General features: G+C 40.0%; 1 protein-coding gene across 1 annotated transcript; it reads right to left on the reverse strand.

Moving 5' to 3' along the window:
- Positions 1 to 282: 282 nt before the first annotated feature.
- On the reverse strand, positions 283 to 36,688 carry nsmfb (NMDA receptor synaptonuclear signaling and neuronal migration factor b). Its single transcript, XM_061279875.1, has 16 exons — positions 36,411 to 36,688; positions 22,623 to 22,684; positions 21,516 to 22,259; positions 18,898 to 18,970; positions 18,335 to 18,340; positions 16,793 to 16,861; positions 12,462 to 12,514; positions 11,324 to 11,413; positions 10,658 to 10,785; positions 10,456 to 10,539; positions 9,148 to 9,181; positions 8,860 to 8,930; positions 8,311 to 8,390; positions 7,842 to 7,944; positions 5,522 to 5,597; positions 283 to 4,441 (listed from the first exon to the last, which is right to left on the reverse strand). Exons 1-16 carry the CDS (start codon positions 36,518 to 36,520, stop codon positions 4,344 to 4,346), a joined length of 1,881 nt encoding a protein of 626 aa, XP_061135859.1. The 5' UTR covers positions 36,521 to 36,688; the 3' UTR covers positions 283 to 4,343.
- Between the last annotated feature and the right edge of the window lie 21,802 nt (positions 36,689 to 58,490).

Here is a 58,490-nt window from a genome sequence, read left to right on the forward strand (position 1 = left end):
CAACACAACAGCAATTCTGGAATACCCTCCTGGGTACCAGTGTTACTGATGCAATTTTAATGCCACAATCGCAAAAACCTTTGGAGTTCAAACAAATGTCATGCATGTCATCAGACATGATGATCAGCGATGATCGTACCCTCAGTTCAATGAGCCTCAGATGAAAAACTCTGGGCAGTCTGCTTTTTGTGCATTTTGTGGCACCACTTCATCAAGAACAAGACAAGATGACAAACTGTGTGAAACTGAAGTTTAATGAACAATCAACAAGTATGTCTTTCACACGGAGTCACCAACTATGCACATTTACCAATGCATTATTGCTCTTCTAGATGTTCAGATGCAATACATAGACACCATATATTCAATCAAAATAGGAATTCAAAAGTGAGCTACCCAATTTTCTATCTTCAATCACAGTTTATGAAAACATAATGGAAATAGCTGTTGCGTCTCCCTACACATTGTCTCTACTCATTGGCTTTTCAATGACAGTGATGCTAAACCCATACAAGCAGGCATTTCTGTTTGTGTTAGATTGATCTGTGTGTTCCCGTGTAAATGCTCAAAGGTCAGTCTTTAGATGGATCTATCGAAGTGAAGCGCAGTTTGATTTATATTTTCACTTGTCCTATGAGTCTATGGACATTGAGTTCTGCATTACTTTGCACATGTTTTGCTAAGAGACATCCAATAAGATCGCCAGGGTCTTGTTTACACGATTTTGGAATTACGTTTGGTCCTCTCCTTAAAATGTATCTAATCGTGATGTGACACATCTTTCAATAACTCTATATATTGATGGTTACTTCTGTCATGTACAACAGCCCAAATTATTCATACCCTGGCCAAATTTTGAGTTAAAGTAATTTTCCAATTAGGCGAATGTGTATATTTTAGCTGAGAATGAGACAAGAATGTGTGAAGACATTTAAAGAGGCATTCACAAAAATGTTCACCATATTCTATTTAACTCTACATAATTGTATAGTATTTTACAGTTGTTAGTTGCTGTAGTTGGGTATATTATGGTTTAGATTATTCTCGAAATACGGTCATAAACAATGTTAATAATGTTCCCTTGCGTCATAAAATGATGAATAAGGAATAGTCACAAAATACATTTAAGAAACACAAATTCATGTTGGCATTTTGTCCAATGGGTAAATAATTTCATCAAACCGATTTGTCTGGCCTCTAATGAAATTGTATAAAATGATGTTCGGCTTTTCTCTGTCAGAATTATTATTATTACTAATCAATACCTGCAGCAGCAGGGTTATATTGATCATATAATTCAGGATGCTGCACTGATAGTTGCATTGGGCTCTGAGGCTTGACTTTAAAGGCATCAGTAAGCTGACTGAAGACAATTCTTAATCTTTCTTTCCTGTTCATCAGAAATGAAAAATGGTCTTGGACAATGTCATAACTCTTAAATGCTAATTAACGGAATCATTATACGTGGCTTCAGTCGATGTATTGCTATGGAATAATAATTCTAGACTTTGTGAACACACATTTCATCAAGAAGGAATAACATGAATATATATTGACAATTGTTTAGTTTGCACATTACAGCGAAGCAAAGATTATTTCTATTACTAAAGACTGACAAGACAAGCGTGTGTGTTGACATAACAATATGCAAAAACCGAACAACACAAAAAACAAACACCTTCAGCTTTGCCCGAAATGTATACCCCAAACTACAAGGCAGTGGATCATTTTGTTCAGAAACATTACCATGTGACATTACTCAATGTATAGATTAACACAAAATTGGTCATAATTACTTGATTTAAACAAGCTCACTAAAAACCTTTAGCTAAACATTTGACTGCCAATGTGAGTGGTGTCTCTAATGTTACATCCCTTGAAACAGGATGTCAATCTAATAACTGATCCAACACAAGTTTTATCATCAAATAGTCAAACAGTGTGAACCAAGGTTACTTCCAAGACCAGGAGCGCAAGTCTTTCTAGTCCCTGTGTCATCTATATGCATATAACTGGCTTAAAAAGAGCAATGATACTTTTGTTGTCGCATACAGTGTTGACAAAGTGACCTTGAAATAGTAAAGTTACTTTACAGAAAACTTGACTTAGTAACTAAGTAAGCAAGTAACTGTTAATATTTTTAAAAGGAACTGTAGTTAGACTACTAATGAAACAGTAGTGCCTTAGATTACAAGTTACTTAAAATGACCGCCAATTTTGAGGAACCCGTTCCTAATTTGGAGTAATGTGCCGTCGTTCATCACTGGCAACACTGGTCGCGTAGGAGAAAAACAAAAATTGGGTACTCTCAGCAAGTTATCTGGAGACCTAAAAGAAAATAGTACCTTTTTGTACAAAAATCTTGGTGGGAACACACTTTTTTGACACAATGAATACCTGTAATGAAATAGTTATTGTGGATTTTTTGTCTTTCTAAATACACAAACCAGTGGAGTACAACAATACTTCACAAAAGTAGAATCATTGACACATTTTCAGAATATGCAACACTCAATACACAATTTACGTTTTAAAGAAATACTCTCGTGGACAGTGTCAATGTTGAGGAACATAAAAAAGAAGTTTTTGTTACAGCATCATATTATATTGTCATTCATTCACTTTAAAGGGAATCAAACCAGACATTTGCATTTCTTCATTGTCATCCAACATAAGCGTCCATTCGAGTGCATACATACCGCATATGTGCATCGACTAAATAAAGGTGCAGACCTCCTTTCCCTCACGGGTACAAAATGCAATCAAATCAAAAGAGTAGAATAGAGACAAAGTAATAATCTATATTCAGCAAGAAGAGATAGAGCAATGTACCATCAAAGTCACTGTAGTTGACACAGCACCAATTGCCTGATAACATCAGTCGCTATGCTACACACTTTTTCTTATTGTATGTTATAAGTAAATCCATCTAGTAGCTTTGATTTCACAATATTCTATAAGTAGTAGTTGGTCATTTAACACCGACTATTTCAGCTGTACACAAGGCATTGCTGGATAAAACAGATTCACTAGACAATGTACAATATTCAGTTAGAAAACATGTTTGATCATGTCGACTACAAGCCCAAGTGTAACATGAAGAACTTACTGCAAGTCATCTCACTTTGGCTGAATAGGCTTTCACCTCTGCTATGTGTAATATGGACGGCACAAGACAATGCGTTTATCCGCAAGACAAGCTGGTGCTTCCCTCTAAAAATGGCAATCCAAAACTTTTAACTTTAGGGTAGATTTGTTATATTTGCTATTAATCACAAATATGTTGTAAATAACAGCCAGGAAGATTCTCCTCACTTTGAGGCTACTCTCAAACTCATAAAAATATTACTGAAACTCACATATGCTATCCGATAGTTAAAAGTATTAGTGTGATGATCTACTAATATACCACTTGCTTATGAACTGTGTTGACAACTTGCATGCAATATAAACACATGTAAAATCACCCGCTGAACAGCTCCAGAAAAAATAGTTTGTGCTGTTGCAGCAGGTGAATATAATATTGTAATGCTACACAAGATAGAGCGCTACTACAACTGTCTTGTCTGGCAAGACGGGTCTAAAAATGTAGAAAATGACCAACTCTAACAGTTGGACCATCCTGCATGACGTGTGTGTTGTATGAAGGCCTCAGGACCAAATGTTGCAATATGAGCAGTGAATCAAAGTCAAAATATCAAACACTGGCTTTATCCTGAGTTACTACAACAGTCTGTACTAAATTCAAATACATAGGTTATCAAGTCATTAAAAAAGAGTTACATTTAATTTATTAATAAGACTAAATATCAGTTCATTTTTAATAACAGCAGAGAGATGCGGGAATTCTATTCTCCAATGCTCCAATAAGCACTTGCTTATTTAAAGAAATGAAACAAGCCTCCACCTTAAAAAGGATATTTAAAGGTGAGAAAATAAAATCACCTTCAGTAAGAAGGAACTGCGTTTTCTTCTGCCGCTCTATGATCAAGCTTTCTCCACACAGTCGAAAATCTAACTAGAGTTAGAATGTTCTGACACAATTGGGCTTAAGATGAAAAGTCCTTTTCTTCTTACCCATTTACTTGTCTTTCTCATTCTACTTTCTCTGAAAGATTAGCAGGAAGGGTAAGTGGATAGAGGAGAGAGGGTAACCCACGGAAGCTGAGTCTACTCGGCCCCTCTGTCCCTTCAGGAGAGAGCAATAAATCCCAGCTGAGCTGGTGCTGCTGCTCCGACTCTACCTCTGAGCTGCTCTGAGGGCCAGTCCACAGCCTCCGTCACAGCACATAGGCTCCGGTATGAGACAACTGACCAACAAGCCAGAAAATGGAGCTTCATCATCACAGCAGGTCGTCGTAGTCCAACATTTTCGAGTGCTGGCGGCTTTTCCAGAGGCGAAACAAGCGGAAGTTAAAGTACATCTCAATCATCTCTTTACCTAGAGAGAAAAGAAAAATCAAAACATGCCGATTAGAAAACTTTTGGGGAAGCCGACTCCATCACGGTCGAGTTGCACTTGCAAAGTAAGGTAGCATTAACAAGTTAAATATAAGATTATGGTTAATTTCATTATTTAGGTCCGACGATTATTTGTTTTCCTTGGGAGAGGTAATGGGCGGTAGTCTCAGGGGTTCCACAAAACAAAATAAAAAAAATTTCCAAGCCTAAAATATTGTTCAGAAAACACACATTCAGGTCTATTGATGAAGCTGTGAGTCTCACCTCTCAATCATGGGAAAATAAAGGATGACTGATGAGTGGCGCAGAAAGGCAACACAACACACACGCTGAGTGTTGACAGTTCACAGACGAGAATACAGAAATGGAAACATTTAAAGTAAACTTGTCAGTGCTCAAGTGAAAAATAACGTATTATACACAATATGGCGCTTTGTACACTTTGACACTCCCGAAATAGGATTTAAAAGAGGAAAGAGGAGAGGCTTGAGAAATCCTAAGATAATGACATTTTTATTGAGAGAATAATTAATAGCTGTGAAAAATGACAGATAGATGAGAGACGTGCAAGTGGCACACCAGAGTTCATGCTACTCACACTCCCTAATGCACTTTCTTCATCAATAGAAAGGCTTCCTGACACTGACTAATGACAGTGATGAAAATCCACCAGTTGGAATTGTGAGACAAATCAACACTCTCTGTATTTATTTTGAAACGGGCATTTGATGGATATTTGACTGCTTCATTGCTTGTCTAGGATGCAAATAGTTTGCTCTCTGATTGTTAAAGTCTGGCAGGGTTGAGGACCCAATGACAAGAAAGCAAGGCAAGAGTGATCTTAAAAGTATTTAAGTTCAGGAATGTAAAAAAAAGGAAATTAAGGCACGATGGACACAAAGATCGACACAGGGATGTGACAACTGACAAACCACAAGTATTATAGGTATTCCGAAACAGAGAAAAAAAATGCGGTTATTCCGAAACAGAGATAAAAATAGTGTAATAAATGGCTGTGCAGTTTACAAACTGGTCGCGTGGTGGTGTAAAATGATCTCACCCTGTGCTGACAGTTCCAGAGGGGACTTGAATTCCACAGAGGATGGTCTCATCAGCCTCTTCAAAGTCTGAATCAACTGCAAGAAGAGAGGACAGATGGAGAAGATATTTTTAAATAAAAACAAAGTGATTATGCAGGGATGGCTGTGATAGAAGAGGCTCAGCAACACTTTGGTGGTCCTCAAGCAGCATGAACTGTCGTTGTAAAGGTCATTGATCTATGCTTATGTCATCAATAGAAAGCCCTATTGCTTAGCCTACACTACATACAGTGCTGCCCTTTATTTGTCAAAAGTCACCATTTTCAAATATGACACGAGTTCATGCAGTGAAAATGAAGCGACTGAAAGTAAATATATATATATATAGTCCATTGTCACGTGTCTAACGTTGTATTTTGGAATATTTATAATTTGATAACTTTTTTCCAGCATTCCTTGTCTGCTTTTCTGTGCTTGTGTCCACCTATTAACTGCCTACTACCACACTAACCCTTCCACCCAAAACGTGACAAGCTGATTGCGTGGTTATAAGCTGCGTCATCTGAAGACAGCTCACGCTATTAATAGCGTCGACCCAGCTGAGCTTGCAGGAGCACGCACAGGCGGCAGCGACTCGATTTATCAATTATGACAGTGCTAATATCACGTCTTCATTCTGGAACATAAATACATCGTTTTCAAATTAACGTCGTACAGCTAGTTATAGTCAACAAAACAAAAAGCATGATGATGGATGTCCATGCAGGTGAGTAACTGTTTTCTTCCAAGACAATAGATTATCTTGAGCTGCTATAACGATGCTACACAGACATTAGGCAGCCAAGTGAGGAATGCATTAATATTCCTTGTTTTTATCCCAGACTGTCACCTTCCTGGAAGATGCTGCTATAAACAATTGAAACATCAATGTGTCATTTAGTGAAGGTGAACGCCTCAAGGAAAGAAAAGTTACGTCCACATTTTTTTTCATGAGCTTCTCCTTGGGCCACCTTGAAATGCAAACAACTTCATTGCTGAGGACAAATGTTGAGCATGGAGCACATTTGAACAAATACATCATTAAATTTGTCACAACAATCCGCAGCAACTTTGTCTTTGTTAGAAACAACAAGTGTTGTCATTTTGCGATTTCTTTCCCCAATGAGCAGAGGCAGCTGTGGAGCTTTTCTCCCCCGACACGATCACTCCCACTCACAGCCCGTCGGTCACACATCTAGCAAGCTAGATAATGACTTAAATAGTGCTGCTAATATACATTCATTAAAAAAAAAAACTATAATGTATGTAATAATAGTAGTAAATAAACTAAAGATATTTAGCTCCAGGAGTCTTTGCAACTTATATTTTGAGAATGAACAACTGACAGCTGTACTGCATGGATGATAAAAAATTATTTTTATTTTTACTGCATGTGATATTTTTGTTTGTCATGTTAATATGCGGTTCTTGATGGAACAAGTTGAGACACCCGTACTGTAGTGCACGATGTGTGGTAAGGTAAGCGTCTATGAGCTTCAGCCTGCTCCTTCTGGGCTCTTTTACCATGTACTGAATTTCTATATGTTGTCACGCATTTGTGTGATCAGCACCAGGTCAGCTATTTTTCTTCAACGTGCTCCTCTCGCTGTTCTTTCAGCACCATGGTCAGCACCCCTCTGCGACGCACATTTCTCTCAGCCACACCTTACCCGCTCCAGGCTTATTAACTCACTTATAAAAACCCTGCACTCTGTTCTTTTCCCAGTTTGCCTGATTCGCTGTGAAGCGATCCACCTGCTTGTTTGCCTGCTCTACGTCCTTTTCTGCGAGATCTGGGGGAATGTGTAAATAACTGTAAGGAGCACATAATTGCAAGAAAGGTCACAAAGTCCATGAAATGGGTGGGCGTCAAGGAGTCTGTTTTCTTGTCATTTCAAAGTGCAGTGTATGTGTGCGAGAGGGCTTCCTCATAGTACTCCCCTGCACGTGGGAGCCTGACAGCAGGATAAGAACAGTAACTAGGCAGCCAAGACATTAAAAGGTCATTGGTCACAAATGACACACAACACTGTACAGTTCCTAAAATAAACAAACGAACAAGCAAGCAAACAAAAAACAAATACATAATTTTCTTAAGTAAGCCTCTGGGCTATAGAGCTGAAACCAACAGCTTGCCCGATAATTGTCACACTGCTGTTCACAGCATAATGGCATTTACATAGCATGTTTGTATTAGCACTCTCAGCACACTCTGTGCATGCACACATTTGCAGCACTTTTTTTATGTTCAAAAGTGCGTGTGGAATCTCAAGTGTTAGTCACGACACAAAGACTGATTACCTTTTCTCCATTTGCACTGCCGAGAACATAGCAGCCCATGATATGGATGAGGTTGGGCTCAGGGTTCAGCTTACTCATCAGCTTGCCCAGCTGCCGCCAGAACCTACATGCAGAAGAGAGGTTACAAAATCAACAACAATCAAGAGCAGGGTCAAGAGCAGCGGGGCAATTCAGAAAAGAGAGCTTGAAAGAAGGCTGAGGAAAATTGAATCATTTTTTTATAGTAAATGCCTCAAATTTTTTTATGATTGATGCAATTGCATGATGAGTGATGCAATAAAGATTATTGTATTAATGTTGCAAAACACTTAACTGTTTATTTTCCTATTCTTTCAGATTTTTAACATATTTCTTTAAGCACAATACTCAGGTCAAGTGTATTTAAAATATATAGAACATTTATTTTTGGATGTAAGATGATGTATAGTATACATTTATATAAAATATATCTAAATGCTCAAATGCTTACTGGATCATATCCTCCTCTTTTCCTACTTTGGCGAAGGTAGCCACTTTATTCTTCAGTAGATACAGATGACCGGGTCCTCCCTGGGGAAGGATTCATTTTAAGTCATGACACAGGGCAACCATCTTTGTTGCGACACAAAAAGTGGTATGGAATATACATATTCTTTGTTTTGCTACCATTCAAAATGTCTGACAGTGGAAAACAAACACAAAACAGAGGACTGCATATCTTCAGATGGAGCTTTTTATAACTCGTTATGCTCATAAATAGCAGGAGCCAAAAAGTTATTTTTAACATTAATAGTAAGTGTCAAAATTAAACCAGCAGTACTTTTAAGATTATCACGCAAATATACCTTTTTGACAGTGCAAAGATAACTGAAACCTGAAAAAAACCCAGTATATTTATACCTAAATAACATGTATAGTGGAACAATCATCTGTCATGGCTGCCCGGTACAATACGATGACTAAGTAAACAACACTGTATGTCACGTATGCCCCAATAATGTCACGACATTCCTAAAATCTTGCCCATCCTGTCACTCACTTGGCAGAAAATGAGCATGTTCCAAATTTTGCAGCCTTTTCTGTAGGCGGTCAGCTTCTTCTTGATCTCCTCTGAGTGTCATAGTGTGAATGAGAGAAAGCAAAAGAGAGAGGTGTTACTTTTCATCACTCAAATGATGAAACACATATGTTGTTTGTCCCTTGACAGTATCATGTCAACTAATGAATCATTTCGGTGCCTCAAAAAGTGGAAATATGGCACCTTGTCCTTCCCATCTTTATACAGCAGTGTGCCTGGTGTTAAAACTGCAAAGGACGTCAAACTCACCAAGGATGTCGTCAAATGTAGCGTGCTCGTGGTCCTGAAAATTGGAGAGCAGGCATTGTTTCACCACATTGAGCAGAGAAGTACAATGAAAGATGTCGTTTTAATAAAACGCCACCACCGATAACAACAATATTTAATTTAATGAGTGTGTGGCCTGTTACGAATTAATTAGCAGTAAAGCATTTTGAATAAATCAACTTTCGGCCTATATTCCAATCCCCAAGAAGATGGACTTTATTGATCTATCCTTTATCCATCATTGTATTGTATCTTTTGTAAATGAATGAATAATGACAAGCTCATGCTCTATATGCCCCCGCATTATAAATAATACATGTATGTATTCATGGAAAAAAAAAGATCATTTAAATCACACAAGTCCCAACAGCTTTGTTTGAATGCTATAAACTGCTATGCTATAATGCCATGAATTTCCAAGGCATATTTCACATTGGAAAAAAAATTCACGGTGCACTACTTAGCAAAAAAATTCGCAAAAAGTGATTTTACTAGTTAATTGTGCACCTTCTGGCATCGAGTAGAAACTCATTTGACTGACATAGATACAGGAACAAAATACATTTTTATTAAAATCTTTGTCAAAGTAATTGACAAAAATTGCTAATTTCCTGTGGCATCATGCTGTGTCTAATATTTTGCCTTTTTTTTGTCAGTTTGCCCCTCAGTACTCGTTTCTCCAAATACCCTTAGAAAGAAATGAGCATCATTGCCAGCTTCAGTAGAGTCTAGTTTGGACTAACAAATGAACTATGGCGCTATGATAAAGTTGGATGATTTTTTTTTTGTTTTCACAAGGTTCAAAATACTTACCGTATTTTCCGGACTATAAGGCACAACTTCAATGAATGGCCCATTTTAAAACTTTGTCCTTATATAAGGCGCACCGGACTATAAGGCGCACCATTAATGCATCATGTCAGATTTTTAATCCAAATCAAATCATTCTCCATTTTATCTTTTTTATTGCAACTTCAGACGCAACGAATTACTTTATAATCATGAAATAATGATCCATAGTCTTTTTGATTCATGATTCATAGTCTTCAGCGGGCCACTTATGATTGATTTCATGACACTATGCTTCGGGCCAATTTAAATTTAGGAATTTGGTCCATATGTAAGGCGCACTGGACTATAAGGCGCACTGTCGGCTTTGGAGAAGATTTTAGGTTTTTAGGTCCGCCTTATAGTCCGGAAAATATGGTAGAACCATTGAGTCTGAAATATAAACTTGAAGCACATTGACTTAAAGGCGGGTCTGTCACACTTTTACTAAGTTGTACTCACATAAAGAATTGGAATGATGGAAGGGTCATCCCTACGAATAATGTTTGGAATATACTCAGCCTTTGGAACCTTGGAGGATATCAGCTGTGGGAGGCAAATAAACATGCAGAGAGCGACATATAAGAATGTAATGTTATATTACTATATCCAAATCATATTCCTACAATCACAACATTGGTGACGAGTGAATTATGATCCTCACAATGATTTTAGGTGGGACAAAGTCATCTCCTTCACAGGCTACTCTCTCCATTTCTCTTTCATCCCCCCAGTCAACATCCTCATCCAACCCTTCATTGAGGGTCCCCGATGAGGTCTGGAGATCACCACCTGGCTCAGACACACAGGAACAAAAGGGTGAGATGAAAGGAGAACACAAACGGGATTAAAGAGAATGTGCGCCATTTAAAAGTGCTGCACCTGTCATTTTATTTAAGAATAATGGGGGCGGGAGCTCACAAAAAACCTCCCTAATGACGCAAGACTGTTGCAAGCATCTACAATACAAATGAACCAGATAGAATAAACATTGAAATACAAGATCAAACGAGCAGTCAATGCAATTATGAAAATAAGGTTAGCATAGTTTCTCAGCGGGCGATTGTCAGGGTTTATTATTAGACATGATATTTAAAACTATCCTGACAAGATCTTACGAGTGAGCTGCATGGATTTTCAGCCTTCGTTTTTCTACCATCTCCATACATATGCATTTTAAGTAAGTGCCCCAATCTTGTTTGTGTAAGCACATTTTCATCGTCCTTGTGGAATATTTGAATAGATTCTTCTTGTGTTTGCAAGCATTATAGAAAAAGTGTTGTCTTTGTGTGTCCACGGGCAAGAGTGATGGAGAGGCTTGCTGACTCACTGTCTCTGGAGTCATGCAGTGAGTCAGGCTTGACAGGGGTGGGATCACTCCATGAGCGGCTGAAGCTCTTGGCTCTGCGATCGGCAAAGGCTGAGGATTACAAGAGAAAGTCCGTTACTTACAACTCACGTGTACTTTTACACTCAGCACAGTGAGCCCTAAAGAAATCAGATGTCCTATCCAGCAAAATCTTTTGCAGTGATTCAAGGAGGAACAAAATTGTTCCTGATGGGTATGTGTCTTGAGTGTTTTCAGCTAATGTTGTTATATCTAATTTTCTGCTATAAATCTGTGGCAATAGTAGGATAATACAAAACACATCATTGGTTAAAAAGTGAATATTTGGTCGTGACTTTAGTCTTTGGTAAGTTAATTGTGTGCTGGAGTGCTGCCAAGATACTGCGAGACCACTGCGAGGTTATCACAGCATGGAAGTTATAGATGCAATAGCACATGCTGTATCTATGACAAGTACTGACACGTATTGTACTTGGTCTCTCACAGTCAAGTTTCATTATAGTATTTCATTTTACCATACCATCTCTATCTCAGATGGGAAATTCATTGCACAAAATATTATAATGTTACTAGAGACAAAGGGACATAAAGCACCTATGTAAAAAAGTTTGGAATCTGGGAAGAGAAAATTCATCTGAGCATGTGGACAGCATTCGAAATATACACAAAGTTGTTCAAATGGAGAATTGACAGTGATGCAGACGTGCTAACAACTACAGAGTTGTGCTGTCTCGGGCCTCAATCGATGTTAAAAAATGTTTCTAACCAAACTAAGATGACTGAAATACCAGGCTGGCATTTTCCATATTCAGTGGAGGCAAAATAAAAGGGGTTGTCAATGATTGGCGGAAATTAGCTATTTGCAGTTGGGCTGAATCCCTTTACTCCAAAAACATAAAACTGTACATACCGTAATTTTCGGACTATAAGTCGCACCGGAGTATAAATCGCACCAGCCATAAAATGCCCAAAAAAGTGAAAAAAAAACATATATATGTATATAAGTCGCTCCTGAGTATAAGTCGCCCCCCCCACCCAAACTATGAAAAAAAACGCGATTTATAGTCCGAAAATTACGGTAATCTAAATTACATATAATATTTGACACATATTCACTTACTCTGGACCTTCATCCTTCGGCTTCCCACCATCCTAAGATGTTTGCGGAAGTTTCTATCATGTTTCGGAACAGAAAAACACAACAGATGTCAGTATATCAGTGAAAAAAGTCCAGTAAAATCTTTTGAACACGCAGATGAACACACCATGCAACTGTTGTTGGGTCTACAAAAGTGAGTGCCAATAGTGTACATAGTAGCATGGATCAACCCACAATGAAAAAGACCACACACAACTACATTCAATTACACCACAAGTACTGAAACATCTAGCCAATACACTTACACAAACTAAAAAACACAAATTTGTCCAAAATAAATCTCAGTATGGTAATGAATTAAGATTCAGGTGAGGACTAGTCAAGATCAAACTCTATTAAACTAATGCAGTAAGTCTCAAGATCTATGCTCATGCCCAAGTAGAGTCAAATGTTGGGATTATAGTCAACAATAAGGTCCAATCAAAAAATTCTCCCCGTATGTGTGCGTGTGAGTGTGCGTGTATGTGTGCGTGTGAGTGTGCGTGTATGTGTGCTTGTGTGTGGAAATTTGGTGTTTTTCTATTTGTGCTTTACTGGGTGTGCACCTGCACACTGAAGTACAGTAATCCCTCGTTTATCGCGGATAAAAAAACACCCGCGATAAGTGAAATCCGTGAAGTACGGTCAACAACAAGAAGTACTGGGCAGGCTAACGAGTTAGCGGAAAGATGCTAATTCGCGATCGTGCATCGGACACGCGAAAACGGACTTCTAAAGGAATGTAAACGATCATTTGGAGCAATACTACATTGTCTTAAAGGTGAGATACATGTTTCCTCAATTTAGAAGTTTTATTTTGACTTTTAAATTGTTTTTCAATTTGGAAAAAAAATCCGCGATGAAGCCGCGATAAACAAAGCGCGAAGTAGCGAGGGATCACTGTATCTGATTGCAACCATGCTGTGTTTTTATTTTTTCCCCTCCATTAAAGGCAATACTTGAACCAGATAAAAACTACTTGAGAAGAAAGAAATGGACCAGAGGCTCTGCCTTAAGAGGGGTATAAGTGGAACAATGTAGAGCCTGAAAATGTTTTTTTATTCATCATGACTTGGCTGAAAGTGATTGTTCAGTGTTATGCAAGTTAAACAATGACACATGTATGTTCAATCATGACATTTCGCTGTATTTTTGAGTTACTATTTGGGAAATGAATGGGAGATTTTGCAACTGCTGAAATCATTTCCAGTAAATTTGCATCTGTAGGTTTTCAGAAGATGTAGTTCATTACACAAATGCCAGAAACATGAAATAAATCCCAATATTGTCCTTTTCAGAATGAGATGACATCTGACAATAACCACATATCAGTCAGAGTAATAACAATTTCAAAGCTCTGAAAGATGGAGAAAATTAAAACGAGCCATGGTACACATGCTGTTTATTGACATCCTTGCTACTCGTGAGACGTGATGACATGCATTCCAGTGAGGGTTGCATTCTTGCACGGACAAAGACTGATGGATAGTCGAACATAAGCTAATTATGTTGAAATGCAATTGCATGACCATAAAAAAACAATTCACCCAGACCTTTTGAAACTAAACTCATCCTGATGTTGCCACCCAAATGAAATTTTAATATATTTTTTCCATTCTTAGACAGACGTGCTGCTATATAGTCAAAGGCACTTCATGCCAGTGCTGATTGCGGGAGGCGTGAATGTGAAGCCTAAAATAGAGGCATGAGTCAGAGGAGAGGAAGATCTATCAGTCAGCAAACACTTTTTACTGAGTGACAAGAGCTTTTAAAATCACTTCACTCCCACACAATGAGTTTGGAGTCAAATTCATGCCAATGTGTCTACTGTGACCTTTGCAAAAAAAAAAAAACTAGTCTTTTATATTCACGCATATATAATTTGTTAAGCTGAATGAGATGCACCTCGCTGATAAAAACACAGTAATTTGAAGTCTGGCTAGGCACTCGTATGCAAACGTACGCACACGTACGCACACGTACACACACACACGCACACACACACACACACAAGCGCACTCTTTTTCTCTCGACAGGTTGAATAAATTGAAACAGAACTCCCTGACATATGACATGTGACATACTCTCAAACAAACTTGTTTTTGTTCATACACAGACAGGCATTGCCCCAACAGGATGCGATACAAAGTGAAAATACAGAGCTACTTTAGCCCAGTGCTTCTCAATTATTTTCTGTTACGCCCCCCCCTAGCAAGAAGAAAACTATTCGCGCCCCCCCTCCCCACCGTGACTATCCTAACTTGTCTTGTAAGTCGTAAAATGTTGCACTGTCGCAAACGTGACAGAAGTAACAATGAGAGCGCCACTGCCCCCTGCTGTAGTAAACGCGCAATTACACTTTATTCTAGTACTGCCAAAAAAAAAGCCTGTTCCCCAGGGTCACACGCGCCCCCCCAGGAATACCACCGCGCCCCCCAAGGGGGGCGCGCCCCACTATTTGAGAAGCACTGCTTTAGCCACAGTTGTCAAGGTCAAACCTTAAATGGGAAAGCTGGCCATAGCTGCATCAGCTATGGACAGTTAGGTAATAATCATCCATCCATTCATCCATTTTCTATGCCGCTTTTCCCCACGCGGGTCGCGGGCATGTTGGAGCCTATCCCAGCAGTCATCGGGCACTAGGCGAGGGGACACCCTGAACTGGTTGCCAGCCAATCGCAAGGCACCCAACCATCCGCACTCGCAGTCACACCTACGGGCAATTTGGAGTTCTTAATATGCCTACCAAGCATGTTTTTGGGATGTAGGGGGAAACCGTAGTGCCCGGGCAAAACCCACGCGGGCACAAGGTGGGTAATAATCATGTCTTGATTATTTGACTTCAAATCTCCATTTTGTAGTATACAAAGACAAAAACTACAACAAGAATGACATAGTGGTAGTTGTCTACCTTGAAGGTAGAGCAGGAATAAATAAAAGCAGCCCATTTATAATTTTCAAATACAATTATGTCATACATAGAGCGATTCTGCTTTCTCAGATCTCCATTAATGTGCTATTGTGCAATGCAACCCTACCTTAAAATACTAGTATCTCTTTTCATGCTTTCATACTGAAAACACATCTATTCCATCCTTGCTATGATGATGATAATGATGATGACAATAATTATTATTATTGTTATTGTTATTATTATTATTATTATTATTATTATTATTATTATGTTTTGCAGACATTGAATCATATACGTATATGCAAAGATTCACCGGGACTACCTTGTGTGTGAATTCCAGTCTAACTCATGAGCTCCAAAGACAAAACAACTGTTGTGATGCCATAAACTACACATGTTTTGTTGCTACTCCTTGCTACACATTTGATGAAAATTCCAGCAACACAATTAATCCTTAGTAATTATAGTCAGTATAATACCAGCGACAAATGTGAACTAGTTCCTGCAATTAGTTCTCCATGGCAAAGTAAATACCTTCTTAGTTTTGATATCGATGTAAATATGGTGGCTGAATCTGAAAGGTTCAACTCTGTGTTTGAGCATGATTCATGTCAGTAATTTTTGCCTCACGACTTTTGTTGGGTCCTTAATTGTTAAGTATTAATGCTCAAATATATATACATTGCTTCTGATATCTGACCCAGTATGTTTGAGGGAGCTGTGAAAAGAAAGTCACACTACATTATGCATTTCCATTCTTTAGGTCAGGTCTTCCAAGACTGCTGCAGCTCATCACATATCAATTTTAAGAACTTCCAGGTTTTTTTTCTTTTAATAGTATTTTGAAATGAATCTTGGTGAGCAATGGATGGGTAGATACTCAACTAGAGGGCAAATGTGTGGAGTACATTGAGTGAAAATTGCAGCACTGAATCAGTTATGTTATGTGTTAAAAAAAAGGAAAATGTGCTCCTGCTATATTTATGTTTTCATCTACTGTTTAAACTAATGTGGGGAAAACTTAATAAAACAAGCACTGTAATTTCCAGATTATAAACACAAGCTTTGAACCCTGTGCTTTATAGTTTAGAGTGGTTTATCTATGGATTTTTCATAATTGCGTTGTATACATCAAAACAGGATTTTCCCTTAATTTTAGCTGGTGCGGCTTATATTTAGGTGCATCTTACATTTTGGAAATTATGATAAATATTTTTTCTCTTTAAACCTGGTGTGACAGGTGGTACATTAAAGCAGCATGGAAAACGTTTTCCTTCAAGGATAGAGGAAATTAATATTTCATAGGCAATCTGATGATTTTGTTGCTGTGCGACAGGGTTGCTGTTAACGGACGGTTTAGCTTTAGACAGGACAGGACAGGAAAGCCAGGACATGGTACCTCTCGATCACGGTGGCTGCATCCTGCTCTCTTTTCCGTCTCTTTTTCTCAGCAATGCCCCGGAAAGCCCTGCCAGAATGTCAAAGTGTTAAGCTGGTGCGAGGGGGAGAAGGGTTCGGTAGGGCAAATTTGGTTTTGATGTGATCTGACCCATATTAGTGACCTGACCCATATCAGTGAGTTTAAGGGGTTAAAATATGAGCAAAGATTGAAGAACGCTTTTAAGAGCAAAATGAGTGATTTTAGGTTCAGTCAAGATAAATGAAGTATTTAGAGTTATTCATGGAAGGCACAGGTTATTGCAGGATACAGCACGAAAACACACGTGCGCACACACAAACACGCACACGCACACACAATGTAGCAAAGAGACACGCGTTTATAATTAAGATATTTCAAATGTGCCTTATCAAAAGTTTAATACCAAGGGGACTGCTTATGAGTATTTGACAGTAGACCATATGTGTCAAACTCAAGGCCCGGGGGCCAAATACGGCCCACCACATCATTTTATGTGGCCCGCAAAGACAAATTTTGCATCGACTTTGTGTCATTACAAAATTTACAAATTGTCTTCACTTTTTAAAAAGAGATATTGCTAGGAATTTTTATTACCATGCATCTTTATCATCAGTTTTTACCAGTCTTTCAAAACTAGTTGTTCATCAGTTTGTTGTGTAGCTTTTATTGTATATAATATTAGGTGTTGACATTCATAATGGCCCTCCAAGGGAAACTATGACTACAATGCAGCCCGCGACACAAATGAGTTTGACATCCCTGCAGTAGACTGAAGGAGTCTGAGTTCATTTAAGACTTGATTAACCCTAACCATTTCAATGACTGTCGAACTTAGTCAATGAGCCCTGTCAGTCTATTCTAAAGGGGAAAACAATGGCTCTGACATAATGTGTGTCAAATATCAAGTCATATCCTGCAGTTAGGTTTTGGATGTTCATTGAACATCCAAAACCTATGAACTTCATAGCCACCAAACTACTAGGGAAGGACAAGAAACGAATGTCTGTACAGTGAACATTATCACTGCCCAGCCTGATTAGAAAATTGGCACCATATTATTACTGGAATAGTTTCAAGATTAATCACGTTGGGTTTTTCATATTCTATTTGCGTATGAAACATCCCCCAATCCTATTTTACAATGTTGTATGGTGACAATGTTTTCTTTCAAATAAGCAAAAATATGCGCTGACCATTACATTTCATGCGTCATACTGTAGGACTGAGTATATACTAAACTAGGTCGTCTATTACCATCACTGGGGTATTTCTTGATTTGTATTGTAAAGAGAGAATTTAAAAAAATGGTTTAGTTTGTTGCTTTATGTTCCATTCATGCACCTTCGACCAAGTTGGTAATACTCAGTCCAGTAAATGTGGTTATTGAGGGCACAATAAATTGAATAACTTGGGGTGAATGTGGAAAACATGCAGAAGAAGGTTCAAGGTGTTGCTCGACTTGACGAGAAACAAAAAAGAAGCCAAATATGAAGAGTGTGGGTGGGTGAAGAAATTACTCACGATATTCTACAGTCGTGATTTGGAATGCCGCCACAGAGAAAGAAGACAAGATAGAAGATAAGTTAGCAGCATGGCCAGCCAAGTCATAAATAGGCATCGGTTGAATTGCATCACATAACAGCTCATAGGGGAAGTCACGTATTGTGGAGAACAGGAGTGGTTATTGCAGTGCATACTTGAGCTGTCATATAGGATACCAAAGGTTCAAATTACCCAAATTATATGTGATCATTATGTCAATAACAGGATATAAAAATAATCGATCATTTAAAACTGCAGAATTTACTGGGGAATTTTATTGTGGGCAGCCTAAGGTAATAATCATTTTGTTTAAACAGCATCTAGATAGGGCAAACCCGTGAATGGATCATCTTGACGAAGAAAAAGTGCTCACTAACACAAATTGTCACCTAATCGATTATATTTTTTAAATATACTATGGCGATGGAACAGTACAGAACGTGGATTTAATTATGATCTGGAAACTGGTTTTATTTACCGCCAGAACTTGATAGAGAATTACACACCTTTAAGGAGAAGAAATGTAGAAATGTTGTACTTACGCTTGCATGGTGGTAGTTGCTGTCTGAAAGCTCAACATGTTTTCTTTTGGGAACCAGCTATTGGAATTATCTTCTGTAATCACAAAAAATAGGAAGCTGAACATGTTTTCTTTTGGGAACCGGCTATAGGAATTATCTTCAGTCATCACAAAAAATAGAATATAGAACAGTCAAAATAAGTTTCACTGAAGTGCATAAGGCTCTTAAACGAATTAAGCATTTTTTTCTGTATTGGTTACGATATATAATACAGTAATCGCTCGTTTATCGCAGATAATTGGTTCCAAGACCACCCGCGACAGGTGAAAATCCATGTCACCCTCTCATTTTTAACATTTAACATAATTTTGTGTATCAATAAATGTACGTATATGAAACCATATAAGTGCACATGTTATCATTAGAACATTAACAAATAGTTTCAAACATGTAAATACTATATTAATAGTAGAAATGACATACACAAAATAATGTATAAATAATATAAATATAATACGTGTGTGTGGGGGGGGTGCGTGTGTGTGCGTGTAACATATGTAGCTGTAGCTAAAGTATACATACTGTAAATATGTTTTCAGAACTCTTTTAGTATTATAATAATATTATTATAATATAATATTTTATTATATATATACTTTATTATAACAAGGTACAAGTGTACATACTGTAAATATGTTTTTAGAACTCTTATTATGATAAGAGGCGGCTCGGTGGAGCACTTGGGTAGCACGTCCGCCTCACAGTTAGGAGGGTGCGGGTTCGATTCCACCTCCGGCCTTCCCTGTGTGGAGTTTGCATGTTCTCCCCGGGCCCGCGTGGGTTTTCTCCGGGCACTCCGGTTTCCTCCCACATCCCAAAAACATGCTTGGTAGGCCGATTGAACACTCCAAATTGTCCCTAGGTGTGTGTGCGAGTGCAAATGGTTGTTTGTCTCTGTGTGCCCTGCGATTGGCTGGCAACCGGTTCAGGGTGTCCCCCGCCTACTGCCCGATGACGGCTGGGATAGGCTCCAGCACGCCCGCGACCCCAGTGGGGACTAAGCGGTACAGAAACTGGATGGATGGATGGATATTATGATAAGAATGTTTTTATAACAAGGTACAATACTGTAAATGTGTTTTTAGAACGCTTATTATTATAACAACTTTTTTTCATAACAGTACAAGTGTACATACTGCAATTGTGTGGGCAATCCCTGCCTTCTGCTGGCGTGCGGGCAACTTTCGTGCCAATTTAGAATTTCTTTTAGTATTTTTATTTGGGAATAAATCCGCAATGTACTGAAGACGCGATAAATGAACCCCGATATAGCGAAGGATTACTGTATAACATTCCAATTACCTTTGCCAAGGACACATTTAAAGCAAGTTACCTATATTGTGATATACTGTTGTGAAAATGTAATACTGTAATCCATCCATTCATCCATCCATCCATCCATCCATCCATCCATCCATCCATCCATCCATCCATCCATCCATCCATCCATCCATCCATCCATCCATCACCAGTCAGTCACAAAGTACTGTCTTAATGTGAATTGAAAAAAAAAAAGTTTCTGCAAGTATTTATAAGTAATACAGTGAATATTAATTTTGCAAGTCAATTTAGATTGAGCACCCCTAAATTTTCTTCCAGTGCTTTGAAATTTTTAAGTCAGGTGCCCCAGTAAAAATGTTAGTCTGGAACCCTGCATCTGCGTTTCTAATCCTAAATCAACTCGGACATCAGGTTCCCCGTGATAACAAACAGAATACCGTTTTTTTCCGTGTATAGTGCGCCCCCATGTATAATACGCACCCTAAAAATGGCATGCTGATGCTGGAAAAAAGCCTGTACCCATGTATAATACGCACCCAATTTTTATGATTTTTTTTTATGATTTTTTTATTTTATTTTTTTTTAAGTCCCAATGATCGTCACACACGCAGGGAGGCAATGGGTCCCATTTTTATAGTCTTTGGTCTTAACTAGGCTGGATGTAATTTTTTTTGTTGGCGTTGATTTCTCCGACTGCCCATAAACGCACCACCGTGCGCGCACGGGAAAGAGGCGTGCGGACGTGAAAAAGGCAGCTCTGTATGGGAGAGACGTTGAAGAGGAATAAAAACACCCTTGGAAACCAAAACTTGGTGATTTCAAGTTTCATTTCGAGGGACATTTGTCACGTCTCGTCCCCAGTTTTGCTATGTGTCTAGGTTTCTGTTCGCGTCGCCCCTCTCTTCCTGTGTCACCTCAATCGATGTAACGTGTTTTGTATTTAAGTCCTGTCTGCCCCTCGCTCACCGTCGGATCATTGCATGTGTTACTGTCATGATGTCTGTTTGCTTTCTGTTCCTGTCTTTGGTAATGTCACCCTGTCTTTTTGTTCCACGACTTTGTCGGTCAGTCCTGTTGTTGGTTATGTTTTCTAAAAAAAAAAAAAAAAAAGAAATTAAAAAAAAAAAAAAAAAATTAAAAAATTTTTGTACCCATGTATAATGCGCACCCCAGATTTTAGGACAATAAATTCGTTAGATTTTGCGCACTATACACGGAAAAAAACGGTAAGTCGTATTGAAAAATGCTGGATGGATGACTATCATTTTTGAGCAATCATGACTGTAAAGATGCATTACCCTTGTCATCAGTAGATGTTCTATCCTCACTGTACATCCTCTCTAGTTTCTTAAGGTGCTTCCTCCCATTCCGTGGTGAGGTATCCAGGTCCAGGGAGCGCTGGCTTTGACATGGGGCACGAATGCAGGTCGCACAATCTGGAGTGCTGTCATCTTTTGAACCTCCCTTCCTCAAGCCCCAGTCTCGGATGTTACTCGCACTGTCAGAGCTCTGCAGTGATTGAGATGATGACAAAGGGCCTCCCTGATTCTGGTGGGCATGGTAATGGTTACTGCGGTGATGACTACTACGGTAATGGCTACCACGGGCAGATGATCTCTGGTCAGTGCAAGACGAGTTGTGGCATTGCGTGTGGGAAAGTGGATCTTCCTTGCTGCTCTTCAGCACCTCCAATTCCAGGCTTTCCTCACTGCCTCGGCCCAGAGTCATCACTACCTCTTTTGTGATTGTGTACACCCTAGCTGGCTTCACTGTCACACAACCCTCTGAGTCTTTGGTGCTTGGTGGGTTCTCTGTGGAGAGGCTCCGCTCAGCAGAGAGTCTACGTTTAGAAGGTCCGTGAGCTTTGACTGTGTAGGATTGAGGTTGGGCTTGTATCTGGGCACTACAATTGGACTGACCAGTCTTGCTTGATTTAGCTATTGGCAAAGAGTCGCTCTGAAGTGGCAGATTGTTGTTCTGCAAGTGACTGATGTCTGGAGAGTCACAGCTATGGCCAGGGATGGTGTCAGATAACAGCTGATCTACAAACAACATGAAACAGGAAAGTCAGTGAATGTGATTGCATATAAATTGAGACTATAAACATAAAATTCAAATTATACTGTTAACTACAAAGAACAACTGAAGAATGGGATTCTACTGTCCTGACTACAAACTCAACATGGAAGACGATACGGAATATGTTCTACAATATAACAGATTTCAACCTTGCAAATACAAGATTTAGTAATTGGTAAAATTAGGTCAGTGATGTTGGATGAGAAGTCTTGGCTTCATTAAAAGTTGCACAAATGGTCACATTTTAAAGTACAAGTGACCATCCAAAGTTGGAAAACAAAATATGTTAATTTATGTCAGCAACATGGTCAAATGACCTCACCTACCTGCTCTGTTGCGGTGTTCTGAATTGGGATTGGACACGTATTCTCCAAACGCTCTGGCTGCGCTGTTAAGACACAATAAGTAGAGAACATAACATTATCTGTCAAAACCCAAGTTTAGTTTTTTTTAACACCATCACACTCTAAAGAAGGGAATCCCTTTCAGCTTGAAGATTGACCTGGGGAAACAGATGAGGGACTCCTAGCACATTTCAACAATATCGCTGTAGCCAGACAGGGTTCAAAACCCCTGATTATGCTGGAATTTACGGTGCAATGAGAAGAGTGGATTGAGGAAGCCAATGAAAGTTGACATGCAGGACTTTGTCTCTACACAATCCTTGGCCAATTGACCATTACAGGGAGAAACAAGCAGAGGGTAATTAAATCTGTGAGTAAAGCTCACAGTAAACCAGAGATAGGCTGTGCAGACCCATGGGTTAGTACTGGGACACAAGTCGGGCCCTGATCACCCACGTTCAGGTGCCAGTGTCTGATGTCGCAAGACCTGAAACACTCAATGATATACGTATCCATCCATATATTATATTATATTATATTATATTATATTATATTATATTATATTATATTATATTATATTATATTATATTATATTATATTATATTATATTATATTATATTATATTATATTATATTATATTATATTATATTATATTATACGCGTCCATTGCAGCCTGGTCATCCTAGAAGAGGGATCCATCTGTGGTCTCTTCTCAAGTTTTCTCATTTCCCCTAGTAGGAGTATTTAGTTTTTCCTTGCCCTCCTGGGAGTTTAAGATCAGGGGATGTTTGAGAATATTTGTCAATTTTCGCACATGTCCTTAGTGTTGTTAGTCACCTAAATGTTGAGCAGAGGCTGAGATGTACCAAAGTCAAATTTCTTGTTTGGCACGCTCAAACATGCCGAATAAAAATTCTTGAATCTTGAATATTATAGTTCCTTCCACTCAGCTGACGAGTTCATGAAATTTTTTGCTCAAAAGATTGAATCCATTAGGGATGAGATCAAGAATACCATTCCAATCGCTCGGTTGAGTCCGCCGTTTACCAACGCTGATGATCATGCCACAACCCTCTCAACTTTTAAAAGCGTGTCTCTTGAAAGGCTTACACAATTGGTTAGTGCGGCTAAACAAACAACATGTTTACTAGACCCTCTTCCAGCCAAACTACTTAAAGAATTATTTCAAATTTTAGGACCGTCCGTCTTAAATATAATTAATCCGTCTGTCTCCTCTGGGATAGTGCCAACAGCCTTTAAAACCGCTATCATTAAACCGTTACTTAAGCGACCAAATCTTGACCCGGACTGTCTCAGTAATTATAGGCCAGTTTCAAACCTCCCATTCATAGCAAAACTTCTTGAAAAAGTAGTAGCGCAGCAGCTTATTGATTACATGGTCGCCAATAATCGATATGACACTTTTCAGTCTGGTTTTAGAGCTAATCATTCCACTGAGACAGCACTTGCTAAAGTGACTAACGATCTCCTCATAGCTATGGATTCAAACACTTCGTCTGTACTGTTACTAGTCGATCTTAGTGCTGCCTTCGACACTGTAGACTTAGATATTTTATTAGGGCGTCTTAAAAGTTGTGTTGGTATTTCAGGGTCAGCACTAGGCTGGTTCCATTCCTATCTATCAAACAGGACGCACCGAGTAGTCCATGGCAATGCGTCCTCGGAGCTCTATAATGTTACGTGTGGTGTCCCACAGGGATCGGTTCTCGGACCAATTCTTTTTAATATTTATATGATTCCGCTTGGCGACATAATACGTAAATATAATATTAGTTTTCAATGCTATGCGGATGACACCCAATTATATATGCCGTTATCGATGACAGATCCGCGGGATTGTTGTAATCTTGAGGCGTGCCTTGCGGAGATCAAGCAATGGATGTCTCTCAACTTCCTTCGTCTTAACCCAGATAAAACTGAGATGTTGATAATTGGGCCAACTCGTTATCAACACTTATTCAAGGAAACCGCTATAACTATAGATAACCGTACTATCACTCAAAGCGATACTGTAACTAATCTCGGGGTAATATTTGACCAAACTCTCTCCTTCCAAAAGCACGTTAAGAATATAACCAGAATTGCGTTTTTACACCTTCGTAATATTGCAAAGATTCGTCCGAACCTCTCGACCGGTGATGCAGAAACTATTATTCATGCGTTCGTCACGTCGCGCCTGGACTACTGTAATGTACTATTATCGGGTCTTCCTAAGTCCCGCATCAAAAGTCTACAGTTAGTACAAAATGCTGCTGCAAGGCTGCTCTCTCGGACAAGAAAATTTGATCACATTACCCCAATACTAGCCAACTTACATTGGCCACCGGTCCATTTAAGATGTGATTTCAAGGTTCTTCTATTAACCTATAAATCACTCCATGGCTTAGCGCCTTCATATCTCGTCGACCTAGTTGTTCCTTATGTTCCGTCTCGTAACCTTCGTTCGCAAAACGCTACCCTTTTAGTGACACCGAGGGCCAAGAAAATGTCTGCAGGCTCTAGAGCATTTTCTATTCGGGCTCCAGAGCTTTGGAATGCCCTACCAATGGATATTAGAACTGCTACCTCAGTAGAAACATTTAAGACACATTTAAAGACACATTTCTATGACATGGCCTTTAACTAACCTGTAGTGGCCGATTCGGCTGGAGTTTGTTTTCTCTCCCTCTCCACTCCCTCCCTCCCCGGCCGGGGAGGTGGTTAGGTGGCACCCATGCTGACAGCGGCTATCTGGATTCTCGTGGGTTAATTCACGATGGGGGAACTGCAGCTCAACCTCCTCGTAGACACTGCCAGGACAATTGAGGGCTCCTTCGGCAGCCCTCTGCTCTGACATGGACATCCACTTTTTATTTTCATTGATGTTCATGTTGTATCATTTGTGCCCTCTCTGCATCCATTCCAACCTGGTGATCCTGAAAGGGGGATCCTTCCATCTGCGGTCCCTTCTCAAGGTTTCTTATTTTCCCCCAGTAGGGGTTTTTAAGTTTTTCCTTGCCCTTTTGGGAGCTAAAGATCAGGGGATCCTTTGAGAAAACTTGTCAATTTCTGTCTATGTGAAGCCCTTTGAGACTGCTTGTGATTTAGGGCTATACAAATAAACTTGACTTGACTTGACTTGACTTGACTTGAATACGTACACTCAGGATATACCACTATGCGTTCCTGTAGCATGGATTATGCATTTGCAAAATATGCAAATGAGAGCGAATAGCTACAAATACGATAATTTGCATCTGTAAGACAGTCTAATATGTTGTCTAGGTGCATTGGTGTAGTGATGATATAAATAGTGTCCACCACCCAGGGCTGAACGATTTATTGTATTCGGACCGCAATCACATTCTCAGTGATTTCCAAAACCTCAAAGCTGTGATTCTTTTCTAAAAGGTTCGTGTACTCCACACTTACCAATCATTTACATGGCCCCGCACCAAACTGGTTAAAAAACAAAGTGTTGCATCAACGTAACATTGTCGTTCATTCTCACACAAGTCTTATCTTTCGTGGCTGCTTGGCAATGTTACTGTTAGGCGCTAAGATAGCTTGCGCTGCAGCAATATGTAAATGTGTGCGCTGCAACAGCAAGGACCTGTATGATGCGAGTCCTCTCTGCCGTATCCCACTCATTTCGGCTGCTTGTATCCAGTATCTTTTGAGTACAACACACAGCTCAAGACCATAGGTGAGAGTAAGAGCGTAGATCCACTGGTAAATAAGGAGTTTCGCTTTTTGGCTCATCATCATAATAACAACAACAATGGCAACAGCAAAATTAATAATAATGGTAATTAATCTCATTACCGTATTTACCGGACAAAAGGCGCACCTAAAAACCTAAAATTTTCTCAAAAGCCGACAGTGCGCCTTATAGTCCAGTGCGCCTTACATGTGGACCAAATTCCTAAATTTAAACTGGCCCGAAGCATTGTGTCATAAAATCAATCATAAGTGGTCCGCTGAAGACTATAAATCATGAATCAAAAAGACTGTGGATCATTATTTTGTGATTATACAGTAATTTGTATCATCTGAAGTTGAAATAAAAAAGATAAAATGGAGAATGATTTGATTTGGATTAAAAATCTGACATGATGCATTAATGGTGCGCCTTATAGTCCAGTGTGCTTTATATAAGGACAAAGTTTTAAAATGGGCCATTCAATGAAGGTGCGCCTTATAGTCCGGAAAATACGGTAGTACAGTGATCCCACGTTTTTTGCCAGAGATGTGTTTCAAAACCACCCGCAAAAAGCGGAATACCAGGATGTAGCAACGTTATATACATTATTTATAACTTTAAAGACGTTGTTGACATTTTTGTATTTTTATTGTAAGGTAATAAGAAGTATGGTTTATCTTGCAAAGCAATGCAAAGTGTCCATCTTCAGAATTGCCACACTACTCTAACCCAGGGGACATCATGCATAACGAAACCAAAGTGAGTCATGGTTGTGCATGAATATCCTGCTGCATTGCTGTCCAGTACACAATAGGAAAGTTTTTTTAAACCCTCCCCAATACCTTACACTACATAACTACATAAATTTTCCATTCCCTTGATAACCATTCCCACACTGTTCTGTGGATGTATTGTACCTTTACAGTAAATAAAAGAACACATGTGATATTGTCACGTGCCCCGACTCCTTCTGCACCAGTTGGTTCCTCAATGGAAGGCATGTCGGTGGAATTGAGGACGTCTTCAAAGTATTCCCCCACCGACTCACAATATCCCAAATACAGTATACTATCTTGATGGGTTGCTTACTTTGTGTATTACCGTTCCCTCATGACAAAATGTTTGTGTTGTCTTAGCTAGGATACATGAAGCATTTGATGAAAAGTGTTTTTGAAACGGCCCCTGTGTTACCAAATCAACAGCGTGATGTGCTAGATTGCTAGATTAATTAAAAAAAACTTTTCCTGGTGGGATCTAGGGGTGCAAGGGTACACGGCAAAACATTGAGCCGTTCGGTCTACTTTGCATGGGACAATACGTCCTAATGGATTGTGGGGTTTCAGTACTTAATTTTACACAGATGCATTTACAAGATTAAAGATACGTACGTATATATGTACATATACCATGTACTATGTGCCATTCTGAGCTGATTCAAAAGGCCTCCCTTCGCTGTTGTGCTTGGGCCGGCACTCACGCTCTTGTAACTGTAGGCAGGTCCGTGCAGCCATGGTTGCCAGGTATGCGTATCATTGGTTACTTTGGGATTCTTGTCGAGAAAAAATCGCTTATAAATTTTGGCAGTCGGAAGTTTAAATTTTCATTGGCTGGATTCAAAACTGCAGCATCTAGTTTGGACATTTTCTGTTCCCAAACCCAGGAGATACCAGGAGCTTGCTCCTTTGTCTCACTTGTTTTACTGTACTCAGCTAGTAACACAGTATTTCAAGAAACACTTTGTATGTGTTGGTGATTTCAATACATTGGTATTTACATTTCTAAATACCGTTTTTTTCCGTGTATAGTGCGCCCCCATGTATAGTACGCACCCCTAGAAATGGCATGCTGATGCTGGAAAAAAGCTTGTACCCATGTATAATACGCACCCAATTTTTATGAATTTTTTTAAAAAACAAATTTATTTATTTATTTATTTATTTATTTTTTTTTTTTTAAGTCCCAATGATCGTCACACACGCAGGGAGGCAATGGGTCCCATTTTTATAGTCTTTGGTATGGTCTTAACTAGGCTGGATGTAATTTTTTTTGTTGGCGTTGATTTCTCCGACTGCCCGTAAACGCACCACCGCGCTCCGTGTGCGCACGGGACAGCAAACAAGCAGGTGATCGAGCAAGCGTCTGATACGAGAGCATTGCGGTCGCATGGAGCGTGTTTGAAGTGAACAGCAGAGAAGAAAGGAACAAGGCAAAGTGTTGTGGAATAAAATATTACCTGTAATACGGATTTAGGTAGAGAACTGAACTCTCGCTCTTTATATAGCTGACGTGTCTTGCGCATCCGTTCTGCGCATCTGTAATGGCGGCCTCCGTATGATATCCGGTTTGCGTGTGTGCGAGAGCGAGAGAGAGCGAGAGAGAGAGCGCGCGAGAGAACGCTCAACCGTAGCGCGCCGCCGACCGCCCAACTGCACCGCGCTGGTCGATTATTGTGACAGAGCCGTCGCTGAAATTTAGAAGATATTTTTAAAGTCCTGATATACTTTCTAAAATTTAAGTGGACCTCAGTGCGCACTGCGCAGGGAGCTTAATTTGGTGCGGTCGCGCAACCGCAGCGCGCCGGGCGCTCACTGTCGCATTGCTTAAAGAGCGCCTTTGTGTTTTAGGATGAACAGCAGAGACCAAAGGAACAAGGCAAAGTGTTGTGAAATAAAATATTACCTGTAATACGCATTTTGTTATTTGCTGATTGAAACTGCTAATTAAACTGTGAATTGAAACTAATAGGAAGAAAACAACTCTCGCTCTTTCTTTTTTGCGGTTGGTTCTGGAACGCATCTTCCACGATGAACGAGGGAATACTGTTTAGTTAAAGATGCAAATTTTGCATTTACATTTGAAAATGTCAAAATCATACCGTTTTTTTCCGTGTATAATGCGCAAAATTTAACTAATTTATTGTCCTAAAATCTGGGGTGCGCATTATACATGGGTACAAATTTCTTTAAGTTTTTTTTTTTTTTTTAAGAAAATCATGGTACAACAAAACCAACAACAGGACTGACCGACAAAGACAGGGTGACATTACCAAAGACAGGAACAGAAACCAAACAGACATCATGAGCGAGGGGCAGACAAGACTTAAATACAAAACACGTTACATTGATTGAGGTGACACAGGAAGGGAGGGGCGACGTGAACAGAAACTATGGCAACCTAGACACATAGCAAAACTGGGGACGAAACATGACAAATCTCCCTCGAAATAAAACTTGAAATCACCTTTCTTCTTGTTTGTTGTCAATCGCGCATCGCATTCAGCCATCCTGCCCAACACACTTAGTCAGTAAAATTCATAATTCACGACACATCGTTTGATGCAATGGTGCAATCCTTGATGGTGTGTTATTGTCAAATATTGTTCGTTTTTTAATCTCCATCGCGGACCGGACGTCATACGGAGGCAGTATCACTGCGCATGCGCACTATGGATCCGATGCGCAGAACGGATGCGCAAAACACGTCAGCTATATAAAGAGCGAGAGTTCAATTTTCTTCCTAATAGTTTCAATTCACAGTTTAATTAGCAGTTTCAATCAGCAAATAACAAAATGCTTATTACAGGTAATATTTTATTTCACAACACTTTGCCTTGTTCCTTTCGTCTCTGCTGTTCACTTCAAACACGCTCCATACGACCGCAATGCTCTCGTATCAGACAAGGCTTGCTCGATCACCTGCTCGTTTGCTGTCTGTCACAATGTACCCTACACAAATCCAAAACATTTGTTGCGGCTCCGAGTCACGACGAGGGGCAAGTTTTGGTTACCAAGGGTGTTTTTATTCCTCTTGAACGTCTCTCCCATACAGAGCCGCCTTTTTCACGTCCGCACGCCTTTTTCACATGTCCGCACTGATCGCGGTGGTGCCTTTACGGGCAGTCGGAGAAATCAACGCCAACAAAAGAAATTACATCCAGCCTAGTTAAGACCATACCAAAGACTATAAAAATGGGACCCATTGCCTCCCTGTGTGTGTGACGATCATTGGGACTTAAAAAAAAAATAAAAAAATAAATAAATAAAATTTGGGTGCGTATTATACATGGGTACAGGCTTTTTTCCAGCATCAACATGCCATTTTTAGGGTGCGTATTATACATGGGGGCGCATTATACACGGAAAAAAACGGTAATTAATGAATCAATCCCAAAATAAAAAAAAAAACGCTGCTTAAAAGCAAAAAAAAGCAATATTTTGATAGAAAACGTGTTTCCTCTGTGCGCAAAAAGGTGTACCAAAAACCGTGGCGCGCAAACCTAGCCATGGACCGTACTGTGGTTTATCTGTACCGTTACTTCCCGTGTACAAACGTGACATTTCGTCTGCGTCAGCCAACAGGATGCCAATCTGTGTCCTCAAAACATGAAGAATAGGGTACTAACACACACACATGCTGAAAATGTGAGAGAAATGAGCACAGTTGATAACGCGGAATACTACCACAAAGCCACTGCTATGCATGGTTCTGTTCGATTTATAATACTCCATTTTGTCCTGTGACCCCTGAACTGAAATAGATAATGAAATTTTAAAGCATAGCAACATCCCCCTTATGGGTCAATTCGCTTTATGATGGCTTTTATGGCTTTGCAATCTGCATAGTAATTAGGGTGCTTCAGTATAATGAAACATGTCTCCAAGACAAACCACTTGCCATTTTTATTTACCAAACATTTACTTTACTAAGAATTTAATAATGTTGTCAATACTGTAATTTATATATTCCCCTTTTATCTGAACTGCAGTATGTTTTTGCTCATCAAATGAAGTACTGTATCAATTTACAATTCAGAAAAATTCACTTCAAAAAGAATTTCATCTTGATTGTTCAGTTGACCTACATACAGCACTGACACTTAAGGGTACATTCTGCAAATGGTAACGGCCACACACATTTGTACACTATCACGGGATTAGTTCGACTGACTACACCGATCCAATAGGCATATTCTTACACAGTTGTATTGAGCAGCACAAGTAAAAATAAATAGGTTACACATGCACTGTGCAGCAAGCTGTCTACAAACACAAACATAAATCTCCTGGAGCCTCAGTCAAATGGAATAGCTATGTCGAGGCTGCAGCCTATATGCCTGCTTGCTATGACACTCTAAGTAATTAAATATGAGGCTGCACGTGCAGTGGCGAAATTTCCCGTGAAGACTCTGGATGAATCGAGGGGAGAAGGAGGTCAGGCACAAGGAAGAAAATGCAATCATGCTTAATCTATCTGCATGACTTGGAGCACTTACAAAAATCCATATGTTACACTCGGAAGAGAGTGATGTCAAGATGCTCACAGCCTAGTTTGGGGAGGACAAAGCAGTGCAATTCAAAGTCACCATGTAGCGTACTTAACTTTATGGGTTCCTGCCGAGACTGTCACTAATATTGGTAGATAGTTCCCCATGTTGAAAGTGAACTGCATCCAAAAAGTACACGGCATGGCAAATGCACAAAAATATTTTTTTATTTATATACGTATATTTTTAAAAACATTTTAAATTGACATATAGGATGTATAGAAAACAACTCGTATTGTTCACAGTTTGTCTAAATGGTTAGTGGTTAGATCTAAATAACACATTAGATCATAGTTTATCTCAGAATACAGTTAAATTCTATCATATATATTAAGTAAAAAAAAATTGATTCGTGAACTCTGTTTGAACCAAAAGCTCATTGTCATCGCTCAAACTGTGACAAGTGAATCACAAAGCTGTGAGTTTCCCTTTTTAGCACTTAGTACTTGATAAGTGGCACATATAAAAAGCATAAAATACAGGACTGTAGACATACTAGTAAAATGAAAGCGTCTGACTGTGTCTGATTTAGCTATGGCTGAGTGCAGTTGCACTATCAGCAGCTCTGCCATGTGCTTTTGGATTTTTTTCCTACTGCATGTTTTCAGCCATGTGACGTGAAGGAGGAGGAGGAGAGAGCACAAGAAATACGGTGACAAGCGTCTTTAAGACCAAAAATAGAAAGTCAGCACAGAGCGGGAAGTGGGATGATGGGAAAACTAAGCAAGGAATTTGTATTAAACAAGTCGATAGTCTATATAGAAGAAGACAATGATCCAGACAGTGCATGATATTATGTGCTTGGGAGATGCTCACGAGGTATGATTACTTCCCCACATGATTGTGGAGGAGAAGAACTAGTAGATATATACGTACAGTGAATTATGTACCGTATAGATGCCTCCCAGTGGGACACATTGATGAGCAGTGTCACAGAGCTGGAGGGGCATACACTATAGGCGCTTTAATGGTTTGAGAGAAGGGAAAGGGATTTCTGCTTTGGTGAATAGTTGTGTGCATTTGTGAGATGCTTTTGTGGTTGGGGGAGTGGTTATGCATTTCATACAATCATACTGGATATCAGGGTTAAGCAACTTAAATGCTGGAACGAGCAACTACTCGAGTCTCAGAAGCACGCACTTCCCAAACAAATGTATGACAAAAAAATGCTATTTTAATTTAGCATATTCTCTGGACTATAAATCGCAGTTTGTTTTCATAGTTTAGCCGGCGGTTCCGACTTACTTTAGCGACTTATGTGTTAAATTATTAACACATTATTATTTCATTTCACATGTTATTTTCACACTAAACCGCAAGAGGCTTGTAATTATATAATTACAACATTGGCGGTAACAGACAGAAATAACTGAGAAGGGCTTAACAAAAATGGCAACGTAGAAGAGGAATCGCCGCAATTTCTACCTCCGGAGTTAGCGGAGTTGTTTGAAAGTGACACACAAGATGAACATTTCATTGGATTTAGTGATTTGGAGTTTTTTATACCACTTACCTCAAGTAAACACACCTTTCAAATCATAGTCTTTGGAAATGGACTGGTCTCGGATACATACATTGATGCTATTGAACAACGTGATCCTCACCATGGTTTAATATGTTAACCTTTGTGCAAACATGAGCCAACAAGTCTTCAATCAACACACCAGTTTCAGTGTTAATTCAAAAGTCCCTGTATTTTCAAGTGACCTACATATATTGCTGTTTTAGTAGTACACAAATACCTCTGTCAATACTTTTGCTTAGTTAGTGGTCCATATGTAAGTTTCTTGTTAAGATAGACATCCTTGATCAGCATATTTAATTGATGTGATATGAAGCTCACATTAACAGGTTCCATAAGGTCTGTTTAATTTGTTGTCAACTGATATCCGTCCTTATCACAAATTTTCTGTTCTTTACAGAAAATGTACAGCTTTACAGATTTACAGCTTACTTTACAGCTGACATGACCCATGTTGGCAAAAAGCAAAATTGCATCACTTGAACCTTATGGCTCTTGTTCCGCTACAAACCAGCAACAACAAAGGCACTACATTGGGTAATGACAGTACACCCTTCTCCTAAAAGGCTGTAAGTGGTTCCATCAAAAGACGCAGAAGCAAAACAAGTCATCCAATTTACAAAATACAGAAATTAGGTTCGACAGCCACTCATGCAGGTGGCCAAGTGTTTCAAATGGGGATGGCTAAACCACACAGTCAAACCTAACCGATTATATACTGTATTTAACAGATCATGCACATTTAACTTTTTTTTTTTACATTTCAAAACTAATATCACTAGTCTCCAAAACACATTAAATCCAAATGATCTTAATACAGCTATCAATACAATGACTTTCAAATGATTGTTGAATAGGCCAGCTCAAGTCTGAGAAGGAATACAGATTTTATTTCCCATTAAGTATACAGAAGACATTCGTGCAATAAAGAGCACACTTTTTTTTCTGTTGGTGAACTGTTTTTCTTGGGTGGGGGGGCAATGATTGACAAAATGTCTTGTCAAACGCACTCATTAAAATAAAACTCTTGTTTCAAGAAGTTCTTTATCAGCCTAGAACATTGCTTTCATGACTGCCAAGGCAAAACGCTATTAATATATAGATTAACCTTCAACTCCATTCTTGACATAATCCTTTCAGTGCACAAGGTGAGGATCAAGACATCGTCCAATAAGCATTACAATGTAACTTTATGCAAAGGATACAATATCATGCAAATCAGTCCGTTTTCCAATACATTGTCATTAGTTTAATCCTTCCATGCCCATTATGTCACAACTAATATTCAACCATTCCTGGAAGTACGTATATAAAGTCCTTGATTTACTATGGAGATATATTCCAACAGTGGCAAGATAAGTAAATTAAAAAGTGTCATTGTCTATAGTGCCAAAATTACGTACTAATCTATACTAATTGCTAATCTAGGTGTAAAATCACAAACTGGAAATATTTATGTAAATGTGCTAAATGTGTATGTCCATATTCAAAACTATTACATGTGCATGAGTTAAGTTTTGGGAAATGCCCATATGCATATCTATATGTATCAAAAACAATTTGTTCTTCTTTCTTTTCAATGGGTCATGAAATTTTAAAACAAGGGGAGCATATTGAGATTATTTGGTGCCTTACTTAAAGGGTACTACGTATGTCCTATGTAAATATGGAAAGGACATATGTAGGTATTCTTTACCACTTTTCCACATATGTTTGACTTTGCCAATCTCCTACTGTGGGACTGTATGTGGTCCAGTAATGTGGGACAAACTCCGTCCCTCCCTCTGTCCCTCTGTCCCTCCATCCATCCCTCCATCCATCCATCCATCCATCCATCCATCCATCCATCCATCCATCCATCCATCCATCCATCCATCCATCTTCTGTACTGCTTATCCTCACTGTGCTGCTGCTGGTCCCAGCTGACCATGAGAGAGAGTGGTCGGAGAGAACGAATGCAACCCCAGGAAGAATATGCAAACTCCACATAGGAAAGCTGAAGCATAGGATCATACACCGTGTTGCCTGAAAAAACTACCTAATAAGAGGAAAGTAAATTGAAAAACTCAGATAACTTGGGTGAACAAAAACAAGTTTTTAAAACTTTGAACTCAGATATTTTTTTAAATGTAGTTTGCAGAATTTGGAGAGTATATAAATAAAATGTGTACTGCTTGGGGGGGGGGGGGGGTGAGAGGACCTTCTCAACGCTGTTTAAAAAAAAAAAAAGACAGAACAAAAAAGTTTGAGATCACCATGGAGTGAACGCAATTTATATTATGCATTATGCAGTTCAAATTCACAAGGTTGTGTGATTGGGTGGATGTGGCTCAATTGTGACTCCGCTGTCCTGAACTAGAAATTGCCTCCAGGTCGGGATTGTAAAGAAGAAGCTGTTCTCACATGCCTTACATGGTGAAGCAAAGAATATCCAAAAAAATCTCGCTTTTTTACTGCCATTCACAGCAAAATTATATTTCACAGCACAGCAAAATTATACAGCATTAAATTTCTACATACAGGAAAAACAGAGTAGACAGCCAGACAGTGAATATTGTCTTTTCCTTTGAGTACATTTGTTTGCCTGATTGGCCAAGTTGCTGAACGGACTAAAAATTAACTGAATTCAAAGGAATGCAAGCATCAAACATGACAGATCAGTTGTTTATTTATTTATTTATTTATTTATTTATTTATTTATTTATTTATTTATTTATTTATTTATTTATTTATTTATTTATTTATTTATTTATTTATTTATTTATTTATTTATTGCTGTTAACGGCTTCACAAATCAAACAACATTAGAGACACCTTTTAAACTGAGAATACATCGATGTGACACAATGACCTTTGGTTGCAGTTAAAGTGAAATATTATTACAATTAGTGCAGATCCACTGTGACCAGCTGGATTCTTCTTGCGTTTGACAGTCAACAGAAATAAATCAGAACTTTTGCATGTTATTTTACATGACAGCAAATATAATTTGTTAACTTTGTACTTTTTGGGTAAGCTTTTGGGATGGTTTCTTTATAGTAACTTTTGTATAGCCTCTTTGCCATGTAAAAGGTACAATATTCCAAATTTAATGTAGCTTATCCAAATCTAATTATTTAATTCTTCTAAACAATACTTATTTCCCAAGTCATAAACACGGTGTGTTATACTATTACAAGCACATCTTTAAGCTCTTTCATTTTCTTTCTAAGTACTACTCACCGAACTTTTGCGGCCACGGATGATATCGCATCACTCCTAAGGTTTTTCCTTTTGGACGCCGCAGTTCCCATGCTGAAGTAAACACGACCAGGGGAGAAAGCGCGGACCATTCCCCAATGATCGACGAATGAAATTACCCAAATTAAAGAAAGAAGAAGCTGAGAAGGAGAAGAAGAACAAATGAAAGCCCTACGACAATAAGTCACAATTTTTCATTTTCATATAGAAGCTAATGAAGCTGTTGTGCTGTGAACCGGGAAAGGAGCCGCGGCGCTTGCAAGACGTGATGCTCATCTCTACACTCCCCCAGCCACGAGTCCGGAAAGGAAGTGCCAACCATATATGGAAGAGCAACCCGCCCATCTCGTGCGCACGTGCACCCGGTCGAGCTGGACAGAATCTCAGGAGGATGTAAATATATACACTTGTACCTTGACTTACGAACAGGATTTGTTCCTTGACCCAGCTTGCAAGTCAATTTACTTGCACATGGAAACAATATTCTCCAGTGAAATGCTATTACATTGGATCACTTGTCATTCAAATTCAAGCTCTCAACCCAGGAAGAATTTGAGAAACACTAAAATAGAGCACGAGTAAGTCAAGGTACCACTGCACAGCATGGGGGATTTGGGTTTAGGATGGAGTTGCTTTCTGGCAGCAAATTCTGGCATAAAAAAAATAGAATGAAAACAAATCAATATGATGGTTTGGCAGGATTTGAGGACCCAAGTGCACAAAAGATGGAAAGTAAGGTACAGGTACTTTCCTTCATAATTTATTTTTCAAAAATAGAAAAACGGGAAACAGGGAGGGTAGAATTATGAAAAATAGTCTAAAATACAATTCAAAGTACTAAAACAAATACAAGGGAGACAGCAAACACAAACAATAAACTGACAATGAAGTACTGAAAAAAAGCAGGAAACGAATTTCGGCTTTGTGTCCGCACAATTTTTTTTCTTTTTTTACCATTTGGGCTTTTTTCGTTCTCACCAAGGCAGCGTTTAAGAGCCTGAAAATGATTACTTTTGTAAACAAGCCTCAGAGTGAATAGGTTTCAAAATGCATTTCAGTGTGGAAAGCAATCCTCATATTTTCCTGGAATGACAATTAGTTGTCACAAAACATTGTTGTCACGGTTCAATGATACGTTTTATGACATGTTGCCCCAGTTCTCGTGTGACCATGCATGAACCACCATCATTAACGTGGCTAATACATACAGCTGCAAGATCAAGATAACTCAAGATGGTCTAAACTAGGAACCTCAAAGCTTATGTCCATCTTCCTGAATCACACAATCTTAAAGCGAAAGTGTGAAGCATGTTTGAATTTTTCTTTTTTTCTTATTTTTCTGCCTCTTCTTTCTTCCGACGCTATTTCCACTCACCTCTCCTCTTCTCGTGTGTGTGGCCAGTTAGCAAACATATGAACAAATTGACTGTATGAATATTTAAGCAGCCATCTTCAGATCTTCAGTCAGTTTTCACTCTATCCACAATAAGAAATATTTTCCAGGGATTTTATACCTTTCTCTAAAAGACAATATTAATCAACACTATGAAAAACTGCACTGAAATTCTAAACACAGCCCACAACGCAATGGGTTAAAATAATATAAATTGCAAATGGGCATGTGTATTTCAGGGACAATGTCAATTCTTTTTCATGATTACAAAACCTTTTTTATGGCTTCCCCAAGCCAGCTGCTGTGAGTGAGCCACATAACTGGCCTGTAAAATGCAATGCTCACCAGAGACGAGCAGAGTAATAAAAATATATGAACCATAAAGGCAGTGTTCACGGAAAATAAGGGCAGAGCATTCAAAGGTATGCCCACACCGGTCATAAAAAAGCTCACAATAATTTCAAATCCAATGCATTGAGCTAAAAAGGCAAACTCAATCAAATTGTCATTGTCCAAATATTCCTGAGCTTGAAGGTTGATTGTCCCTGTGTTGAGTGGGATGACCCTTGGCAAGATGAATGCCACAGCAAATGAATTGACAGGAATGATGATGGAATGAATACACTTCTGGAGTCACATTCTGTCCGGTTCCCCCTTGGGAACTACATGACCTCTCCTGCTCCTTTAGCTTATCATCACAGAGTTTGCCGTCCTTAACCATCATAGTTTGAAGATTGAGGAATTTAAATAAATAAATAAATAAATAAATAAATAAATAAATAAATAAATAAATAAATAAATAAATAAATAAATAAATAAATAAATAAATAAATAAATACAACCTCAATAAATTGTTTGAACCTGTTCTCAGTGTCAACATTTATGGATGAAAGCAATGTAGAAAATAAAATATCCAATAATTTTGTCTGATCTGTAGAATACAATGTAGTTCTTCATATTACTATTAGTAGACAAGAGGGTTATTGGTGAAACTCATACAAACGAGATCTAGGTGTTCAAGATGAAATTACTGGAATATAAAAGGGTTCTCAGTGGACCGTATTGTGTTAGTTCTAGAAAAACTTGGAAGGTTCTAGAACAATCCTTAGAAGGTGAAAGGGTTCTTTGTAGAACCTCTCATACAGAGTTTTGCGTGGAACCTTTCACAGATGATTGTGAAAGGTACCAAAAAGGGCTCTCCTATGAGGTCCTTCAGAAGTACAGTATAGTACAGTACACAGCCAAAAACATCTGCACCCTAGTGCTTCTGTCACCACTTATCGTAGAAATTTGTAAGCAATTACAAAGTCTTTGATTTTCATATTTATTTGTTTGGACAAGAGCAAATCTGAGCATTTCATACATAACTAAAAAAAATGGACTGAAATGAAATGAAATTAAGGCGGAACCAGTTCAGGGTCTACCCAAACAATGTTCAAAGTCAAAGTCAAAGTCTGCTCTATTGTCAACTTCTTCACATGCCGAGACACACAAAGAGATCGAAATTACGTTTTCTCTATCCCACAGTGACAAGACATAGTACACGATAGACATACAAGTAAACGACGCAATATAAAAAACAAGAAGGCACAAACAATAAATAATAAGAGTAATAATAAATAATAAATAAACAGATAACACAACAAATAAGAGCCAGTGTGCATACAGACAGTAAAAGTACAGGACGCTACGCAGAACGGGGAAGCGAGTTCAGGATCCTAACAGCCTGGAGTATGAAGCTGTTTGAGAGTCTGGTGGTGCGGGAGCGCAGGCTTCTGTACCTCTTCCCAGAGGGCAGAAGCTCGAACAAAGAGTGAGCGGGGTGACTCACATCACTCACAATCGTGGTCGCCTTGCGGGTGAGATGGGAGGTGTAAATGTCCTTCAAGGAGGGGAGCGAAGCACCAATAATCTTACCAGCCGTGTTCACTATGCGCTGCAGGGCCTTCAAGTTGTAGTCAGTGCAGCCGCCACCCCAAACAGCAATACAGCTGGAGAGGACGCTCTCAATGGTGCCGCGGTAAAATGTAGTCATGACGGCCGGAGGAGCGCTCGCTCGCCTGAGTTTCCGCAGGAAGTACAGGCGGCGCTGGGCTTTCTTTGCCAGTGATGCAGTGTTGGTGGACCAGGAGAGATCCTCACTAATGTGCACCCCCAGGAACTTGGCGCTGCTCACTCTCTCCACCACAGCACCGTCGATGGTCAGCGGCAGGTGTTGGGTGTGACCCTTCCGGAAGTCCACAACAATCTCCTTGGTCTTGTCGACGTTCAGCAAGAGGTTGTTGTCCCTGCACCACGTGGTCAGAAGGTCAACCTCCAGCCTGTATTGAGTCTCGTCTCCCTTGGTGATGAGACCCACCAGAGTCCTGTCGTCAGCAAACTTCACTATACAGTTGTCACTGTAGGTTGCAGTGCAGTCATGCGTCAGGAGGGTGAAGAGCAGTGGACTGAGCACGCAGCCTTGGGGGGCCCCCGTGCTCAGCGTGATGCTGGCGGAGATTTTGTCGCCAACACGTACTACCTGTGGCCTCTGACAGAGGAAGTCCAGTAGCCAGTTGCAGAGGTAGGTACTGAGGCCCAGCGTGTCGTTTGCTGATGAGGCGTTGTGGCACAATGGTGTTGAAGGCAGAACTGAAGTCCACAAACAGTAATCTCACATACGAGTCCCTTCTCTCCAGGTGGGTGAGGGCCGAGTGGAGGGCAGAGCAGATGGCATCCTCAGAGGACCGTTTGGCTCGGTACGCAAACTGGAAGGGGTCAATGGTGGGGGGGAGAACGGATCGGATGTGCTCCATGACAAGCCGCTCAAAGCACTTCATGATGATGGGCGTAAGTGCCACGGGGCGGTAGTCATTGAAGCAGGACGGAGCAGGCACAGGTACGATGGTGGCAGCTTTGAAACACGACGGGACGATGGCTTGCTGCAGGGAAGTGTTAAAGATGTCTGTGAAGACATCCGTCAGCTCACCAGCGCAGTCCTTCAGCGCCCGGGATGTTGTCAGGGCCCGCCGCCTTACGGATGTTGATAGCGGCAAGCGCCCTCCTCACGCTGTTGGCGGAGAGGCACAGGGGCAGATCGTGTGAAGGGGGAGTGGCCTTCAGCGGGCAAGTGCTGTTCTGAGCGTCGAAGCGAGCAAAGAAGCGGTTGAGGTCATTGAGCAGACGGACGTCGCCTTCACAGCTCTGCGGCGCGGGCTTGTAATCCGTGATGGTCTGAATGCCCTGCCAAAGGCTCCATGCGTCCCTGCTGTCCTTGAAGTGGGCGGTAATTTTGCACGAGAACGCCCTCTTTGCATCTTTGATGCCCCGGGACAGGTCAGCCCTCGCAGTCCTCAAGCCAGCCTCATCCCCCGCTCTAAAGGCTTTGTCCCTGGCCCTCAGCAGCCTGAAGACAGCATCTGTCAGCCATGGCTTCCGGTTAGCCCGAGTGACGATGGATTTCGAGAGAGTCACATCATCAATCCACTTGTGAGGATAAGCACTTTGTAGAATTAATAATCGAATGAAATTAAGAACAACCCAAATTGTCTTGCGAACCTGATGAGAGGACATCAAAGATTGGAAAAAAAAAAAAGAGATGTCAGGTCATCAACAATTAACAATTTAGACTTTGTGGATTTGGTAAGTATTTTAATCTCTAGTTTAAGACTCGTCGATTGACATTAGACCAGCACTGAAAGCTCGCCGCACTGACTTCAGTTTGTTAAGCGTCATGATATTCCAACCTAAACTTGATCATCTTGAAGCCTTTGAAACAACCTGAAGTCAGTAGAGTATAGCTTTTTCACTCTCCGAAGTATCCATTGAATTGAGGTTTTGTTGATGCAGCTGTTCGGATAGACTTTACCTAGCATTGTTGTGGAAATACAGGACTTAGTTTCTAGGATTTGATGGTGAATGCTGATGTTGCGTTTATTCAAGATCTCCGTTGTTGAATAAACTAACAAAATTTGCTGTTGCTCTCTCTTCACTGGTCACGCCAGATACTGACTAATTCTCAGTACAGTAGATTTTCGAATGGCCTTTTATTGAACACTGTATCATTTGTTGTATATACGTATGTGTTTGAATTTCTTTTCCTTTGTTGTACTCTGCTCTGTGAAGCCAGCAAGGTATTGTACTGTAAATGTCAATCTTCGCAATTGCCTTACCTGCGGAACAAAATGCAGAAAAGTTTAGGATTAGCAAAGTTGTTGATTGTCCAATTGCTCAATGCAATTGATCAGGCTTCCAAATTTATAATATCAAATGTAGAACGTATTGAATTAACAAATATTTCCAAACTGCTTATTTTGTGTTTAGTTTCTTAGAGGCCTAGTATGAGTCCATTAGCACCTTGAAATGCACACGAATTTGTCCTGCCTTTGCTTTTTCACGAGTTAGGTGCAGCCAGTTCAGTCACACAAATCATCTTAAACCACTGCATGTATCAGCCATTTTATTTTTTCTTGGATGGACAATTTATCTTTCAAAAAGAAAGAAAAGGTGACTCCACAACCCACTAATGGATCCTGGCTTGTACAACACATCTTCAGAATAAACATGGTGTTTTTTTATGACGAAGATGATGATTATAAGAGTGACCTTCGCCAAGGAGAAATGATCCAATCCAATCTCCCCAAGTCAGCAACTGGCATGTGATTACAAATAGCTAGTGTTCTTGTCAAGAGCACCTTAACCGAGACTAAGACATTATCAAAACTAGAGAGTATAGTGATAAAGACAAGACCGAGATGTTTTGAGATCAAGACCAAGAAAAGAGCAAAACTGATAATATACGGCCTCCCAAAACAAAATCACTCATGCAAAAAAAGGACCAAATGGCATTTCTTCATTATGTATAAGTACCGCAACAAACGAGCTACGTAAGTTCAAACAAGCATCAAATTTCAGAAGCCAGAAAAACACATCATGCTCATTCTGGCAATTTTTGACTGCTACATACAGTATTCATATTTTCACATTTGACCACATCAGAATAATTTGTGGAACATTTTGTGTGTATACCTTTATTTGCACATGCAAATTATATTCTATAAATGAGACAAGTCATTGTATATGTCAAGTTTGTTTCACAACATTACTACTGTGACTTCCAACAGTCTGCATCTGCCAAGTGAATTCAGCACGTCTCCAATCAGAGTGTGGCGAGCCGCTCCCTGATTGTCCCAGGAGACACACACTGGATGATCTTGACCTAAATAACTGAATGCAGTGTAGCAGCTTGCCAGAGGAGAGTAGCAGGGGAAATGCTGATGATTCCCGGCAGAGTTTTGGATGACAGATGACAACATTTTGAATTTATAGACCGGAGACTGCTCACACGGATGAGAAAATTTAATCACATTACCCCAATATTTGCCAATTTACATTGCTTCCCAGTCCATTTCAGATGCGACTTCAAGGTTATTTCATCAACCTATAAAACACTGCATGGCTTAGCGCCTTCGTATCTTGTCGACCTACGTAGTTGTACCTTACGATCCGTCCCGTAACCTCCGCTCACAAAACGCTAGTCTTTTAGTGACCCAGAGGGCCAAAAAGATGTCCGCAGGGTCTAGAGCAGGGGTGAGCAAACTACGGCCCGCGGGCCACATCCGGCCCACGGGACCGTTTAATCCGGCCCGCCAACCCTGAATAAATTGTATTATTAAAAAATTTTTTGGGTCATATTGCCTGCAATGACTGCGTTTCCCCAGTAGATGGGGAACCGCTCGCCTGTGCATTTACTACCGGAAGCCGTGTCAGAAAGCTCGGTGCACACTCACAAGTGCGTGTACGTACTCAGTAGTACACACATGGAGCACTCGCGCTCTATTTGTATAAGTCCCGAATTTAGAGCGTGGGCTGTGACGACAGCATTCTTGTAATTCGCGCGCTGAGCTTTCAGATACAGTTTTACGCTAAAGCCACCCACAAACCTTCCCCTGGAATCCTTCCATTAAAATGAGTCTCCCAAGGCAAAGCAAGGTGGACACAGTGCCGAGCGTTTAAAAGAGAGTAGCCAATTTGGCTCGACGTACGCGACAAGACGTTCAGCCACATGAACATCAACATCAACCCGTCACAGATCTAGGTAAACGGACCAACACCTCGGATCTCTCCTAAGAATTGCCACAACAATTTTTACTCCAGACTATGACGCACTAGCAAAAAAAGGAGGTCAACAACACTGTTCCCACTGAAAATGAAGGGGAGGCTCTCAAGTTTGTTGTAAAAAAATGCATTTTGAATATGATTTGTACACATAGGAGAGATTAAAACTAGCGACCATTCTCATTTTCAAACAATGCAGGATGCTCACCTGCTTGCGACTAATCTTAACCTGTAAAGTTCTTAAGGTTTACTTTAAGGAAGTGTTTGCTGTTTCCTCACCTTTGTTACCAGGTGTTTGTGAGTTAAAACTCTGCTCTGATTTTCAGATACCCCTCACCGTGTTGCCGTTTTGATTACTTTATTTGGATGTATGCTTTCACCGATTCTTCAAGATGATATATTTGGTCAGAATGTTTGCCGTTTGATGTGATCTCATAAGATAAACATCTTTCATTAATCTGACCTGCAGGCACCGAAGTGATGGAGACTGTTATTCATAATAACAGTGTCGTATTTTATGTTAATCACTGTTAGCAATATTTTAGTGAATTTTTTTTTTTTTTTTTTAATGCTGTTAATAAATGCATTTGTTTTCAAAAAACTTGTTTGGAATATCCATGCTTTATTACCTACTAAAGGCCAAAATCTTTTATGCAATGACCTTTACAGGTCGCTTATATTACTTCACACAAACACTACGTCCATCTGCCCCTGGTTCGGCCCTCCGGTCCAAATTTACAACCCAGTTCGCCCCGCGAGTCAAAAAGTTTGCCCACCCCTGGTCTAGAGCATTTTCTATTCAATGCCCTACCGATAGATATCAGAACTGCTACCTCAGTAGAAACATTTAAGACACGACTAAAGACACATTTTTATGCTATGGCCTTTAATTAACCTGTGTTGGCCGATTTGGCTGGAGTTTGTGTTCTCTGTCCTCCCCCCTCCCCTCCCCGGCTGGGTGGCACCTCAACCCACTTCCGTCAGTCCTCAGTCTGTCTTTTTTTTTAACTTTCTCATCCCTTGTCCTTTGGCCGCAAAATGGGCATTGTTAGAGTGGTGCTCACTCCAACTTATTTGCAAGAACCACACAGGAGATAGTATGCCCTTTTAGCATTTGCAAGTGGCGAAAACGTTCGTCACTGTGCATACAGCGATATTCGAACGTAGTCTGATTTAGGCCTCCTGCAAGAGCATATTCATTGAGAGAAGCAGGGTGGGGGTGAGAGTGGACAGGTTTGGTGAACCCCCAGCCTCTGGTCAAATCCGACCAGGGGGTGTTTTACGACTTTGGGGGGAAAATAGAACAATTTTGATTGCTTCCTCTGCAGCTGGTCAATCAATGAGAGAATGCAACCACTTTATTTTACTGAGTTGTGAGAGCAGGACAAGATTGGTTAATCATTATAGTCTACATTCCAACATAATCATACGATCAAAATAATCTATCAACCCTAACAGGCATCCGTTGGGTGACGGACAGAGGGACCATTCCACCACTAGGACGCAATGTCCAACTCTGGCTAATAGTACATAGTTTCAACCGTTTCAGCACCATGGACAACGTTCTGCTTCTGCTCACATTGCACACATTGCAGTACAGTTTGTTTTCTATGCTCCTGCCCCTCCCATCTTGTTATATTGTAATTAGCACTGATTATTGGGACCTGCGGTTCATCACCACACCCGCTCCTGGCTTGATAACTCTCTTACTTAAACCCTGCAAACCCATCACCTCTGGTCGGTTCGTCTGGCTCGCTACCTGCCGCTTTGTGTGAGAACTTTCGTTGTCCGTTTCTGCTTGCTGCATGTTGCCTGTTCTGACTCCTGACCTAGTTTGTCTCTCCACTAGACCACTCCTCACCGCCGCCCAGTCTGATCATCTGCCTTTCCCTGACCACGTCATGAACGCTGCTTGGCCTGACCACTCTCTTGTCCCTGACCAGGTCCCAGCTCAACGTCCTGTCCGCTGGTTTGCTCGTTCACTTTACCCTGAATAAAGAGCCTGTGTTGCACATGATTGCCCTCCCTGGCCCGTGATATTTTGTTTATGAAACGCACTTCCTGGTGGTTTTTGACCCCAGAGAGGGGAAGATAAGATTTTTATTTTCAAATACTGCTTTCATGCCTGAATCATCAAACAATTTTAAAGTAAGCCCTCAGAAAAAATAATCTCTTTGGCATTATATGTTGATTAATTCTGATTTAGTCAGTAGTGCTCCAAAATAGAACTTTTCCACATCCTTATATGAGCTTAGGTGTGATGTCTGAGTGTCTGTGGAGCTGTCAGTGGTATGAGGCTGTATGCAGCTGTTTTTAGATGTCTGACGATGAGGTGACGCACACCAGTGGTTGCTTTTTACCCCATCACACCCCAAGATCATAGTACAAAAATAGAGTCTTAGATCAAATGCTAAATGCGTCATAATAGATTATTTGGTTAAAAACTTTCATCAAGAGGAGAAAGTATAGGTTCCAGTCTTACTTGTCAAGGATGCTTTAATGGTCTTAATACTGCTGGACTGGAAATACCACTTGTGTTAGTTTTGGACGTTTAAACAAAAGGGTATCGACTACACATCTTTTAGGCTCAGTGCTCGTGATATCGCTTTAATATACTATATTTATTTTACAAATCTATCAAACTGAGACAAAGCACATAGAGAGTCCTATAGGCTATATTTCAAACTGTCATTGCCACAATTTACTTTAAATGAGATACATTTTGTCCACAATTTAAAACCGTTCCCAGGTGTCCTCGTACCATATCTGTTCTTTGGTCAAAATACACCAAGGATTAAAAAAGTACATTTTCATCGAATCACTATTAACCCCATCTCCTCTAATGCAACAAAGAGGTATGTTACGTTGACTCATCGGGATGAAGCTAGGGGTTTGTAACAAGCCAAGCAACAGTTTGGGAAAACAAAGTAAGATGTGCATTTTCACTTGTGCAGCACTTCATCGTCAAACTGCCAAATTGCTTTTGTAATTGGACCGTTATTAATTACCGTATTTGCCCGAATATAAGACGGTGGTTTTTGCATTGAAATAAGACTGAAAAAGTGGGGGTCGTCTTACATTTGAGGTCTAGACATTATACCCATTCACAACGCTAGATGGCGCCAGATATCTTCAAAGCGAATGCTGAAATTCCCAAAACCAAGCTGCGCACCATAGGCGACCGGGCCTTCTGCCATACAGCCCCTACACGGTGGAACTCCCGCCCCGACCACTTAAGAGTACCCCAATCCACTGACTCTTTCAAAACTGAACTTAAAACTCACCTGTTTTATACTTGTCCTTGTTTTGTTTTCTTGTTTTTATTTGCCATGTAGCACTTTGAGATTACTCCGAATATAAAGTGTGTTGTAAATATAATTTATTATTATTATTATTATTGAACTTTAAGAAAAAAAAGAAAAAACAGTGATAAGAAAGAAAAGAGAAGAAATTAAGAGAAGAGATAACAGAAAATGGAAAAACCAGAAACCATTCATTTACAAATGTGATTGCACTTTAGTTTACCGTTTTTTCCATGTATAATGCACAAAATTTAACTAATTTATTGTCCTAAAATCTGGGGTGCGCATTATACATGGGTACAATTTTTTTTATTTTTTTTATCTGGATATCATACAGAGGCCGCCATTACAGATGTGCTTTCTTCTCTGCTGTCCACTTTCAACACGCTCCATACGAACACAATGGTCTCGTATCAGACACTTGCTCAATCACCTGCTCGTTTGCTGTCACAATGTACCCTACGCAAATCCGAAACATTTCTTCGCTATTGAGTTTGCTAGCGCATGCGCAGTGATATTGACCGGCAGAATAACACCCGGTTGTTCCCAAAGATGATCTTTTTTCTGAAATAATTTTACGTTTACGGACTTAAGTAGGAGTCAAAATTTGGGTGCGTATTATACAAGGGTACAGGCTTTTTTCCAGCATCAACATGCTCTCGAATATATTGTTAGAATCATTTGTTTCAGATGTGCTGTACTTATTTTTTGTATAAACATTAAATTGGGTGTTCAAACAGTCTTTTTTCAAACTTGAGTCTTGAAAAAGAGGGGGTCGTCTTATAATCAGGGTCGTTTTATATTCGGGCCAATACGGTACTTATATAATAATCATCAATGCTTCAATTCATACAGTTAGGTAGCAAGAGCTCTTTTTATAGTCCATTATCCAATTCCAACCCGTTCCACTTCAAAATCCTTAATAGTGGTGTGTTCCATACGACGTTTGATACGTATCTTGCTGGCAGACACAGGGGAGGAAACCTTGGAGAGTGATGCAAGGCAAAGTTTCTATTTTCTCACTCTGCAAACTGAAATGAAAACATATTACATATCAACAATATACAGACCTCCCATTTCAGCTAACTACGTATATGGCTTCATTTGAGTCGGACATTTAAAAGATAAGAAAAAAAATACTCATAATGAAGTAAGCATAACAAAATCACACTGTTTAAAGACAGAACGTTCTTATATTTGGGGTAGAAGAGCCCAAGTCCTGGAAATAAAAAAAAAAAGTATTGTGTCAGGGGCCTTTAGCTGTTGAGTTGTTTTGTTTGTTCATTACTAAGCAGTTTCAGTATAGAAACTTTGCATTTATTGTTCTACCCTGCTTTTAATGTATTCTTGGTGCTACTCATATCTCAAAATGCCAAATCACTATTTTTAGATGTGCCTCAGCATTTGGAAAAGTCTGCCATAATACAAGTTGAGATACAGTCTTGCTAATCGCACCCAGCACATAGCAATAAATTGCACCCAGCGGAATATCTGACATTCAACATTTTTGACGAGTGGGATTAATGCACTCGATGAGGCAACTCAACTCCCAATACCTTTACGACAATCCAAACAAAAGGCAGTCAGAAGAGGACACAGAATAATAAACTTCTAGAGTGCGCAAGATGGACTGATGTATCGATAGATAATAGAACATTCAATTCAGGGCCTCTTTGTGTCAGAGAATGAACAGATCACTTGGCACATTGATTGAGTCTGCAGAAAAACGTGCCTTGTCGCCACATGTCTGATATCTTGGGAGAAGACAATACGTGACCATGTGGCGAAGCCAGAGGGAATCACGACTTCGGCTGTGTAATGACCCACTTTACCTGTTTGACCTGCTTTTATTATACATTGCAAATGGATGGCACAGAGGGCTGGAGACACTTGGAGGACAGCTCAGATGTGTCAAGATAAAATGACAATGAAAAAATATGCAGAAATAAAAAGAAAGCAGGTCAGTGACACTGACAATCTATAATTTATCCAAGGGCAAGTTGGAGTTAGAGTTAGGTACATAAGTATTTGGACAATGACAGCAAGAGAGTTTACTATTCTGTTTTTAACTTGTACACCAACACAATGTGGTTTAATCATTGGTCTTTATTTAAAGGCATCAATTGATTGTAGATTTTGAAAATACAGTATTATTGGCTCCATTTCGTCTTTTGATCAACTGATGTTATCCCAATGACTCACCACAGAGAAGAACCTTAAAAGGTCCTGTCCAGGAAGTTCAAGTCCACAACATCATAATATATAACATGCATTAGAATTCAGTCTCAACTAATGTGTAAATGTACAAAAAAAAAAAATCTTCTTCTTGGTAGTCTATCGGGGTCCGATGATGATGTTGTCTCTGTACCCAGCGATGACTTTGCATGTGGCTCCGCCTACCAAAGTTGGAAGCTCATAAGCGCCCGCAGGTGCTCCATTTAAAATTTACATTTTGGGTTGAGGCGGATGCTGCCCTGTGACATCTGTCCCTTGCTGCACCTAGACGCTGTCGCCGATCCCACTCGAAAGCAGTGGCTGCTTTGGAAGTGAGAGACCTCCATCCCGTTCTGTCACGAGCATGCACTTCCAGATGGCGTGGTTGAATATCACTCTACTTGTTTTTCAGTGTGTCCTTGTACCTCAGTTTGGGGCGTCCTCGTTGCCGTGAACCCTCTTTCAGCTCACCATACATGTGATGATGTAGTCTATGAGATGCCATTGTTTTGATCGCGGGTGCATCCACGTCGTTTTATACTTATCAGCCTGCCTGAATGTTGTGTTGGTCAGCAGCAGGTCATATTCAGCACACTTATTCAATAGAAGCAAGCCATTGATGACCATCCCTATTCCATGCTTTCCAAACACACCTTTCCACTGGTCACTGTCCATGGCAACTCTGGCGTTGAACTCGCCCAGCACTAAAAGCTTGTCACTGGAGGGTGTGGCGCGCAACAGGGCATCCAGGTCAGTATAAAACTGCTCTTTCACTTCTTCTACACTGGTCAGTGTCGGGGCGTAGGCCAGTTCTTTGGCTATGAGTGCTGTTCTTTTTTGAGGTCTTGTGACATCATCATCTCTGTCCATAAGGGTGCGCACGTTCCAAGTTCCTATTGTAAGCTTCTTTTTCTGTTTCTGTTGTGGTCGACCGCAGGTGGATAAATTTTGCTAGCCCCGGTTAGCTGGCCAGATTGGGTAGGGTAGGCCTTTCTTTAGGGCACCTTTTCTAGCCCCCTCCCTTGCTTGGGTGAGCAGTGCAATCCTAAAGAGGCTTCTCAGTCGTGTGGGATGCTGCCAGGGTTCTCCACTGCCCTGAGTTCAAAGAAACAGCGACCACTTGTTCCCAGGCCGCCTACGTGCAGGCTTGTGACTAGTGACTTCCAGTGGTTAGCTCCACCTGCCACTGTCGCCACTCCCCCATCGCCGCAGGACTTTGAGTGTGTGTCGGGAAGCTGAGTAAACCCGCTCTCTCCGCCTGGTCTGCCGTAGCAGTTTTGTCGTTCTGGTGAGCATATCTCGAGCCTGCCAAGGCTATCGAGTTCCATCTACCCGGAACACTGGATCGCTCTTAGTCTGGCCTACACCCTTCGACCTGTTCGGCTTGGATAACCCTGCCAGGAGTACGAAACTCCCGTCGACATAGCTCTAGGGCTCACGGAGACGCGCAAAGTGCCCCACCACAATAAGGTGGCGATCCATCGGGGCACAAAAATTAGTTACCAGTTGATCTAAATATACAAAAATATTCATTGTTAATTTTCAAAAATATTCATTGTTGATTTCCAAAAATATTCATTGTTGATTTCCAAAAATATTCATTATTGATTTCCCAAAATATTCATTGTTGATTTCCCAAAATATTCATTGTTGATTTCCACACGACAACTGCAATGACAATTAAAATAAACATTATTCAGATGCCATTTTTGCCTAAAAAGAGAGAAATTATTTACCAATTGATCTAGATGGAGATTTTGACATGAGTAGTCATTCGCATGCCACCCTGGATAGACAAATTAATGAATTTACCGTAAATTCCGGACTATAAGCCGCAACTTTTTTCCAAAATTTTGAACCCTGCGGCTTATAGTCAGCCTTATATAAGGATTTTTTCGTGATTTTTGTGATGACTTGATCACTTCAAGATTCAAGATTTAAGAGTTTTTTATTCGCCATGTTTGAGCGTGCCAAACAAGGAATTTTACATTTAGGTGACTAACAACACTCAGGACATGTAAAAAATGGCAAAAAAAATAAAAAATAAATTTCACTTTTATACACTGCGGTATCTTGAGGAAAAAAGCAACAACAAAAATACCATTTTGAAACACTACTATGGCTGCTGCTTATTCTGGCTGTGTATCGATACAAAGACGCACGATACGATATTTGCCGATATCTTAAAGCCTGCTGTGATTCATTCATGATACATCACGATATAGTGCTCTACGATCGATATAGAACAATATCCTGATTTATAACAATTCATACGCAAAATCAACAAGGTACTGCAAACTCTTTATTTAGGAAATTACAAAGTGCTTCCAAACGAATGACTTGAAGCCCAAAGGCGAGCGAATTTCCTCGTCTTCTTGGACACTAGCCATAGCATCAGCCCAGGAGCCGCGTAGTTTCCCCTTTCACGTGCCTGCTCTGCTCACAACACAAGACGCCGCGCACTGCTCCCGGAAAGAGGAAGCAAGCAACAATGAACTGGATTTCAAAATAAAGTTGCGTCTAATGTCCGAGGTCAAAAACGGGCGATATAGATCGATGTTTACGTTTAGCATCGATGCCAACAAATCGTAGAGCGATTAATCGATGTGTATGATGAATCGTTACACCCCTACTTGTGACTATTATGAGCTTTAGTAGGAATGCACGCTAGGTGACCTGCGTCAAAGGGCTCTAAACCCTTTCTCTTACTCTGCCATGTGACTCAGAGATTACACAAAGCAGTGGCGCTGTTTGGACCATCTGCATTGTATTAAAACCCAATCAATCAGCATTTAAATTAAATTCTTCTGACATTTTGCTCATCAAAAACAAGTTGTAATGAACGTGAACTTTTAATGCATTTTATTCAGAAGGTTACTTTGATCCCCGAGGCTTAAATGGCGGCGCGGGGTATTTATGGATTTTTACGGCCTCCAGGGGGCGCTCTCGCAGGAAGCAAGTCGCTCTTGCTTCTTATTCTTATTCTTCTTATTATTATTTCTTCTTTGTTTGTCAGCGAGACAGACGAAGAAGAAATAATAATAAGAAATAATGCGCCGAAGAAGACGTGCTAGTTTGTGTTTTGAACATTTCGCGCATCACGCACACACCCTCATGGAAAACACACGAAGAAATGCATTTGATGGAGCTTTTAAGTTAAAAGCAATCGATTTGGCTGTCAAATAGGGAAATAGAGCTTAAATGGCGGCGCGGCGTATTTATGGATTTTTACGGCCTCCGGGGCGCTCTAGCAGGAAGCAAGAGCGAGACAGACGAAGAAGAGATAATGCGTCAAAGAAGACGTGCTAATTTGTCAAGACGGTTGCGTCAGCCTTTTCTTTATTTCGTGGTCCCGTCTACTCTGGAGCTATACGTGTCGCTCGCTAGGGATGGGCGATACCAATGATTTTGGAATCGATCCGATACCAAGTATTTCCTACCCAAACTACCCGATATTCGATCCGATATCGATACCGGAAGTGTAATTTCCCGCCAAAAAACAATTTAAATGCAGTGGCATTCTTGCTCTTGGAGAGTCATCTATTGAATTTTGTAGAAAAAAGTATTAGGTCATGTACATGAATTATTAACCTTTTTAGACATTAGTGCATTAGTGGAAGATGCATATTAATAGTATAACTTTAATAAAAAGGAGCTATTCTTTACTTTTTTCTCTCTCTCTCTCTGTTGTTGGGAAAATGTTTTGTCTTTTAGTATAATCTAAAAAGAGACATGGTACCAACAGAGATGCAGCGCTTAATCGTCATGAGCAGCAAAACTATCAATTTGTAAAGCCACTGGATACTTACATTTAATATTGTAATACTTTAGTGTTGTTTATAGGAAGTGGAGTTACAAATAAAACGTATGGCGTTCAACCACAAATTGAAAAGGGGAAAACTTTATTTATAAATGACTGACTAAAGCGTAGTAATTATTGCTTCAAATAGCACATCAACCACAAATGCTTACGATTTTTGGTTAGCACCTGATACCTGGATATGTCTTGCCTTTCTGAAACGCTGCTTCTAAGGTACTTTGGTACCTTAGCCTCGGTGTGGCTGCAGGGTTTTCCGTCGCTGCATTAGTGTCTGCGGCACGTTTCAACTGCAGCTCTTCATGAACCGTGGGGTGAATTTTGCTTAAATGTTTTGTCAAGTTTGTGGTGTTGCCACAATATTTAATTGTTTTGTGACATATTTCACATTTTGCCTCGTTGTTATTAAGTAAAATATAATATCCCCAAACCAGACTTCTCTTGCGTTCGGACTGGGCCGCCGCCGTGGCCATGCTTGTTTGTGTTTGTTTGGATTGGAACGGGGGGCGGAGGAGGAGGGCTTGGCTTGTGAGAAAAGGGGGCGGGAGCAGAGCAGAGCAGGACATGCCGGTGCAGCAGGACACGCCGGTGCAGCAGGCGGAAGGAAAAGTAGTGCTAGCATGAGTGCAAGTCGTCAAATTGGAGCAGAAAAAAAAAATGAGGAAAAATATAATTAAATAATTGTAAGTATCGATATTTTAGCTAGGGAGATCGATACTCAAAAATGAGCAGCCTGGATCGATATATCGATATTTTGGTATCGATCCGCCCATCCCTATCGCTCGCTAGTTTAATGTAATTTAGCGTTTCGTGCATGAATAAAATTACCATGAACAGACCCTCATCACACTCGAAGAAATGCATAAAAGCGACGACGAAAGAGAGACTGAGAAAGTGTGAGGCGAAGGATATCTAACGCTATTCCAATCGGACGCTGAGGAGGAAGGCTTCGATGGTTTCACCATTGCACAGGAGGAAGATGAAGATGATGAAGCTCTTTTTTTACTTTTACTGGTATGTTTTTTAACGAGCCCTGTTGGTGCTGTACTACCGTGTTGCTGCTGTGTTACCGCCGCGTCTCAGTGACTTTTACCGGGTATGTTTTTTTTAATCCAGCCCTATTAGTCTTGTGTTACTTCCGTGTTGCTGCGGTATTACTGCCGCGGCACGGGCAGTGTTTGGAAAGAAATGTTAAGGTATGTTATTAAAACTTTAAAAAAGCTTTCTGTGTCCAGTCTTTCTTTGTTAATAACTCGCGTTGGAAAGAAACGTTAAGGTATGTTATTAAAACTTTAAAAAAGCTTTCTGTGTCCAGTCTTTCTTTGTCAATAACTCGCGTGCACACTTCTCTGTTGCTGCGGTACTACTGCTGCGTCACAGGCAATGTTTAGAAAGACATGTTAAAGTATGTTATTAAAACTTTAAAAAGGCTTTCTGTAAACGGTCTTTCTTTGTAAAAAACGTGTGTGCACGCGCGGCTTATAGTCCGGTGCAGCTTATATAAGAAAGAAACTAAAATATCCCCCAATTTTAGCTGGTGCGGTTTATAGTCCGGTGCGGCTTATAGTCCGGAATTTACGGTACTATACTTGTTAATTTGCCCTAACAACATTCATAGTGTACTGCACACGACTGAAACACCATTTAGTCATGACATAGTTTTCAAAGTGTATTTGGCTAGTTTTCTAAAGCTTGTATCTTACTGAGCAGCGAAGGTTAGTGAGGGTTTGAGCATGAATGTTGATTTTTCATCAGGGTTCATTCAAGGTCGCAAACGGTCACCAAACCATTCACCACCACTTGCCTCGAAGCAGCACTGCGCTTGGCCTGCCACTACAAACCACTGGCTCAGGGAGGAGATCATGTTAGGAATGCAAGAACCAGAATCCCTTGAATGTGATCGTTGACCTCCATGTGTCATTGTTGAAATGCAATTCACTGATAAGACTTTTCTAAAATGACTAGCTGTATTTATTTCTACATCGTCTTGTATATGCACAGTGCACAATACAGTATAATGTAACATGCATGCTTCATAATTATTATTACAAAACATTGAAAAAAAATTGATCAGACAAGTGCAGGAAAAACACTGTCCTGATTTCCTAGTCATTTTGGTCAACAAAGCCAAATCGTTAAGTATAACTGCCAGTTCATATATAACAAAAAAAGATTATAATGAACTTGTGGTATGTGAATATTTTTTTTCGTATTTTCTGCACTATAAGGCACACCTAAAAACTTCAAATTTTCTCAAAAGCCGACAGTGCGCCTTATAATTAGGTGCGCGTTATATATGGACCAATATTGAGCCACTACAGCAGGCGTGTCCATAGTCCAGCCCGCGGGCCAAATGTATATATCTTATGTATGGACAAAGTTTTAAAATGGGCCATTCATTGAAGGTGCGCCTTATAGTGCGGAAAATACGGTAAATAAGTAAAAATGAAAATCCCCCCAAAAATTATTTAACTGCAAGAAGAAAGACAAATTATAATGAAATTTAAATTTCAATCAATTTTAATCGATGGAGTTTCACCATTTATAATGTGAGGAGAGGAACGTGCAAATCATAACTGATTTGTTTTTTGTTTCATTTTAACGCAACCTTCCAATCAACCTTCTAACCTCGCCTTGCCGCCGCAACCCCTGTGGGGAGTCCGCTTCCTCGTGCTCGTCGGGACCAATGGCTTTCGCCATGCTAGCCCCGTGGTGACCATCTGCACGTGCCCCGGCTGGGTGCCCAGGACGCTGCTCACACGTTTGCCTGCTTTGTGATGTTTTCACCGATTCACGACCACGGTCCATTGGGCGCCGTTGAACTGGACTGCCCTTACACCTGTCGATGGACCCCGTGGAGGCTATTTTGTGTGTTTTGGGGTGTTCTCTTGTATTGGGGGTGCTCGTTGGCCGCTGTTACTTTTTTTTTCCTTTGTCTTTTTAGCTTTGATTTGCTTTGTCGGCTTTTATCTTGAGCACTTTCTGACTTTCTTTGTGGCGTCGTTATGTGGCAGCCTTATGAGAGTTAGTGAGTTTCGCTCATGCCATCCGTGTCTTTTGTATTATTAAGATTAAGATGGCGGCGCCCCAGTCAGCTGCGGCTGCTGCGGCTCTCGACGTTCCTTTCCTTTGTTGAGAGCCGTATGCGACGAAATTTCGTTTTGTGTGCACCGAGTGCTTACAAAATGACAATAAAGTCTGTCTAAGTCTAAGTCTAATCAACAAAAATGTCTCACTTTGTAAGATGTGCATCAAAAACCGTATTTATGCTCAGTACAAAGAAACGTTGCCCCACATGCTTCTTGAGATCTCATGATAGGTGATACTGAATATGTCAGCAAAACACAAAGGACTGAGTGAAGGCTGTTATGAAAACTCATACAGAACCATAGGAAACATCAATCAGGCCTAGCATTCCACCTTCAGGAGATGTTAAGATCATTCATCATGGCAGGTTGATAAATGTTGAGAACAGCCGCAGGTGTCTTATCAAGGGTGCTAACATGAAGATGTTTTTAAGCAATGTCACCCTCATTAGCGGAATTTCCACAGCCACGGGCATTTAATTATTGAGATGGGTTAAGTGATACAGTTTGATGGATGGCTCAGAGTCCTACCTTGATAAGGAACAAAATCACGTACTTCTTTTCATTTGTTTGAGTGTGTGTTAAAATAATATTGGTGCTCAGTGCCCATGTTTACTTAATAACCAAAGGTCATTTTTATACAATATGATCAATAACAGTAAAGACATATGCACTGAGTTTCCTTTAGAAAATCTATCAATTTACTGGGATAGGTATTTGAATTTTTGGCAGTTTTAGCATTCAAATGGTAGCAAGTATTTTTAACTTTCAAACTTTTTATACCAAAATGCCTTTTCCATGATGAGTCCTGAATGAAGCTTGCATCATATTTTCTGAAGATGCTAATTCCATTTTTAATAAATATGATTTTATCCTATTCCTTAATATTCCTTTTCCATGAAAACTAACACAAACCCATCTTAATTTTCTAGCACATCCACCTCACAGTGCAAAAGTTGTGGCTTTGATTCTGGCTTTGGCCTTCGTGTGTGGAGTTTGTATTTTCTGCCCCTGCCTGCATGGGTTTCCTCCAAAGACATGTATGGTAGACCGATTGAGCACGGCAAAATGGCCGCATGTGTGCGTGTGAATGGTTGTTTCTCTGTGTTCTCTGGGATTAGCTGGCAACCAATTCATGGTGTCCCCCACCTACTGCCCAATAACTTCTGGGATAGTCTCCAGCATGGCCGTGACCCCCGTCAATAAAAAATTAAATAAATAAATAAATAATAGACCACCTACATGTCTATTGTCCATGTCCAAAGTCCGGCCCGCGGGCCAAATCCGGCCCCCCGTCAGATTTCATACTGCCCGCAGCTTCGGTCTTATAATCTGTTATTTATGGCCTGCCTGCACTGTCAAACTGAGTTTTAAAAAAAATCACGAAACTTGAAATTGTAATTCCTCCTATTATCAACAGATGGCAGCACCACCCCCTTCACTCATTTCTGCCATGGTGACTGCAAAGAAAATGAGGAAAGTTGACACTGCTTTCAAGAGAAATGGGAATTACAATACTTCTTCACTGAAAATCAAGATAATTGTGTTTGTCTAATTTCTAAAGAGACGGTTGCCTTGTTTAAGGATTTTAACCTAAAGAGACACTATCAGACTAAACATGCTAACACATACGACAAGCTAAAAGGGAGTGACCGTGCCGATAAAGTAAAGCAGCTCCAAGCTGAACTGGCATCACAACAGTTATTCTCCACGTGGGGCTGTGAGTCAAAAGTAAATCAAAAGTAAATATTACTTAATATTAAATATTACAAAGTGGCCATGTTAATACTGATGATGTTATGAACCTGTAGACGTGACACAAACTATTACTTTCTGAACGATATTGTAAATGACAAGAGCAAAATTCACTTGTTTTAAGTTTTAATAATAACAGACAACTTTGGATTACTTGTAACTTCTGTTTAAAATGTTCATGAGGCAAAAATAATTTGAAACTCATAAATTTAAGGAATTTCATAAAGTTTGTTCAATGTTGCTTGACTCTTCTGAGATGAATGAAAACATTTGCATGAAAGCATTTGCATGAAATTTGTGTAGTTAAAAAATGTCCGAAAAAATAATTGGCCCCTGGCCCCCTTCACTTTATCAAATCTAGCGCTCCTTGCAAAAGGTTTGGACACCTCTGACTTATAC

Source organism: Syngnathus typhle, linkage group LG5, assembly GCF_033458585.1.
Source record: "Syngnathus typhle isolate RoL2023-S1 ecotype Sweden linkage group LG5, RoL_Styp_1.0, whole genome shotgun sequence".
NCBI lineage: Eukaryota > Metazoa > Chordata > Actinopteri > Syngnathiformes > Syngnathidae > Syngnathus > Syngnathus typhle.

Coding starts and splice junctions, on each gene's coding strand:
- nsmfb (XM_061279875.1), bottom strand. CDS start 36,520: ATGGTCCGCGCTTTCTCCCCTGGTCGTGTTTACTTCAGCATGGGAACT. Junction 22,260..22,622: donor AGAACACCGCAACAGAGCAG/GTAGGTGAGGTC, acceptor TGTTGTTTGTAG/ATCAGCTGTTATCTGACACC. Junction 8,391..8,859: donor ACATGCTCATTTTCTGCCAA/GTGAGTGACAGG, acceptor ATCCTTCCCCAG/GGAGGACCCGGTCATCTGTA.